Source organism: Astatotilapia calliptera, chromosome 12 (genome assembly GCF_964374335.1).
Source record: "Astatotilapia calliptera chromosome 12, fAstCal68.1, whole genome shotgun sequence".
In the NCBI taxonomy this organism is placed as follows: Eukaryota; Metazoa; Chordata; class Actinopteri; order Cichliformes; family Cichlidae; genus Astatotilapia; species Astatotilapia calliptera.
The window spans coordinates 34,182,421-34,242,094 of record NC_137433.1 but is presented as its reverse complement, the minus strand read 5'-3'; the positions used below and the strand labels follow the sequence as shown (position 1 = coordinate 34,242,094).

At 38.9% G+C, this 59,674-nt stretch overlaps 3 protein-coding genes across 12 annotated transcripts; 1 reads left to right on the top strand and 2 right to left on the bottom strand.

Moving 5' to 3' along the window:
- Positions 1–19,603: 19,603 nt before the first annotated feature.
- ier3 (immediate early response 3) lies at positions 19,604–20,812 on the bottom strand. The gene has a single exon (XM_080309453.1). The coding sequence runs from the start codon at positions 20,663–20,665 to the stop codon at positions 20,078–20,080; it is 588 nt and encodes a 195-aa protein (XP_080165579.1). The 5' UTR covers positions 20,666–20,812; the 3' UTR covers positions 19,604–20,077.
- Positions 20,813–41,696: 20,884 nt separating this feature from the next.
- Positions 41,697–57,816, bottom strand: LOC145432476 (uncharacterized). Of its 10 annotated transcripts, none has more exons than XR_013912769.1 (6): positions 57,679–57,816; positions 54,230–54,284; positions 48,614–52,983; positions 44,998–45,072; positions 43,858–43,977; positions 41,697–43,448 (listed from the first exon to the last, which is right to left on the bottom strand). XR_013912769.1 is itself a non-coding variant. In XM_080309450.1 (4 exons), the coding sequence occupies exons 1-4, from the start codon at positions 54,375–54,377 to the stop codon at positions 43,294–43,296; spliced, it is 498 nt and encodes a 165-aa protein (XP_080165576.1). In that variant the 5' UTR covers positions 54,378–54,881; the 3' UTR covers positions 42,424–43,293. The 10 variants fall into 10 exon arrangements, 2 of the variants coding, with proteins under 2 accessions (XP_080165576.1, XP_080165577.1); XR_013912770.1 differs by lacking the exon at positions 57,679–57,816 and having other exon boundaries at positions 48,614–48,854; positions 49,586–52,983; positions 54,230–54,881; XR_013912768.1 differs by lacking the exon at positions 57,679–57,816 and having other exon boundaries at positions 48,614–52,557; positions 52,844–52,983; positions 54,230–54,881.
- LOC113034001 (uncharacterized) lies at positions 53,499–59,213 on the top strand. The gene is made up of 9 exons (XM_026188257.2): positions 53,499–53,635; positions 54,877–55,148; positions 55,686–55,839; positions 55,946–56,192; positions 56,454–56,542; positions 56,728–56,878; positions 57,740–57,897; positions 58,257–58,349; positions 59,048–59,213. Exons 1-9 carry the CDS (start codon positions 53,553–53,555, stop codon positions 59,163–59,165), a joined length of 1,365 nt encoding a protein of 454 aa, XP_026044042.1. The 5' UTR covers positions 53,499–53,552; the 3' UTR covers positions 59,166–59,213.
- Positions 59,214–59,674: the final 461 nt, after the last annotated feature.

Below are 59,674 nucleotides of genomic sequence, written 5' to 3'. Positions count from 1 at the left end.
ATGCCAGTCTAACTAAGCATGCAGGAAAAACCCAATTGTCACAGATCACCCAACAGCTGATTCAAAAGAAGTCTTCAATTTCAGCAAGATATCAGTCAGTTTTTTATGTTATCCCTCAAGGCGCTTTATATTGTGAGGTAAGACTATAATATTAAAAGAAACCTCAGCAATCAGATCAGCCAAAGACAAGAGGATGCTGCCTATATGTTGAAGCTATTTCAGTGTTAGAAGAGGAAACACATGAAAGTGTCACACTGAAAGCAGTGTTTTATTTGCCTTAATGGAGATGTAAGTGGAAATTAAATACTGATTCATTCATGGTGACCTGATTAATTTACTCTACTGCTTACTTTCAATTAAATTCAGCTTACTCCAAATAACTGAAGATTACTGATTTTTTTTAAACATTGTTGAGTATCTTTCAATAAAACAAAATTCCAACTTTAAAAGTGAGACACAAAAAGTGTGATTACATTCACCTTTGGATTTTCCAAGATGCAGCCACCCACAAAGTGTCTATTTAAAAAAAAATCAGTTTAGTCACCCCCATATCTCCTGATAAAAACAAGGAGGAGGACAGAGTGCTTATTTTTGGGTTATCAGCCAGGAGACTCCGAGCAGTAGTCGTCACTAATGGATGCATGAAAGCTTCCTGTGGTTTCATTGACTGAATTACGACACACTCTTATCCTCGTGAAAACAAACTTATTGTGATTCATTCAGAAAAACAGAAGCAGAGTGGAGGAGGAGTAGGAGGTCAGACAAAAGCTATCTGGACACATTCCAGTTGGCTGCTGTCACACATGAAGCATGTGGCTTAATAACATCAGTTAATATCAAAAGCATAAGATGATCCATAAAACAATGTGATGGATTAGAAACCGAAAAACAAACAAACAAACAAACAATAAGTTCAAACAAGAGTTCAAAACTTTTGCATAATCATAATTTTGAGTGGGTTTTATCTGTTTTGTAAAACTGATGTAATTCACTTTTTATACCTTTAGAACTTCTCCTCCTAATAACAGTTACGTTCACATGGTTAAAAAAAACACACCCTATTCTCATTTAGGTACAAAAGGTATTATAAAGATTAGATAAACTATTGTCCACAGCCTAATCCCATTGTCTGCCTATGCTAAGGCATGAGAAAGAAACTCTTAAATGACACTATCTGTATGAATTAAACCCTAAACCTACGTATATCATTAACAATGAGAATACACTTTGCCTCATATCATGTGATGTCACTTTTATGACAGCTATCACGGCAGTCCTGATGAGCTTGACTCAACCACACTCTTAAATAGGGCGCTCTAAACGAGGCCATCAGCTGCAGCTGACGATGGCTGATGAGCGGCAGGTGTGGCAGCTTCCAGCGCAGGAACACTTCCGGGTTGCAATCCCTCTGCGACCCAAAACATCTGGGAGTACGAACGTAAATGAATACACACAGGGAGACAAGAGGAAAAAGGAGAGAGAGCATCCAAAGCACTGCACATGGAACATAAACATAAATACAGAAATACATGAGCCCTCGGTCCCTAGACACAGGCCATGGCAGACTGCTTGGTTTAAACATTTTCTAGGCTGTGTTGAGTAGATCAGAGACAAATGTAACAGAGGACTGTCAAAATGTCAAAAAAAGGGTAAATAAAAAACATCCAAAACATTCATCAGACACGAAAGGCCAAATAGCTTTGTTATTCTTACACTATACTAAGATCCACACGTGTGAAGAGAGATAAAATGGTAAAGAACACAATTAGAAAATGTGTGTCATTATGTGACCCTACAGTGCTAAAACAAATGGAAAATAAAATATTACCTTTGCAGGGGGATGATAAAATTAAAATACAGAAATCATAAGAATAAATTATCAATGTTTGTACAAAGTGTGGTTCGGGTTAGCTAAGGAGATACATGCAGACGCATGCACTCTTAGAAAGGATGTTTAAAAAATGACACAAAACATGTGTTAATTAATAATTAATGAGTTAATTTAATGTATCATGTGTAAAAAAAAACAGCGTAAATATTTAAAACGTGTAAAAAAGTCAACACACTTGATATGTTACACAGTTCGACATATTTTGTGTGTTATTTTTAAAAACCTAAAAAGCAGTTCAGTATTTGTGTATTGGCCTGTTTTTAGTCAACTAAATTATACACGTGGTGGAAAATGAATCAAATTCTGTTCAGCAACATGAAATACTAGTGGCGGGAAGGTGGCGGTCTTTCTTCGCCTGGAATACTCTCAGACCCTACAGTAAGTATTCGTTACTAGCTTAGCTTAATGTAATGAAAATATGTCAGCTTTGTGGAAACTTGGAGTTTTTAGAAAGATTATTTTTATTTGAGAAGTTCTGAGTTTGAGCACAGTTAAGCTAAATAGCTAGCTAACCTTAAAATAGCAGTCGATGCTAACATACAATATCCTAACTTTTACTCAACTTTTACCATTTTTGTGCATATGGTACTTTAAGTGTTTGTTTGAAATGCTTTGTAAAGCCTCTGGCGCAAATTTAATATTCAAATAGCACTGGGTGAACCTTGGAGTGGTTATATGTTAATTGCTGACTGGCAGGCTATTCTATACTTTTCTCTTGGCAAAACCGAGTAACCCACATTCCTGCAGGACTCTGTCTCTCTTTGTTGGCCCTGTGGCAGACTGGCAACCCTGTTCAGGGTGTGTCCCCTGCATCCTGTGAAACTGGGACAGGCTCCAGCTCCACCACAACCCTGAATTGAATAAAGCGGTAGAAAGTGAATGAACAGATGGATCTGAGTCTGATCTGAACTGTAGTTTCATTTTGAAAGAAACCTGCCTGCTGATGAAACCCATCCCACGTTTGCTTCTAAGAACTGCACCAAAGAGTTTTTCTGTTTTATTGAGTTCTTTGAACTGAACGTCAGATATGTCTGAGCTTGTTTTTATCCTCCTGTCTCCTCAATTTCCCAACCTCCCCACCACTTCTGATGTTATGTCTCTGATCTGATTCCAGTAAGATCCAAATTTGTCTTCAGCTTGCTGACTCCAGCAAACATGCAATAATTATGTCAGTTTAAGCGAGTTACTTGTCTTCCTTGGAACCCTTAAAATCCCCCAAGAGGTCACTTACGTTAAAAATAAATTTGACAAAATTCAAGCCGAGCTTTAAATCTTAACTGGAAATGTAGAAGATAATATAATAAAGGTATTACAAATTGTTATTTACAGATTTACATTTCAACATTTCAACTTCTAAACGTGTATTTTACTATGATCCTTCCTTCTTAGTTTAAATAATTTCAAAGCTCTATGACAGTAATCCCTGCCTTGACTCTTACACTGTCAGTTTTTTAAAATTTTAAAATACACAAGATAGTAAAATAATCAAGGACAGTCATATAAAAAAATTAAATAACTGCAAAAAACAAAACAAAACATATAAGTAGGTTAGGATCTCAAAAACCCATGTATCAAATATGACACCCTTGTCAATAGGGAAACCTGGTCATTTCTATTATGAAATATTCACTAATAACTTGGGGGGAATTATCTCTGAAACAACATTAAATGGCATCCTCCGGATTTCCAAATGTTGTGGTTTTAAACCTTTGAACTTTTCCATTCAGCTGTCTGCTGTTGCTGGTGAATGAAATATGGTGCTCTACATGTCTGATCGTCTCACTGCCAACATTCCTCTGAGTGATGCTTTTTCAGAGGAGCAAAGTTCTTGAAACTTCACAAATAGTCTACCAGGAAGGATAGAAATCTTCATTGTGTTTACAGAAAGTCGTTTGAGCACATGACAGTTACAGCATGTCTAAAAATAGTTCATTGATGAGAGCCATGATGGTGGCAAAACATACACATAGGACTCTCAGTTGTAAAATTAATAATTTATTTGGCTTATTTTATAAATCAAATCAATACAATGGCAAATTTATAATTACAGGTAAAGAATACATTTGTAATAGAGGTTTATACTGCTACTATTACTACTACTACTACTACTACTACTAATAATAATAATAAGAAGAATTTGTTCTGAAATTGCAATGAACCCAAATGATGTCTGATACAAATACACATTTACTAGTTTTATTGGATAGTCATATTTTGGATTCACATCCAAATTCTACTATCATCAGAAGTTTGGAGAAAATATTATGATAGTTCAAAACATAGATAAACAGAAACAAATAAATGAAATAATACAGTGATTCACAAATAGACACTTGTTCAAAAGATTTTATTTTATTCCTGTTTTCATTTGTGCTTTTCTTTGTTCGCTAAAGGTGCGCTGGAGGTCAAAAAAAGAGAAGGAAGAGTTTCAGCCGTCTTTATTTCAAAATGTCCTTCCATTACAGAGGGAAGCTCATCTCTTACCTTGCAAGATTAGCGATTGCAGTATGGAACCACCCATTGCAATGAATACCTTAAGTAGTCTAAACATATTTTACATAACAATGAACTGAATAATGTTATCATAGCCATAGCAAGATCAGCGAGTCACATTTCAGCATTTTTCTCCTTACAATAGGTGCTGCCATATGACAGAAACACTGTAGTGCTCCCCACTGCTCTGAGAAAATGTTAACGTCATTGTTGGCATTTTCACCACTGCTTTTTTGGAGTTGCCAATGACCATATTTAGATAAAAAGCTTGACGGCTAAGCTAGCTGCTAATACTAGCAAACTTGGTTGGCAAGACACATATCTGCTAATTAGTGCTAAGAAACAAACTAAGTGTGCACAGTTTGTTCCTCCTGTGCAGAGAGGGCTAGTCTCCGAGCACTCCAGCTTCCTGCCACAGTTCAAAGAGGTTAAATGATGATGTGAGGCATGGATAGACTGGCGACCTGTTCAGGGTGTATCGTGTCCTTTGACCTATGACATTTGTGAGAGGCTTTAACTCTCTGGATTGGATAAGTGACAATAAAAAAGATGGCTGGATTCATCATATTGCCTTCTCTTCACTGGCTCCCTGTTAAACCCAGAATCACATTTAAAATCATTCTCCTCACATACAAGGTCTTAAATAAACTCATCCTATGACTTTTGTTATATTAAAGACCTTAGAGCTCTTCGCTCTAAGACTGTTCGCTTCCTTGTGGTTCCTAGTGTGTTTAAGAGTAGAATGGGAGGCAGAGCCTTCAGATTTTAGGCCCTTCTTCTGTGGACCCAGCTCCCAGTTTGGATTTGGGAGACTGACACCCTCTCTTCATTTAAGATTAGGCTTAAAGTTTCCTTTTTGATAAAGAATATAGTTAGGGCTGGATCAAGAGACACTGAATCCTACGTTAGTTATGCTTCAATAGGCCTGGGCTGCTAATCGCTTCCCATGATGCACTGAATATTTCTTCACCTTTTTTCAATCACTATGTATTTATACACTCTCTAGTCTATCTTTTGTCCTGTCTTCCTCCCCTATGGCACTTTAAAAAAAAGGATTTATCACAATTTTTAAAAATTGAGTTTTATTATGGGAAATTTTTTTTTATTAATTAATTAACTTATTTATTGATTGCTTTTTGGCATTGCTTTATTATGCAAATATTGCTTAGCACAGCTTGTCCAAAACAAATTTCCCATGTGGGATAATAAAGTTTGTTCTTAATCTTTTATAAATAAAATTTCATTGAATTAAATTGAACTGAACTGGTCGGATGGATGGACTAAAGTCATTTTTTGTTCTACATGTTAAACACGTGCATTTTAACATGAGGTTTTAGAAGACATGACCATTTTTGGTACTATACCCTACTGCAGTAGACTGTACATTAGCATGGACATTTTACAGCTAACATTATAAGATAAGATAAGATAAGATAAGATAACCTTTATTAGTCCCACACGTGGGAAATTTGTTTTGTCACAGCAGGAAGTGGACAGTGCAAAAGTTATGACGCAAAAATTAGAATACAATAAGAATAAATACAGTACACAGCTGTACAGAATAGAATAAAATAATATACTATATACAGTAGAATAAAATAAAATAAAAATATACAATAAGATAAAAATAGGATACGAATGCTATATACAACTGAGTAAAAATACAACGATGCCAGAAAAGATTATTGCACTTAGTGTTATTGCACATGTGTGGATGTGTGTGTTTGTTCAGTTAAAGTCTTTATTATGGAGTCTGACAGCAGTGGGGAGGAAAGACCTGCGAAATCTCTCCGTCCCACACCGTGGGTGCCGCAGTCTCCCACTGAAGGAGCTGCTCAGTGCTGTCACAGTCTGCTGCATGGGGTGGGAGATGTTGTCCATCAGGAATGACAGCTTAGCCGCCATTCTCCTGTCACTCACCACCTCCACTGGGTCCAGAGGGCATCCTAGAACAGAGCTGGCCCTTCGGATCATCCTGTTCAGTCTCTTCCTGTCCCCAGCAGAGATGCTGCCGCCCCAGCAGACCACACCATAAAAGATAGCAGAAGCCACCACAGAGTCATAGAAGGTCTTCAGGAGTGGGCCCTCCACCCCAAACGACCTGAGTCTCCGCAGCAGGTACAGCCTGCTCTGCCCTTTCCTGTAGAGGGCGTCTGAGTTATGAGTCCAGTCCAGTCTGTTGTTCAGATGAACACCAAGGTACCTGTAGCTGTCCACAGCCTCAATGTCCATACCTTGGATGTTCAGTGGTTGCAGTTATCATATGATTTGTAGGGATAGTATGAATATTATGATGTTAGGGTTTTGTAATTATTCTATTGATAACAGTGTGTTTTTTAAATTTTGTATTTAATGCACGTTATCTTCTTTGTACCTTTGTTATCAAATTCTGGTCACTTCTCTGTGGAAGAAAAGAAAGTCTGTACATGAAAAATTTTATGGCTGAAAACCGGAAAGAAATGGAGCAGATAAAAGGCTTGGATGTGACTCAGGTGTGTGAAAAGATGCATCAGTCTGACGTCATGCTTTTGGAACTGCAACTCCACAAGAAAGATATGGCAGGATAAAGGAATCGAACTACCTGGAAATGCATGATTCACCTGAGCAACTGAGAAAAGCTCTAAACTGGCACAGTTGTCAGTTCCCATCCCCTCTTATGTTTCTGACCTCAGTAAAAATATACAATAACAAAATTATACAGAGGAAATTAATAAAAATACAATGTTACTTCAAGGTAACATGCAGTATATTTTGTAACAACTTTAAATTAAATACAATTAACAATGAAACATCCCTCTTTTCTAAATGTGGATACATTTCTGACAAGTTTTCCTGGAGGAAGATCACAGAGCTGAACTGTGTGAGGAAGACAAAAAAAGAGTCATGTGCCCTGAATCACATGACTGATATTTTTATACAGCACATTTCTACGCTTTTATGTGAATTAAAGGCCATGGGGCTTTGCTTCAATATTACATTATTATTATTATTATTGATCATATAAGACTCAAAAATGACATTTAAAATGTGGGAAACACCGTTAGAGCGATATTTCTTTAAGGAGATGTAATGTCCTTTTTTTCTTTTCTTTTTTTAAATTCCAAGAGGCGTGACTCCCTTGTGCAACACACATGGGATATTCAGATGCACGAAGCTCAAGTTTCAGGATTCATAACCACGTTGCTAGGTATATCCTACTGTTGTGGTTACTCAGTTTTCAGTACCTAACAATGTATAATTGTGCATCCCAGTCAAAACCATGATGCTTTGGCAGATATCAAGACCAAGCCTGTTTGAGAGGGTGATAAAGCCTGCATAAAGAAGTGGGAGAGGTGGAATAGGTATTCCTAGCTCATTCTAATTCCTGCTGCATCGAATGTCATAGCTGCTAGAATCTCGCAGACACACCCAAGCTGTCCTTTGATGTCGGTGCAGTGACGCAATACTGAGACAATTCCGTCCCTCGTGTTGGTAAAGGATGGCATCACACGTTTTTTTCAACCACGTAAATTGGAGGCACATTAACTGAAGCATTTTAAATACTAAAGCACAACACACACATGAACTGGTCCTACAGAACAAAAAACAAACCAAAGAAAGCTGCTGTAATCCTGTGAAACCAGTCGCTGTTGCGTTCAGGTATGTTTCACTGAATGACATCAGGCTACACCCTCTTTTGTTGTTTCATAAATGCCGCCGCACCATCATGGTGGCACAGAATGTGCAGCATTGCTACCTCATGACTGAGGTATGATGGTGACATTTCAGATTGAATGGGGTGCAGATTAAATCTCTTGCCTGACTGGTCAGTTACACTGTCAAATGATATTGGTGAGAAAGTGGGAGGTGTGGGAAATATCAAATTAGCAACATCCCAAAGTCCACAGTACAGGTGTCCGATGTATGATTCTGCACCCTGCAGCCCCACCTAAACCAGGTGGAGCTGCATTTAAGTGCAGAGTCATACTTCCAGAGGCCTTTCAGATGGACTGTGGGTGTTCCCCACCTCGGAAATACCTCAAATTGTTTTCTAATCTTGGATTTATGCAGCTCTGAGGCAAAATTAGTTATGAGCTTTAAAAATAAACGAAGGATTTAAAGGAGCGGTTACTCAACATGAAGGATTGCTGCTTAAGAATACAATATCATCATGCATAAAACAGTAAAAGTTTTAACTAACAATGACAGAAATTTCTACTAGAAAGAAGAAAAGAAAAATACTTTTTGGATTTAATTTTTCTTCCTGAAATTTTAGAGTAAGCTCTATCATTGTGAGTTAGCCTGGTATTAGTTATTTTGGATCATATCTTTACAAAAGTAAAATTGAAAGAAGGAAAATTGTGAGAAATTATCTTGATGTTCTCCAGAAAATATCACAAACGAATCAGGATTCAGTTCAGAGCATAGTGTCAGGATATCTGCAGTAAGCTGAGACTGAAGAAGTCACTTGGATGAGGGACGAAATGTTTCTCCCACTGAAAACGCCGCGTCCAGATGAATAGAATCAACTTTTGGGGATAGTGTCAGGATAGTTTTCAGCCTCGGTGAAGATATTTGGTCTTTGTACATAAATACACTCTGTACATAAACAAGCTGTCATCCCTGCTGGACAGCATCTCCCACCCAATGCAGAAGACTCTGAGAGAACTGAGCAGCTCCTTCAGCTGCAGGCTGCAGCACCCACGATGTGGGACAGAGAGACTCCGCAGGTGATTCCTTCCATCTGCTGTCAGACTCCTCAACAAAATTGACCACACACATTCTACTGTATATAGTATTTTATTCTATTTTATATAGTATGTTATTCTTTTGATCTTATTCTAGTTTTCCTTATTTTTGCTGCTGTAACTTTGTATTGTCCACTTTCTGCTGCAACACAACAAATTTCCCACGTGTGGGACCTGCTGTATTATTCTTAATGCAGCAGGGTCAAATGTACTTGTTAAGCATAATAAATATCACCTAGTAAAACATCATCAAAATATAATTAAGAATACAGTTTATTTTTTTAGAGGCGTTTTCTGTTTCTTTTACCTGCAGCTAAATATAACTCGGAATAATTATGGAGGCCTTACTTGCATCAGTAACTATTTATAGCTGAGTGTTTCTTGTACCTGTGACATTTACAGGTGAGTGCTTTGAATGCCTGTGAGTCACTCTGGACAATAAACTGAGCCTTGATCACGACAAAGGTTGTGCAGTGACATAAACCCTGACAAAAAACCTGCGAACAAAGACTCACTGTGAAAAAGCAAAGCACTTTGTGTTGCTCCACACCTTCTCTGCTGTGGAAGTAATTTGCAACCCACTCTCCTCTATTGTCCCCCCTTCATAGTACGTTAACTCCCTCCAATAGCAAATTATCTGTGACACGCAAGTGAATGGAATTACAGACCTTGCCACACCTAACCCCCTAGATGTCATGCAAGCAATCATGCAGAGAGCACGTATACACCACTGAAGGCTCCAGGCACCCATCAATCCATTTTTAATACAAATAGGGCCTGGGCATGCCAGGGCCGCTGCCACCCCACCTCCTACACCCCTACAGCCAATTCCCATCATAACATCATTGAACAAAACACTGTAATGAAAGTATGTGTACTTTAGCATGTTCTTAGAAAGGGAAAAAGGTAAATTATAAGACAAAAATGTGTCCTGATCAGTGTTGGGCAAGTTACTTTGAAAAAGTAATTATTTATAGTTACTAGTTACTTCAAAAAAGTAACTGAGTTAGTAACTGAGTTACAAGATTCTAAAAGTAATTAACTACTTGAAAAGTAACTATTGTGTTACTTAAAAAAAAAAGTTTAACCCTCTGGGGTCCAGGTTATAATTTGCCATTTTTAACTACTTTTGATGTTTCCTCTACGTTTCACTTTTAAAAACTGTTTATTTGCCTTGTTTGGTATCATTCTTTTCAGCACAACCTCACGTGTCCTAATTTACAGTTATGTTTTCATTTTGACATACTGTATTAACACAATTGATCTAAAATCAGTCAAAAAACATAAAATCCGAGTAGAAAAAGTAATATTTTTTACTGTAACAACCACAAACATGTTTAATCATCATCATATTTCATAAATTTTATTCAAATATAAATTGTCAATTTTAAAATCATAGGCACAAGTTTTGCAAACAACAAAGTTATTTGCAGCCATTTACCTTTTACCCCAATCAGGTGTTCTGCATTCAATAAGATGCCGCACTCTAAAGATTTCTGTCCATTATAAAGGAGAACATCACAGCCTGATACCTGCAGGTCTGACAGCAGCAGGTGTATCACTCCTGTTTCTACCTGGAGACAGCAGTCACCTTATTGTTCTGACACACAACACAAAACTAGCCACAACACTACACACTAACTACACAAGACAACACATTAACTACACACTACAAACATGCTAAACGTCACAAATCTCAAAACTCGCTCTCTCTCTTTTTCTGCTCTCCCTCTCGTCGTCACTCCTAAAACTTCCCCCTCTTCCTAAACAACCGAATGTCATGTTGCCATATCAGTTTTTGATTGGTCGACATGGTGCATTTTTCCATCAACACGAACGGGCTGGTTTTTGTTTTGTTTTTTAATTTTTTGGTCATAAGCAGAGTGCTTGCTAGTGCTGTCCTTAGACAGTAAACGTGACGAAACTATTGAGGAAAAATATATATAAATATATATTGTTTATCATGACTCTGTTTTTATGTGGCCTATTGACACAATTCAAAAACTGGTATATATCACCTTGTTGCTTTGTCATCTTGAAGTGGTCATGTGATTGGCTTACCACGACTGCTATATTTTTCCTCAGTCAAACAGCAGCACTCATGCGATTGTTTTGCCCCCTTAGCTCCAGGTGTTGTGCCAAAAAGTGATTGTCGGGTAGAAAGTGATTGCCGTCCGCGGGAGCGCGCGCAGCTGCTTAAAGCTGTAGCGCCCAGATTACTTACAGATACTTCCGGCAACTGATATAAAATGCGGTAAGCTGAACACAGCTGCAACCGTCTGTTTGTTGAAAAATAGCAACGCGACCACATCGCATTTTCTTGTTAGTAACAGTAACGGCGTTGTAACAATAGAAATAGTAATTAGTTAGATTACTCGTTACTGAAAAAAGTAACGCCGTTACTTGTAACGCCGCCGTTACTTGTAACGCCTTTATTCCCATCACTGGTCCTGATGTATTTGTATCATTTTACAAGTAGTATTTTTTGAAAGAATTATTAACCTCTTTGGTGTCTGGTCCCTTTTAAGTTTACTTGATGATATAACTCTCCCAAGCTCTCCACATAGAGAACTACTTTTGTTTTATACTGCTGGTGTTGGAGACACCTTTTGCAATAAAAGAAGTATTAAGGACTTTCCCTTACATGATGCTTCTTCACCCTAAGGCTGACCCATCGGGTGATATTGAAATCTACTTAGTAAGATTTTTCTTTCCGGTTGAAACGTCACTATTGACCAAAATTTGTTGAGAAATCCTGACTTGGTCTTCTGCTTCCGCTCTGATACAGCCGGGGAATCTCCCACTGAATGCTTGTCTTCCCTTTTTCTTCTTTACCCTACCCTGTCCTTTCCTCCACTCTTCTCTCTCTGTAAGATCTCAGTGCTCACCCTGCCCCTCCTTTCTGCTCCACTCCAGTACAAACCGGTAGGTTTCTCGATACTTCCTACCACTGTGACTCATTGTGTTGGTATGGAGGGAAAAAAAGGGAAGTGTAGGAGGACAGCCTTCTTTTCTTTAACCCTTGTAATCACGCTCAGCTCCTTCCTTGAAGTAAACAGTAACTCATTTAGAGGGTGAAATTATGACACAAGTCAAGAAAAAATGGCAAAATGAACAAAATCAATACAAAAATAATATATTAGAGTTGCAGCAACTGATGCACAAGTTTACATTTATGTATATTAGGGCAGATTTCTTTGGGTATAATTTCTGTAATTGCTAAGTGGTTTCCATCAGGAAGACATTCTTCTTGGTGAAACCCATTGGACATTACAGGATATTACATAAATTTGGCGGGAAATGCTCTAAATAATGTAAAGTCTTAAGTGAATGGATCGTTTCAGCAGTATATCATGAAGCATCCTCAGACTGTGTGAAAGCTGTTGTTTTTAAGGGGGTATAGGTCTATTTTTTTCAACAGATTACATCTCAGGAGTATTTCACGAAGTGCCACGAGACTATGCTAAACAGCTGAAAACTCTCAAAACTTTAAACATGCTTTATCCTGCAAATAAAGATTTCCTGTAAAGATTTCTGTAAAAAAAGAAAAAGAAAGAAAAGACAAAAGTTTTCAAGCACGAGATGAAACGGTCTCGCTGACTGCCGCTGAAATAAGATGGATAAAGTGTGTTTGGTTGTTTATGGAGTGATCACGCAGTTAAGCAGAGTGCAGAGTTTCCACTGAGGCCAATGCTTCATCCACGTGTGTCATTGTATGTATTTGTATGTGTGTGTCTGTGCTGCTGTTTATTGCACATTTATTGCACGTGGGCTGTTGGCAAATGTGTGCGTGTGAGCGTCTGCTGAGATGTAAACAGTAGATTTTGTGGAGACATGCAATGCGATTGAGTTGTTATCTTATGTGGGTGAACCTCAGCAGATACGACCCATTAGTCAGACAGTCCCCAGTCAGAAGAACTGCAATAAGAACCACAGCAGGAGTAACAATACATCACGATGACTCAGCTGAAAATAACAAAACAGCTCTCAGTAGATCCGTTTACATGCAGTTCTTCCATATGTGCTCATTCAGCTGGTCATAGAGATGTCACACGTCATTTGCAAGCATCTCATGGAAAGTTTTAATCTTCTTTTTGATATTTACTTTCAGGAATCTTTTCATTTTCGTCATTTCTTTCTTGCATCAATGCCTAAAACAAACCTTTTTTTTTAGTTTTGAGACTTTGTTCGTTTTATAGATATTGCAGTACTAATGTTAATGCAATCGAACATTTCATAGGATATTTAAAAACTTTTAGGCTTTTAAAATGTATTGAATGCTGTACTGGGCTGTTGTGGTTGACAGGTGAGAAGGTGTGAATGCCAGCTGATGATTTATCTGTCAACTACACTTCTGTCTACATCTATGACACAAGCAGCTCTTAGAAACATGGTGAGGAGTTTGGTCATTCATGTAAGGAACAGACAATGGATGACAAGACAAAACTGTCTCTGTGCTGAATGTATGCCAATTACAAAACAACATTTAAGTAATGAACAATGGTTTATATAATGTTGATATTACGGTGCTTCTCACTGAAATGAAGTGCAACCAGCTCCTGGTTAAGGAAACTTTCTTTTTTACCATTTACTGTCTGAAGCGCCAGCTGTTAGTGTTTCTTTTTCCTCATATTACATTTTTAGTGACCGTTATTGTAGCTTGCTCTATATCGAACTGAAGGTTGTCATCTGGCCAAGAGCAGAGTGTTACTGCAGCTACAGGACTGCCTAACTGTCAACTGTCACAAATCTACAATTGTTTAATCCCAATGATCCTGAGCAGCTTGCGTCACGTTGTCAGAGATGTAGCTCAACTACCTACCACTTCAGGGAAATAAGTCACGCACTCAGACTCATTTATAAATGAACCTCGGGCACTGACTCCAGAGTGCACCTCGTTCTAGGCTATTATTTAGATTTGTCAGGTTTAAACAAATATAGAGAACAAAGAATTTAGTTTTATTTATTTAATGTTTAATAGATAACACTTAAAGTTGGACCATCCATCGTCCTTCATCATCAGTGACTTTAACGGTTTACCAACAGTTAAACAGGGGAAAGAGCTGCAACCAGTAAATGGCAAAACTTGATATGAAACTATGTCATAAGTCAGTGTCTTATCAGGCTGCAAGTTCAGACATAAAGTCATACTTTGGTGGGTAAACAGAACTCTTCTGACCTTGGCTCCACTTTTCCACAACTATTTTTAGAGCTCAGGTCAAAATTCTTCACACAAAAAAATCACAGAGTTATAGATGTTGGCACGGTTCTGTTATGGGAATCTTGTTTTCCTTGAAGGACCTTTAATGGAAAGACATTGAAGCCAAAGATCAGAGCAGGCATTAATGGCAATAGATATACTGAGACACAACACCAAGGAGCGGTGGCTTATAGATACACAGCAACTGTAGGCAGGCTAAAGCAGTTTATGTCGTACCTTATATACAAGTAGGGTGTATAGAAATATATCAGCTGGTGCTGAGATAAGCTGATCTGCTGGAATTTCAGTTAGAACTAATTTAGAAATGTTCAATAAATGCTGACCTCAGACGTCGAGCCTGTTTTGGAAGCAAATAACTGGAAAAACTTTGTCTTTTGAACAAACACAGGTCAACAGAGTGTAGACAACAAGCCAGAGGAAGCTTTGATTTAGATGATTACTGACACATGACATAATAATAAGTGTTTGTCTTTTCATCTACAGCACTGTGTAAACGTCACGAGCCACACCTCAAGTCCTTAATCTTTCTTTGCTTGCTTGTAATTACTTGATTTAGTCTTCAGGAATAGTTCTCCAGGCTTCCTAATGATATTCCAAAGTTCTTCTTTAACTGTTAGCTGCCTTTTGTTTTGTTCTCTGTCAAGAAGATCCCACACTGCTACAATAATGCTGATTTTCAGGTTTTGGGGAGTGTTCCACTGTGAGGGAGAAATGGGATGGGGTGACTCAAGACAGTACTGTATGGTTAGTATTGTAAGTTACCCCCTGACAAACACCATATACATTTTTAACAACAAGAAATAACCCCTGAACCTAAAAAAGCTAAACAAAACATTTTTTTTCAACAAGAAAAACTAAACTGAACTGGAACAAACCCGACCGGGAAAGTAACTGAGACCAAAGTTAGACTAAGACATTAAAAAACAAAAAAAAAGAAACCTACATACTGGAAGAAACCAAACAAATTCTGGATCAATATCCTGCTCATCTGTAAAATCTTTCCTGTGATGTAACGTTTGCTTTGTAAAGGTGAATTATGAAGCAAAAGACTGACCACTGAAAAAGAGAACTAAGAAATTTGTGGGAACTTTCCACAGCAGCTCTGACTGGGTAAAACCGATGAGGCAGTGAGGTGTGGGCATGTTCACACTGGTCTGGTCTCCAAGCATCTTTTTATTATGCATTATGCAACATTTGAACACAGAGCTGCACATGAACAAATCTGGAGGAGAGGAGCCTTTGTTGCTTCTCATAGGTTACTTAGGAAATCATATATAACAAGTTGATAAAAAAATGCAAACATCAGCAATTATTTCAGTTACATTAGAGAGATTTTTGGTTCAATTTAGGATCAAAGCGTTTGATAAAATTATTGTGAATATTTGGTACAGTCAGTGCAGAAGAAGAGCTTTATAATAATTTTGACAGACTGAATGTTGGCCTGTATGTTTCCATTTGTGGGAGGAGCTTTTTTTGGAAAATCTTAGCTGGGGAACCTCACTGGTCGAGACACTGGGAGATTATATTTCACTCTGGTTTGGTTCCACTGAGCAACTTCCAGGAAAGCTGACTGACCTCAGCTTTTACTGCTCTGAAACATTACATCAGAGGTTTTTTTTTTTTTCTTTTTCCAAATAATCTGACCATCCCGTTAGAGGATCAATGAGCAAATCCAAGTTTTTTTCATGTGCAAAACTAAAGAGTCTGAGTTATTGTAAAAAAATGGCTTTATTTCATCCATCCAGCCATAGTTTTTCTTAACAGCTTATCTAGTCAAAGATTACTTGAGTCCATCCCAGCTGTCATACGGTGAGGGAGGGTACACCCCGGAGAGATCACAGTTCATCCCAGGGCAAGCTTTGTTCCAAATAGCCAACATTTGTCTGAGCACAAGTGCCTTTGTGCATTAAAGTTGTAACTTACATGAACTGTAGAATAATGATGTTTAATTAAGTTAATAAAAGAGAAACTCAGCATGGCAAATACACATAGAAAGGCTTAATGGGAGGCTAAACTTTAAAACTGAAATCATAATCCTAAAGATATTTGTCAAAAAAGTGAATTAACTGCATCATTTCTAAACCAGGTCGGCTACAGTCTGGAAAACCATTGGCTGGTCTGCTAGCACATGGATTCTGGTCAATTAGGATTATGGATACTGGATCTGAATCTGAATTGTGGCTTGTTGATCTGTCCACTCATTATTGTTTCTAAATGCAAACAAACTAAAAAAGACTAATTATCTCTCCATTCATTTCATCCACTTTTACAGGTTCCAGGAGTAGCAACAGTAGTCTAGGTAGATCTCCTCTCTGTGTTGACACAGACGGATTCTTGGCCCAGCCAAGAGACGGAATTTCTCTAACATGTCACAGAGGTCTTCTCACATGATGTAATAGTGAAACATCCAGGAGACATCGTAGTCAGATCACCTCAGCTTTCTCCTTCTGATGTAGAGGAGCAGTGACTCTGAATGGCTAAGTTCCCCACCCATCCCTAAAGGAGAGCCTAGAAAGCCTTCAGAGAAAACTCAGTTACACTCCTCTTTTTCTTTTGGTTAACACCCATGGCTTGAGATGAAAGTAGGAACATAAACTGACCAGAAAATCAACTCTCTCTATATACCATGACAGTGGCAGAATGTCTATAGTTTTCAATCACCTACAGTTTCCTGTCTGTAATAAGACATATGAAATGTTACACTTGAAGGTAGGCAAAGGCATGAACATCCACCTGAGCTCAAGGGTTAGAATAAAATATTTACTGTTTGAGGCTCACCTTCATTAGATTCACTAGGTTCATGGACTATTATACCAAAGTTATGCCATTCTACTATGCAAACCTAACTTACTGATCAAAACCCCTTGGAACATAAAAACTCACTTTTCCAGAAATATCCACTTTGACTTTCACGGCTTGCTTTCCGTTTGACCAACAACCCTGAACCAGATCAGGCCGTACACTAAACAGGAAGTGAGTCATTGTTTTGCGTCTGTGACTGAACATCCTTGCAACTCTACTGTATATGTGATGTGTTTGGTTGACTTGGCTCGAGAAAGCAGTGTTTTTACTGTACATCCATAACAATTCTTCAGTAGATGTTTTTTTATCCGGTCTTGCAACAGACTTTTCTCAACTCGTGTAAAAACACAGATGGTGCAGCAGGTGCTGTGCAAAATACTGATCTGTTGGAGATAGAAGAAGCAACTTCATAGTTTACATGCTACGCTCTCTGCTTCTTTAGACCACATAGGTTAAACATGGTACAGGCCTTTCATAATTTTTAATCTCTAAATGATTTTGAGAAGATTTTTGAGTCAGTGCTGTGGTCAGATGAAACCAAAACTGAGTATTTTGGCATCAGCTCTACCTGCCGTGTTTGGAGGAAGAGAAATGATGACTATGACCCAAAGAACACCATCCCCACAGTCAAGCACAGAGTTGGAGACATTATGATTGGGGCTTTTTATCTGCTAAGCGTATAGGAGGACTTTACCTCGGGTGATGGGCGAAGCTATGTATTGTAAAACCTTGGACGAGAAACTCCTTTCCTCAGCCAGAACACTGAAGATAGTTGGGTCTTCCAGAATGGCAATGACCCAAAACATGCCACCAACGCAACAAAAGATATGTTAGATAATTATCTCCACACTTTACAACTTTATAGAATTTGGGAACTGTATTTCTATGGCTAACACAGAGATGTGCCAAAAAAAAGAAAATGAGAAAAGGACAAGGACAAGAGAGAGTGATGGGACAAGAAGATAAATATATATTTTATATTAATACACAGAAAAACTGAAAAACTACTTGGGTTCAAACACATTTGTTGTACTTATCGTTATCTGATGCTTTAGTTTTGGATGTTAATTCAGGCAGAAATCTGCTCTTTCACATATTGTTGAGTCAAAATGGTGATTAAATGTACAGTTCTTCAGATTGAGATTTATAACCAGAAATCAGATCTGTATTACATCTAGTACCTACATTATATCAACTGGCATGAACAACTATCTAACAATTCCAGAGTTAATGTGCTGGTTTATTTTCACACAACTGTTTAAAAAGGCCATTTGTTTCACAACTGGAATATTCTTACAGTGTCCTACAGATTCTCAGGGTCCTCCACCCCATGCTTGTCATACTTGTCATATTACGATTTTTACCTGTGCCTTACAGTGTCAACATGGCAACCTCCAATATCAAACATCAACAGATCTTCCCCGGGTGCCTCCAGGCGATGGTTGCCCTAAGCCGGCGGAAGTAGCATGAAGTCATATAAAGTATAACATTATTGAAGCATATCATCAATAAGAATGAATAATCTCAACACTCTACTGTGTGTGCAACTGAAATGCGCAGCGGCATATTAATCATTACAATAACAAAGTACTGGGAAGGGTTTTCAGACACGACTCATTGTTGCTGTGATGTAACACGAAGCTGGAACCACTCATGACTCAGCAGCCTTCTGAAGGCTCGAGAGATAAAGCATGAAAAAAAGGGAAAGTGGGGAAAGGATTTTATTTTCCCCCTTAAAGTCTGCAGAAATCACTCTGGACTGAATCTAAAATCTCAAACACCCTTTAGTCTCTAACGTATCTGCCCATTAACAGAATTTTAGATGCAGCTGCTGAATGATAAACATGTCTTGCTCCAACTGTATCTGGTTCTGCAGACACACGAACATGAATGTGGCACCCATACTGTTGAAAGCCTTACAAATGTAAGCACACTGTGCTTACAAGTCATGTTCTTCCACACCATACTGGGAAAAGAATTCCTTTATGGTTCTTTGTCTCCTAATTCAGGCAATGACGCTCTTAGCGTCTTAGCATCTATAAAGTTAAAACCAAAGCAGCCTTTGTGTTTTAAAGTGTATATGTGCTGATTTTACTTTTTCCCTTTCGCTTATCCCAGAATCTGGATCACTGTTGACTCGATATTTCTGCATTTGTCTTGGAACTAAAAAAGAAGAAGATTTTCTACTGAGTGGTTGAATGCACTGCATCCCGTGAGTTTGTTATTCATATATAAAATGCAATGTGATAGAGCCTTAAAGGGTTTGAAAAATGACTGACTTTGATGTAGTTTTCAAACTCGATGGACGGAAATGGACTATGCAAATGATGCATATCTGCAGACTATGATCCTGTGCAGGCTGTAAGATATTCATCTTGTAAACTACACATGCAACATGTGTTTAGAGAAATAAAAATACCCAATAAACAGCATTTGGTGTGCTTCAGTAAAAAGGCAGGAAACAGGAACTTCTTTTAGACATTTTTTTATTAAAATTATTATTAAATAAATAGCAAATAATATAATAAATAACTAAATAAAACATATATACAACAATAACAACAACAGCAGTGTCAGTATCATATAATTGGCCTATAGTAGTGACAGTTTTCCTTGACAAAATTAAACATGTAAAACATTCACTTTGCCAGCAGGCCTATAATGCCGTTAGAGAAAAGTTCAAGTTTTTCTTAAAATCAAGTTTCAGTTTCTTGTCAGTATTCACAGTTCCTTGATTCTTTCGAGTGTTGTCTCATTTCTTGCTAATAGTCCTGCTTCGGCTTTGAGCGAGACTTGTTAGCCGGCGCATGGAGCTCCTTTCCCGGCTACACCGCGCAGGGCGCACCGCTCTTCTCCAAAAACTACTCAGGATCAGCTCCTGTTCGGGTTAGGACCCAGTAGCCCTGTCTGGGGCGGTTTACAGTGAAACCAGTCCTGATAGTTTTAGTTGTCGCTGCCCAGCCTGTGGTAGACCAGCAGTGCCACCATGCTTTTCCCGGCGCTCTGCTCGAAGGACCGGCTGGTGTCTGTCTCTTGGCCGGGCTGGGAGCAGGTGGGCTTCGGGATTATCTGCTCGTTGGATGATCCGCCGTCCTCACAGCTGCTCGGTGTGGCTGACATCAGTTCGGGTTTGGCGCACAGGTCTGAGAGCTGGCAAGCCTGCTCCTCCGCTGACTGGAAGGAGAAACCCTGGTAGTCGCCGATCGGGCTCTCCGTGTTTCCCAGCGCCGTCTCTGTGCAAGGATCTTCGGTGTAGATCTGCCACAGCACCACAAGGCACAGGATGACCAGCCAGCGCTTGGCCTGGCTTTTCTCTGGAGGAGGAAGGTGCATGCGGACTTTAGCGGGGTACATGACCCGGGTGCAGCGCTTCTTCGGCCGGATGGGCACGTAGGAGCGCACGGCGGTTGCCTGAGCCGGTACCCGCTCAAAGGTAAAAACCTCCGGCTCCGTGCTTCGGCTCGTCATCCTGCATGAGGCGAATCTCTCCTGCTCAACAGTCAGAGTCGTGCTGTTTGACCGTGCGTACATTTTCTCGTAGTCTTGGGTCGCTTTCTCTAGGATTTGTTTGTTTCGCTTGTTCGTAGTTTGCTGCAAGTTAGATATACTCCAGGCGCCAAGACCTCGAATTTATACATTCGAAACGCAGGTTGTTCACTTTAACCACGCCTACATCGTTAGCCACTCCCTGTATTGCACAAGTGAGGAAAAAAAACCTTTTAAAAATTTTTTATATGTCGTATGTGCCAAGGCTCTGACCGAGCAGGCTGCGGATGGAAGCTGAATCATCAGGGCTTGGTAGAATGACTACATTCTACATTCCCCACATTAAAAGACTATTCAGTATTTGAACCAATCAAATGAGCGAATTTAATCTTAATTATATTTAAAATCACTTAAAATTATAATATGAATATAATGCTAAATATAAATGATCATTTAATTTGCGGATTTTTAAAATATTGGTTTAATGATAGACCACTAAACTGTCATATATTGTTGTTAGATATAAAATAAAAAGGTTTTTTTTCTCCCAGAATTAAAAAAAAAATCCCATATTTTCATCAACAAGGTCACACATTTTTGGTTGTTGGACACTTTATAAAAATTAACCTTCACATGGTACTCACATGACATCCTGAAATCTTTGGGGAGAGCCCCAAGGTTTCAGTTTACTCTAAACACTTTACGCTCTACAGTATGTTGTCAGCAACATGTGACAGTTATGTTAGTGGAAACTTCCTTCAAATAAACATCAGGATGTTATTGAGCACTCAAACTCGAACCTGAGAAAGGGGAATGAATGGCTGAATGTGAAAATGTGAAAAATACTATTTAAATGTGTGCCATGTAGATTATGAAAAAAAAAGGGGAGGGGGGGGGGGGCAGATTAAGGGGGAAAAACAAATGCAACTTCCTTCCCACACCTTGAGTGACACACACACACATTTCATGCCAAAGAGTGAAAACATATCCTGCTGTGATTAAAAGTAAACTGTAATTTACGTAAACGTAAATGCCACTTCTCTAACCTATACTTTGAAATAAAAATAAAAATGATTCACGTTCAGTCAGACAGTTCTTTTTTTTTCCTTAGGAAATCCTCCAATTCCCAAATTACAGTGTTACAGCTAAATGACTTCTCCAAATGCTGACCTGGAAACAGTGAGGCTGACTACAGTAACTTTGCTGTGGCAGCTTATTTGCATGCAGAAGAACAAGGATTCATACAAACTCAAAGTGAACAAATAACAACAAATAACAAAGATTTTGGCCTTTTGTTCTGTTTAGTTCCAGCTTAAATTTAAATTCAAGTGAAAGTTGAATGTGACAGAAAGGAAAACCAGAGACAGGCCACAAACCCCAGTTTGTGATCACTGTATTCACACATAACAATCACCAGTATGAGCAAAAATCCTTGTCTGTTGCTTTGCGTAATGTTATGCCCAGCATGCAGTTCACATGAACAAAAATCAATACAAACAAATACAAATATGTAGCCAAAGAGTCTGCCAGCACAGGACGGAGTACACAAACGTGAAATACAAAGGCCAGCATGCTTTTTTTCTCTCTCTGCACACTAGTTACACAGCGTTGTGCACTCCCCAAACTGGCCGGCTGGTGGGAGTGCACACGGGCTTTTTTAGGCCAAGTCAAACGTCCACGATAGCCTTGTGCTTGTGCAGACACTCCAAGCTTATGTCGGTGTCTTAACATAGGCCTTGGTTTCCAGCAGACTACTGCAGGCAAATCAGGGAGAGTGATTAGCAAACACAAATCTGCTGTGTTAGGCTCATCTCACTGGCATCCTTCTCTGAAGTAATCACACTACAACAGCTGAGTTCTGAACAAGCCCTGCTGCCACATGATCAAATCATCCTTTGATCTTGTGTTTTCTTCATGTGTTTGAGAGAACAGAAAAAAAAGTCAAATCAAAACTAGGATCGTAAGACATGTGAAAACGTGACTCGGAATTTTTATTCTACCCTGTGCTTCCCTATAACAGATATTGACGGAGGGGAGTTTTGATATGTTTTCCAACATGTGATTTTTGTCACCCTGAGCTGTGGGTCATTGTGAGTGGTGAAATTATGTTATGCTGTTAGAGTAGTCCACACTCTGAGAGATAGATCTAGCGTGTAATTTTGTAAAAACTGTATTGTTGTTGTTGAGGCTGAGTTGTTCTGATTGCTGATTTGTGACTATATTTTGAGACTGTTAGAAATCTGGATATTAATACTATTAGCAGATATATTCTGTTTTTTCTTATGGCCAGTTCAGTAGGTACTCATGCTCAATTGTTTGTTAATGCAAATATCAAATCAGCCAGTCACATTTACCACATAGACATGGTGAAGACAACCTGCTGAACTGCTTGTCTACTGGAATTTTCACATACAACCATATCTTTGGTTTACAGAAAAAGGCTCATAAAAGAGAAAATATACAGTTTTTGTTTGAGGAAATGGTCAGAGGAGAATGGCCAGACTGCTTCCACCTCATAAGAGGCAGCATTAATTGAAATTGTATCCAATTCAGGATCAAAGGGAGGCTGGAGCTTATCCCAGCTGTCATAACGTGAGAGCGAGGGTACATCAGGTCACCAGTCTGTCCCAGAGCTGACACAGAGTGACAGGCAACCATTCATATTCACATTCACACCTATAGGTAGTTTAGGATAACCAGTTAACCTAACCCCGCTGACGGCATGTCTTTCAACTGTGAGAGGAAGCCAGAGTATCAGAAAACCCACGCAAACATGGGGAGAACATGCAAACTCCACTATTGCCACTTCCTGTGAGGCAACAGTGCAAACCACCAGTGCCACTGACATAACAATTTGCACAATATTGCTAAAATTAGCAACACCCTGAAAAATCCTCTTTTGTTCCAAGACACTGCAGTGAGAGTACTAACTGGATGTAGAAAGCTTATTTCTACCATGTTAGTTTCTCTTCATTGGTTCCCTGTTAAATTCAGAATTACACTTAAAAATCATTCTCCTCACATACAGTACAGAGATCATCATATCATAGGACCTTTTCATCCCAACAGAGCACTTTCCTCTCAGACTGCAGGTTGATTTGTGTTGAATGGGAGGCAGACACCCTTTACGATTAAGCTTAAAACGTTCCTTTTTAATGAAAGCATAGGGTTAGGGTTGGATCCCCTGCTGGAGGCTTTGTGTTTCTTCTGGAATGATTTCTTTTCGCCCCTTCCTGAGCCTGGTTCTGCTGAGTTTTTCGTTTCCCCTGTTGCCGAGTGCTTGCTTATAAGGGGTCATCTCATCGCTGGGGGTTCCTTCTAACATTGTAAGGTCTTTAACTGACATTGCGAAGTGTTATGATGTGACTATAGTTGTGAATTGGCATTAGATAAATAGAATTGAATTGAAATGGAACTGATTAAAATCTCTTATACAGCTAAGGTATGCAGAAGACAATCTCTGAATGCACAACATGTTGAACCTTGAAGCAGTTGGGTACAGCAGCAGAAGACCACACTCCTGTTAGCTAAGAACAGGAAACTGAGGCTGCAGTTTGAATGAAGCCTCAGTTTCCAAAAGTCAGGATTCAGCCTACCTTGTACCAACAGTTCAGGCTGCTTGGTCCTTAGTATCAGTTAAGCATTGTTTAAATACCGCAGCCTATTGTTGACCATGTCCACCTCTTTAATATCACAGTGAACCCATATTCAGCTGGCTGATTTCAGCAGGATAACATGCTATGACAGGAAGCTCATATCATGTATAACTAGTTCCTTGAACATGACAAAGAGTTCACTCTACTCAAATACATTGTACACAGTAATCAGATCTCAATCCATTAGAACAACTTTGGAATATAGAGCAACGGGATATTTGCATGATGGAGATAAATCTGCAGCAACTATGTGAAGCAGTCTTATCAATATGGACCAAAATCTTTGAGGAATGTTTCCAGCAGCTTATGATCTATGTCACAAAGGGTTAAGGTAGTTCTAAAGGCAAAAGGCAACCAACCCGGTACTAATAAGTCATCCAAATCAGCTTCATTTGCTCATTTCATTCAGGGTTTTTCAAGAAAGTCAAAAAAATAAAAGAAAAATGCTTGGTTTTTGAGTCAAAGTGTAATGTATAAAACTGTCTTAAATGGTCAATAGAAACTGTAAAAAAAAATCTAATAAAATAATTTTCTTTCTTTTTTCTTTTTCCATGCATAACTCATGCCTTTTCAAGTGAAAACGGTGTATATTTACGCCCTTTGTAAAGCCAACAATTCTCTGGAAGTGGATTGCATCAACCTGCAGTTTCACTGTACACTGCCAGATTATCTTTTAGCATAGCTGATCTGCCCTGTAGGGAATTCCACTTTCTTTCACAATCTAATCCAGAAAGATTCAGCTTGATAAAAAGTAAGGGTTTATAAAATTCAAATGTGAGCTGTTTCTTTTCTGTTTGTAGTTTCAGATTTGGCTTCTTGTATTTGAAACCTGCAACAAAATCTTTCCTACACTCTGGTTGAGTCTCAGTATTTTAATTTTAAAACTCCTGTAATTCCTGTCCACTGTTACAGAGGTTAGATGCTGATTTGTGCACAGACTGGGGCATTTAACATTAATCACCATGTTTTATTAATAAATTAAGGGAGAGTTTATATTTATAAGGCGTCAGCTTAGCTCTAATGTAGCCTGGAAAATGTATTTCGACCTCAAGGCTAAATCTGTTCTTCTGTTTTCAGGCTTTTCACCAGACTTTTAAAGCTACCTGCAGATTAACCACCGATCTTGGCTGATGAAGGGCTTCAGCATGTTTGGAAACTGGACGCTTCAAACAAAGGGTATGTTCAACCACTAAAATGCTGCCAACTATGTCATAGGATGATTAGCCTGATGTGTTCAATCAATGAAACACCATTAACAGTTGTGCTTCAGCATAAAAAAAAAAAAAAAACCAAACCTTTCTCATTGTCTTCCACAGAACAGTTTTAGATGAGCTTTAGCTATTCAGAACAACTACCGTATAAACACTTGGCATTCACAGCGTAGCTTACAGTTGCCAATCCATTTCTTGCCGAAAGTGTTTAATGAGGCTTTGTTCACGGCTCTGTGCAGGCCAGCTTTTCTACACAAAACCTAAAGTAGCTTGAAAGACCAAGGGGGGAATTGTTCTTACTAACTGGCACTATCAAAATGATGCAAAATGATGCAAAATTAGCAATTAGCAACGCTTGCTTACAATTTTAACTTTGAAATGTAATAAAACATATCACAATGGAAGAGGCTATAATCGTGTGTGCATAGACCTGACCGGGTTAGGATTTTGAGGAAGAGTGCAGCTTTCTAAGCAAATAGTGGTAAATAGGTCATGAGATCAACAGTAGCAGATTTTTACACCAAATGCAACCAATGCCACTGGGCTTGGAACCAACAGGGGTTGTACAGTAACAAGACAGTGAAAGCTGAGCTGAAAGTCAACAATAACAGGTAAGAAAGTCAAAACGCGATGGAATCATAGTGCCTTGCTATTTTGACTTTTCTCTTCTTTTTTCTTCTTACAGCGTGCAGCTGGATTTGAAACCACAATGTTTAGAAAACCTAAAAAGTGTGTCTGAGGTACTTCAAAGCACATGCATTCATTTAGGTACTTCAAGGTCATTTCACTCAGGGAGGTGAGGTTGACGATTCAAGGAAACAATCTCTTTGACTTATGATAATAATCATTGTTTGAAGGTTTCTTATTGTTTACAGCTAAACCGCCAACCATTTACAGGGGAAAAAAAGAAATCTCTTCCTCCACCTACTCCCAAGTACAGTTGGCAAAGGACTGAGAGAGATGACTTCGGCCTTTGTTTCACACGGCTGGTTTGTGATATAATGCAGAGATTATCTTTTTCGAAAGAAACTAGATGAGGTTTACGTGCATTTTGCACAGGATTTGACATTGCCTCAAAAATGAGGAAGAAACAAACTGACAACATAATGAAATGAATAACAAGAAGTATTGTGCAACTTTATTCCCATCTGTGTGTATTGTTTGAGCAGTTTTGGATATAGTTTTAGTATGACATTAGCAAACATCCATGGAGGATGTGCAAAAATACTTTAAATGGTGCAGATTTCTTTGCAGATTTAATTTTTATCTTCCTCATTTCCATCAATTTCTCCAGTCCACAGAGTCACAATAGGTATATTATTTCTTCTACTGCACAAGGAAGTAGTAGGTTAAGGCTGTGACACAGTTTGTGCACCATGTTGGCGTTTTGCTTTTATACTTTTTTATTTTTATTCACTCTTTGGGTAGATGTAGAAAGATTTTCAACCTTTTCCTGTTTTAAGACGACCACTAAAAATGCAAAAACTTACAAAAAGGTTGCTAAAGTATTACTCAAATGAGTCCTGCACAATTGTCCCTAACAAGGAACACAAAAAAGCTTTGCGTTTCTAACCTAACCCTTCTTGAATGTAACTGTAACTCTGGTTTTTCAGAATCACCCATTTTAATTAAATAACACTGAACAAAACTACATTTTTTTGTAAAAGATAGAAAGAAGAATTTGATTTATTTTCTGTCTCTGCTTTTAAATAAGCCAGAATACTAATTTTAAATGCCAAATCAAAATTTTCAAGGCCAGGGCATCGATACCACCAAAAATAAACAAAGAGAAGTTTATAGATCTATTTTGACTTATTTTGTCTTTAATTTAACAGACATGAACATTGCAGATTTGTGTAATCATCTTCAGTATAACGTGAACAGTCAGACCACAGTATGATTACGATTAGGTTAGCTCTGCTTTTCACAATCTGACATCGTAGTGATTTTTTCCTTGTTTTTTTTAACGGATTTCTTTGACGTTGTGTAACCTGCACATGCAAAGGACACCAATGGTGCCCTGTTACTTTGGTTATATCACTCATTGGCTTTATCTTATTTGAATTTGTCTGGCAGCCAAGATGCCTGTCCTGTGTTGTAGATAAAACAAAAGCAATGGAAAAACTTGTTATCATGTCTGCTCCCGAGCACACTAGGGCCACCTTTAAGCACCTGAAGATTGCACAACAAAAAAGACCATGGATGTGTTCCTCAGCCAGAGGACTTTGTTTGTTGTACTTACAGTAGGATGCAAAAGTTTGGGCAACCATTATTTTCCTGTATAAATCGTTGGTTGTTACAATAAAAAATGTCAGTTAAATATATCATATAGGAGACACACACAGTGATATTTGAGAAGTGAGATGAAGTTTATTGGATTTACAGAAAGTGTGCAAGAATTGTTTAAACAAAATCAGGCAGGTGCATAAATTTGGGCACTGTTGTCATTTTATTGATTCCAAAACATTTAGAACTAATTATTGGACCTAAAATTGGCTTGGTAAGCTCAGTGACCCCTGACCTACATACACAGGTGAATCCAATAATGAGAAAGAGTATTTAAGGGGGACAATTGTAAGTTTCCCTCCTCTTTTAATTTTCTCTGAAGAGTAGCAACATGGGGGTCTCAAAACAACTCTCAAATGACCCGAAGACAAAGATTGTTCACCATCATGGTTTAGGGGAAGGATACAGAAAGCTCAGAGATTTAAGCTGTCTGTTTCCACAGTTAGGAATATATTGAGGAAATGGAAGACCACAGGCTCAGTTCAAGTTGAGGCTCGGAGTGGCAGACCAAGAAAAATCTCGGCTACACAGAAGCGACGAATGGTGAGAACAGTCAGTCGACCCACAGACCAGCACCAAAGACCTACAACATCATGTTGCAGCAGATGGAGTCACTGTGCATCGTTCATCCATTCGGCGCACTTTACACAAGAAGATGCTGTATGCGAGAGTGATGCAGAGGAAGCCTTTTCTCTGCCCACAGCACAAACAGAGCCTTTTGAGGTATGCTAAAGCAATTTTGGACAAGCCAGCTTCATTCTGGAATAAGGTGCTGTGGACTGATGAAACTAAAATTGAGTTATTTGGGCATAACAAGGGGCGTTATGCATGGAGGAAAAAAACGCAGCATTCCAAGAAAAACACCTGCTACCTACAGTGAAATATGGTGGTGGCTCCATCATGCTGTGGGGCTGTGTGGCCAGTGCAGGGACTGGGAATCTTGTCAAAGTTGAGGGACACATGGATTCCACTCAGTATCAGCAGATTCTGGAGACCAATGTCCAGGAATCAGTGACAAAGCTGAAGCTGCGCCGGGGCTGGATCTTTCAACAAGACAACGACCCGAAAAACTGCTCTCGATCCACTAAGGCATTCATGCAGAAGAACAAGGCCATCTCAGTCCACAGACCTGAATATTATTGAAAATCTGTGGTGTGAGTTAAAGAGAGCTGTCCATGCTCGGAAGCCATCAAACCTGAATGAACTAGAGAAGTTTTGTAAAGAGGAATGGTCCAAAATACCTTCAACCACAATCCAGACTCTCATTGGAAGCTACAGGAAGCGTTTAGAGGCTGTAATTTCTGCAAAAGGTGGATCTACTAAATATCGATTTCATTTCCTTTCCTTTTCTTTTCTTATCTTTTCTTTTTTTTTTCTTTTTCTTTTCTTTTTTTTTTTTTTTTGTGGTGCCCAAATTTATGCACCTGCCTGATTTTGTTTAAACAATTATTGCACACTTTCTGTAAATCCAATAAACTTAATTTCACTTCTCAAATATCACTGTGTGTGTTTCCTATATGATATATTTAACTGACTTTTTTTTTTTTTTATTGTAACAACCAACAATGTATACAGGAAAATAAGAACTATTAACAAGGTTGCCCAAACTTTTGCATCCCACTGTATATATGTACATTTTTTGTGCCTAATTTCTACACAAGGTGATAAAATCATTGACAGTACGTTTGACCAAGGATGTGAGTGGCTGCATCAGTGACAGACCTGACTGACTCGGCATGTCTGAACAATGGTATGGACACAGGCAACAGCTACTGGATCTGTAGGATCTGTAGCTGGATCCCCCACAAAACAGATACTTTAAACACTCGATGGCATGATAAAGCCAATGACCACAGAGGTAATCCCAGCCCAAGTGACCATCGCTGAGGGGGTGCCAGTGTAAATGCGAATGTTGTTTCTGGCTGATGGTCACACAGAGCCAAGAATGTACCGTATACTGACTTGTGTCAGCATAACCGCCAGTGTGACAAAGATGATAATTCCCAAGCTGTGATAGACAAAGAGAGGATGATGATCATTGTGATGCATAGACTGTCTGAAGCAAGAGACTGTTTAACGATAATCATGCTGTGGTCTAAACTTTTACTGTATATGATGCTGAAGATCCTTTGGCCTTCTAGCTCATTTAGTAGCAGAATTATTACAGAATTAATTTAGCATTGGACATTTGGTAACATTCACAATGGCAACTGCACAGGCGTCATGGATAATGGCCTGTTTATGTAAAGTAGGTTGATTCTGTTCATCTGCATGTGACATTTTTAATGGGAGAAACATTTCACCACTTATCTAAGTGACTCTCTTAAAACGTTTCTCCCATTGAAAACGCTACGTCTAGATGAACAGAATCAACCTTTTGGGATGTACTTACCTGGATGATTTAGCATGCATCAAGATCTTTATACAAAGCACTTTTCAAAAATCAATAATTTGCCAAAAGAAATCCAATAAAAAGTAAAAAAACAAAAACAAAAAAACTTAACATAATGAATATGGCTATCAGGTTTCAGCATTGGCTCTGAGTATGTCAGGACTAAAGGACATTTCTGACTCTCTTTTAAGATATTAACTAGCTTGCCATAGCAGGCCAATAGTTGGGTCTCTAACTAATCTAACATGTCTAGGACAAACTTTAACCCTAATGTTTATTGGATGTGAAAATAAGTGGTGAAAGTGAGAAGATTTTAGCAGCTAACCAGACCAAACAGGGAATGCAAAAGATACGTTTTTACAGTTAATCATCTCGGTCAAAATTAATATTTGATTGTGCCAGCACTTCTCTACTGTGTCCTAATGTAGACCATCACACTTTTAACTGATTTAATTATGTTGTTCAAAAAAGGTTTTACATGAGACATTTTAGATAGTGGCATCTTGGAAAAGACCATATTTAAATCTGGGTTAGAAACTTATGATAGATCCTGAAATATTCTTTATGAACCATCTCACTCTTCTTTTATTTAAAAGGGAAACAGACTGCTATTTCGTTTTTGTGTTTTTATGTTTTTACTCCACTATATTAAGCCCATGTGCTTTAATAGATGTACCTTGTCTTGCCTCGTCTTGCATACTGGCATTTTTTATTCCTGCATTTGCAAACTGTGTGGGCAGGAAACTATTTGCACCTACACTCCCAACAACTGCATTAAAGCTTCCATTCATTACTACCTGCACTTTCCACGTGCAGTATCAGCATACACGTGGCTGAAGCCAATTATCATCACAGATTCCCATCAGTATTACTTTGAAGTGGCTGTAACTTCCTCTTTGAAGCTGAAAAATGCCTGGATTCTCTTCACAGTATTCCTTTCATTGCAATTATGCAGTCATCACCCACATGAAACAAAGCAAGACTAAAAGAAATGTGAGAGTTGCTCAACTGTCAGCGAAATTGACAGTTGCACAACTCAGACATTTAGGTTGGTTGGCGATATGAGTTGTAAACGCCTTCATATTTAGGGTCAAGACATCTTGGAAAGACAAAATTTTTGAAGGTACTTTATGAATTCATGCAGGAACTGCTAAATGGCACGGATAATGATATGGATTTTGATTGGGATATTTTCATAATTCAGTGCTCAAACATGCTGTCACATTTTCTCTCGGTTTCAGTCTCAGCAGACGTCTAAAACTTGTTCTGTACACTTCCTGCATGTTTGAAATACGTTTGATTCCTTTGCTTTTGTTCAACTGTGATCTTTGGTTGGAAAAAATCAAAAGAACTTTATGCATCTTAGGCATCAAAAGCATTAGAAGCATCTGAAGCATTGATCTATCAGAAACCGAGAACACAATTAGTATTACGTCACACCGACATATTTGTACTTACTGCAACCTAAACCTGATTCTGCACTTTCATTTTCCAGTCAGTCCCAAAAATTCGACTATACTGGGATTAATATATAAGAGGAGCCTGTGCAAGAACTTACTGTTTTACCCATGTCTTGGTGATTTAATGTTAATTGATTGAAGGTGTATAAATATCTTTTGGAGTACAGATATCCACTTATAATTAAATTCTACTGAAGGGTGTATCTTGATTTTGCGCAATCGATTGAATTAGCAAGAGCCAATAGACAGCTGATGAATCTGTGTCCTTATTGCAAAATGCCTAAACACAAAGGCAAACACTCAGACAAGCAGTGGGAACCTTGACTGAATGTCTGGGTGAATAGAGGATAACATGGCTGAGAGATGTGTCACAACAAGTTTCACCTTTTTCATCAGCAGGGTGTGAGATTCCTAAACACATTCATGCTGTCAGAATCTTTTGGACCAGTCTTTCCAAATACGGCATGCGATGAGGCAAGCCACTGGTTGTCTGATGAACTGTTCACTAACAGCAAAATTGACTGAAATTAGACCTCATACAGAAATATCTTGGTGGCCAGTGGGCTGGTCCGGCTCTCTGCCCCATACTCAGTGTTCTGTGTCTGTGGGTTGGTGGGTTTATCCACAGAGGCATATTATGTTTAAGAGACATGCAGATCTTAAGGAGTTTGAATTGTAGACTGAGGCACAGTTTGAGAAAAAGTGTTTATTTCAGAAAACTCAGGTATTATGTCAGAGAAAATCCTGAAAAACTGTGAACCCGAGCACCCAAAGAGCCACTTTTATGTAGTTAGAATGGAAAAGTAAGATTAAAGTAACATCAAATTTGTTTAATAGGTACTACATGCAAGATCTGATCAAAAGTCTCCTGGACTCAACCCATACAACTCAACATTATTTCAATTTTGGCTGATCTCCCCTTCAAGGTCATCTTCTTGTGCACCGCTGAGCAGATCCCTCCATGGCTGCTGTTGTTTGTATCCTCCTTGAAAGTCCTGTTATTACCTCTTTTCTTTTAGCTGTGATCTTTACATTGGGTGTTAGCATTGTTTAGTGCTAAAAACCAACTTCAGATTCATCGTCTAGGATGCAACTGGAGTCCACTTGGAGTTTTGGTGTAACATCACTGAAGCGAGAACATCTAGCTGAAGCAGCCTGAAACCCTGTGCCGCTAACAAGAGTTCCCTTTCCTCTACTTCCAAAGCATGAAATTGAAGTTGAAGGATACACTCATTGACACAGGTACATTTCAGAGTCATAAAGAGCAGGATTTCTATGCTATCTGCTATATGCTTGTTCTGCTGTACTGTGGATTGTTTTTAGTCAGGTGTGATGTCATTTCCTGTCTTTTCAGTAAATTATGGTTTCCTCAGTGACTCTTTTTGAATACAGTGTCAAATAATCAAGTGAACTGAAACATCAAGAACACCCTGGTCAAGAAATGTATGATTAAAAATCATGAATGGTTGCTTACCTTTTTGTTTTTTAAAGTGAATATATTATCTCTAAATCAATCTTTCTCTATTCTTTCTCTGCGTCAGTATACAAGCCTAGTCACCAGTGTGATCAGTGATAAATAAATACAAACATACGGAAGTTCCTTTTTTCACAGTAAAAGTAAACTTGTCTTCATTCATCATGACTTCTTAAGCCAAAGTTGTGTAACAATTGTGTACGTGCAGTTTCATCACTGATACCAACTCAGATTCTCAAGAACTGAATGATTCATAGAACATCTAGAATTGATGGATGGATGAAGGGAGAGCAAATGCTCAGACGCACATCTTTTAAATACTCCAGGTAATCTGTACAGATCTAGGTGATCAATTACACTGAATAACTTTGTGTACCAGGAACCCGAAAAGGCAACAAAGACAGACAAACTGGCAGAAACATGCAGCATGTCCAGCAAACGCATAGCCCACAGCTAAATCTCATCCACCTGTGGATGCTTCACTCTGTCTTGTTGCATTTGCAAGCCACACAAAATGTCTGCAAGGGTATCATCTGCCCTGAGCTGTACTTTAAAGTGGACATGAAACACCTTGGAGCCCTACTCTAAAAAGCTGTTCTATATTTAACAGTGCCAAAGGTTGCTGCTAATAGTGTAAGTATAGTGATTTATGTTAGCAAACTGGTAACAGGATCAATATCTTAGTGTAAATCAGGGACACTAAAACCAAAAACTACTAAGGGGGGGTCACTTTTGTACGGTCCCTGGCTGTATGTTAAAAAACAAAAAAATGATATACTGTCCACTTTCTCTCTCTCTCTTTTTAAATACTCACTCGCTGTCCTGAAATGGGAGAATACACCTTTTAACTGTAAATCTGGTTTCCAGGGCACTTTATAAATGAAGACTATATGGAGGGAAGCCTGTTTAAGTTAGGTGCACTGTTTCACCAGACCAAAAAGCTGAAGTCCATGATGTCTCCTCTGTGTTTAACCCTTCCCCGTTGGGTCGGGTGTAAAGGCTGAGCAGACCAGATGTTCACAGTGTGCAGTCAGCACTATTTTATGGATTAAAATATTCTCTTTGCTCAAGCACATCCAAACAGTTACAATATAACAAGTTAATACATGCACATCACATCGCAAACATACCTACTTACCTTCTTATCGCTTACTTAGCTTCTTACAGATGCATGATAGGAAATTCTTACTTCTATCAGCGGGTCTGCAGCGAAAACAAATTAATATCTGCAACAATCAGGAGCCCCTAGTGCCTTATTTTTTGTAAACTTTATTTCCTCATGTCTAGTTAGAGATTCTGATCTCACTAAGAGGAGTATCACCATGACAAATCACCAGATTAAAACGTGACTGTTCCTGCGCCTTACATGGCAGCTCCTTTTGTAAGCGTTTTCTTGTATTACGAGGTAAAAAAAAACAAAAACACAATTTTACTTTGTTTCTGACAACAAATAATACTCAATCTGTTAGTTCAACAGATTGAGTTGTAAATTTGCATAAAAATGCGCATGTCATTATTTTTAGTGAAATGCAATCCAACAATCATGTGAAGAGGTTTCATATTACACAGCAAATATGATCAAACACTTGGATAGAACAACTGTCTTTCAACAGTCAGTGACCTCCACCAGAGCCTGGCTTAGTGAGGAGGCGCATCTGCTGAGACCAGGTATGCAAAAGGTGAAGAGAAAAAAAGAGGAACATAGAGACCCAGGTCTTTCCTTGTAAGCAGACAAACAGGACAAACTGCCTGCAAGCTGAAAAAGCTAGATGACATACAAATAAGAAAAAGGCACAAAAACACCTGGGTTTTCCTAAGCTCAGCAGAGTCCTGTGCAGCTGTTTACACGGCATTGCAATCACAGAGCTAACAGAGATGTATCGTGTTTTTTCTTTTCTAAGATTTATATGTGCTAAATTGCTAACGTATGAAAGTTAAACCTCAACGATGGCTGACTAAAAACTTGAAAACGTGTTTTAAAGATCATTTCATTGTCTGCTCAGACTATGTGAGGTTGTGGAAAGCCAGACTCGGGTTAAATTTAAATAAACTTAAATGCTTTGAAGACAAAATCCCACAAAAGTTCCCATCTTCACTCAGGTCACTGAAGAAGCGATTACTTTATTCTATGTTTTTTTTTTTATTACATTTGGTAGCCAGCTATGCAGTAAATGGGGTTTTGATCATTTTAGAAAGAGGTGAAAAAGTCGGAAAATATTGTTTCTCCGTAAGCTTCCTTTGACTCAGTAGTGTAACGTCTTTTCCACCCTGACAGTAACACTGCTGTGCAAAACCTCCCACATACTATTCAAATCGTCTGCTGCTCATGTTTTATTTCCGACTGAGATGACCACACAGCTCTGTCTGCTGTCTGAACTCTTTGACAGCGTTTACATATTTCCACTTTTACTGTAAAATATGACCCAGCGAAGCACAAAAGCTTTTTCTTCTTTAAACAGTTTTGTTTGCAGTGTCGACCACATGTTTCTTTTAATGTCTGCTCGTGCTTTCTCATTGTGTTTTCTTTGTTTCTGACCCTTTAAACCAGGAATCGTGGTCACTCTGCACACACATCATATTATCCGTCATTTTCTCCAGTCACATATCCGTCAGACTGACCATGTGGGTCACTGTGATGCAGTAATGCTGATCAAAGACGCTTCTAATTGACACTGCTCCCCCCGTTACTGGCGTGCTGCCATGTGAACTGGCCTACGTGCCGGACCGAGCAGCGTCCAGGCGACAGCTGCAGGGGGAGGAAGGGGTGCATTAGCACACAACCCCTTTTTACTGTAGCTCTAACAACAAAATGAATTCAAAGGATAAATCCAGCATATTTCAGCCTAGGCTGTTTCCCATGAATGGGTCTATTGTGACTACTGTACTGCTGACTTTGCAATCGTCACCTCCTGTCTAGAAATTTTGGGGATTCCAGCAACAGGGCATCCTACAGTTACAGACACTGCTTCTGTCATCACTTTTGTCTGCTTAATCCCATAAATCCATCTTTTCAGGGCAGCATCGTAGCACGAAGTAAAAATATTTGATCTTTCTTGTACAACTCACCCAACTATGGTCATCTTCTTTCTGAGGATTTGTGTATTGCAAGTTTGCTACGAAATTTAAATCTGTAAAGCGAGACAGAAAATTGCAAGAGAATGCATTTAGTGAAAAGCGTGCACATTGATGATAAACTTTATGAAAAAACACTTTAAAATGTAATATGAAACAATCTCTCTGTTCCTTAAAGTGTTACGTTTGGACTGTTTTAAAGCCAAAAAGGAAGCATCAAATCTTTTTTGTGTGTTTGTTTGTTTGCTTTTTTCTCTTGATCTGATTGGATGAGCACGTGTGAGGGGGAGGAAAGAATGGGGCCGGGGGGCCTCAGCGAGCTCTGAGTAACCTGCTCTGACTCCGAGTAACCATCATTAACACAAATACCCAGACTCGTCTTAGCTAGAAAAACGATGGTGCTGTGTCACTCATTTTTCCCCCTTTTCCTGTAACTGCTGGACTAACATCAGCACCTGGAAAAATTCAGAGGTGTCTTAGGCAAAAGTTTGATCATACACAGTGACAAAAAGATTCCTTCTAGGAAAATGTAGCTAAATGTAGATGAATTTCTTACTGTCAGGAAACAAAGACAGTTCAGAAGAAATTATGACTGTAGTCGTTTTAAAATAGAGTTACTGACATCTTTGAAGAGATATAATATTATTTTGTAGTTGTATGAACAATCTTTCAGTTCTCCACAGCAGCTACCTGATTTTCCAGGAAAAACTGCACAAAGCTTTTCAATTGTATAACAGCTGTATATATATATATATGTATGTATGTACATATATATATATATATATATATATATATATATATATATATATATATATATATATATATATATATATATATATATGTATGTATGTACATATATATATATATATATATATATATATATATATATATATATATAGATAGATAGATAGATAGATAGATAGATAGATAGATAGATTCCAAACCAACAGATCAAATGAGTTTCTCCTTTCGAAAGCTGCAGAGAATAGAAGCAGCCACTCTTCATCACCTTTATAAACCTTACAGCAGGGACAGCCGCTTCTAGAGCCTCTGCAAGATTGGTTAGCAAACCAGCTACTCAACTTCATCAACTGGAAAACTTCAGACAAGTTCGTTATCTACAGTGGAGTGAAAGAGGGCCACGTCTTTGCACCAACAGGACAAACTGGTACAAGGTATACCAACGAAAAGTGACAGACTAATGACAGACTATATCAAGATCGAGTACACGTATTCTCCTGTAAGACAGCGAAACCTGAACACTGATATGACAGAAACTGAAGTTCAGCACTTTTCATATGTGCTGCTGCAAGCATGTATTGAACATTACAGGGCAGAAAAAAATGCTTAACTACACCGGAGTGTAAGTATTCAGCACCCTGCTGAAACAGAGGTGTGCTGGCTCAGGCATGTACTGACAATGGATGATGGCTGTACTCCCAAGCATCTCCTCTATGGAGCTGGCATAGACAAAAATGTTCCAAAGGCAAACCTCAGATATGGTGCAAAGATTTCTGCAAGGGAGATGTGAAGGTGATGTGCATCTGAACAACTTGGCCAATCAGCTAGGTAGGCAAAAGAGAAATAGTACACCACAGACACATCTCTACAGTAAAGCAGAAAACGGGACTCGAGTCTGTCTTTAAAGAAGACTGTTCTGAGTCTGACTAGTTGGGACATGCTTTGGCAACCTGTTTATTTATTTATTATTTGGCTAACAGTGTGTCATGCTGATGTAATTTCCTATTATACAGAAATACTAAATTTGAATGACCGGCTGAATGAGGGAATATGAGAAGAAAATTTCATTTCGTTATGTTAAAATACCAATTACCCATTTGTATTGTTAGGTTTGATTACAGCCCCCTCATGATATTACAAGACCTTTTAGTAGAATCCTGCAGCTCTTCTTGGCTTTCTGACAAACTCAAATCTGCTTACTTATGATTTCCATCTTACCCTTTACTTACTATCAACATGGTTAATAGGATGGTTGCAGATAGCTTTCGTCAAAGGATTTCCCCAACAGGAAAAACATGAGAGTTTATGAGATAATCATGATTATTTCTGAAAAGAGTCATTCATACACAAACGTGCAAAAAAAACCCAGAATGAAAACCAGGAAGAGGAAAATATGTTTTGCATGCATCCTTAATAGAATTACTGTGTGCTTCTATTAGTTCTGGGCATTAATACACGCACAGGGACACAGGCATTAACATGTGGAAAACCCCAGAGCTGAAAAACACGAAAAATAAAATAAAATGTGGCTTATCTAATGGCCATTTGAAGAAGGCTCCTGAGGTGAGTCAGTCGCTACATAATCTCATGTTAAAATGCTCCTTGTCTACTTTATAGTACAAATAAACATGTGTACAGCCGGGTACACAAATGCTTGTGGTCTTAATGGAGATTTTCTCCACTCACAACAAATGTCAGATATGTTAACTGAGAACCACACAATGAGAAAAGTTCAGTAAACTAAAGCCAAATCAAGGTTTAAAGTCAACAAATCGGAAATAGAGTCCAGCTTTTACAGAGAAGAGTTACCTACTGCATTTATTATTATCTCTAGTGTCTAAAAAAGCTTCCTGTTCTGATCTGATAACCTTTCTGTGTTTATATTCCTCGTACAATAGGGGTGTTTCCTTCTCTCGGTTAAGGTTGTCTGCCAGACAATGTGAGCAGTGTCATTGTTGGCTGATTGACAGCAAAATCTTCACACAGCCTATTTTTAGTTGACGAGCTTGCAAATTTTCCAAGCCGTGTCAAGTTTCTGTCGGTCACAGAGATTAAAAGTTGACAACACTTTCTTGTGTCACGGTGAACTGCCATGGGCCCAGTGCAAATGGTCTTGTACAATAATCTTTGCACACGTGTGCATTTTTGTTTTCTGTTGCATTTCATGTTAAACTGTTTTACGAGTGTCATTGGACTTTTTAAGCAACGTCTGCAAACTTTGGTAAACTAGATCCAATAAAATGATGTGTCCCACATGAAGTGGGGCATGTGGTCACCCTACTTTGCTGGGTTGGATCAGACTCTGTACACTGGAGTCACCTCCACTTCACATAATGTATATCCTGTCCACAAAAGATGTTCCAGTGGATGACTTCTGCATATTAGCTATTGCCTCCCTAATGTGTATGTGTGTGTCATATTCCATTTTTCCTGGAGCCATCTGTGATGAGTTGATCCAACCTTGCATTTCATTCCATCTTTAGTCTGAGAAAATTCCCTGGTGTAAATGTGAATGTGGGTGGTTATCTGTGTCTCTGTGTTAGCCCTATGATCGACCTGTCCAGGGTGTATCTTGGAAAAAGATGGATATATGAGCAGATGAATGGACATTCCCTTCCCCCGGGCCTGCATGGTTATTTTATCTAGACTGGATCAGAGGAATGCCCTTCAGGATGCTGTCTTGGGGATTTCCACAAAAAATATGCAAATTTTAAAACACCAAAACCAGAAACCAGGCTCAGCATAGAGATAAGATGCTCCCAAATTTTGCAACCTTACTGAATAAATAGGGCACTGTGTGAACTCACTGTAATTATCACAGATTTTAATTTTTTTTTTTTTTTTTGATCAAATGGGTAAATAGGGCAAAGGAGAATTGCAATGTTACAACAGTTTCCTTTACCGGAGTCTGACCAACTTACTAAGTGTATGTCATCTGTGCCTTAATGTGACACTGTGGGAACCAAATGAACAAAGACACAGTCATACACCTGTGCGCTCACCTGCACACACGTACACACCTACAGTAAATATTTTATTGCTCTTAAGACATCTGTGAATCATATATACACAACAGTCAACAAACACACACACACACACACACTTCAATTCAATTCATTCCATTCAGTTTTATTTATATAGCACCAAATCACAACAGCAGTCGCCTCAAGGCGCTTTATATTGTACAGTAGATCGTACAATAATAGATACAGAGAAAAACCCAACAATCATATGACCCCCTATGTGCAAGCACTTTGGCGACAGCCGGAAGGAAACAAACACACACACACACACACACACACACACACACACACACACACACACACGCATTCTTGGAATCCCTGACAGAAACCGACATTCCAGCTCATCAAACTGTCATCCTGCTCTGAGGTGACGCCATGTCTTCTTCTTCTTCTTTTTTAAAAGGCTTTAACTTTTAATCACCTCAGTAGTCACTCACAGTGCTATAGCTGAATCTATCACCTCAGCCTTTAGCCACATCTCTCTGTGTGCTTGTCTGTCTAAATATGGCTCTGTTTAGCTCAGTCATGCCAGCTGAGTGAGGTTTTACAGCTCCATTGAGGTCATAAGTTAGTGTGCTTTTAAAACACCTGTGACAAAAATGTCACATGTCAATGTTTAATGAGTCTATTGATAGTTACTAACAGCTTGCCATGTTCCTCTTTGTTTCTTCTTTGAGATTACGTCGCATGACCTCATCAATAAGCTTGAGTGTACAATTTGTGAAAGATTTTTTGTCCTCTCTGTAAACATCAAACACAAACACACTACGTAAGTGTATTCTATGATAGTTTATGATGCTTGTGAATTTATTATATGTATGCCCGATCTTATCTAAACAAAGCAAATTGTACTTTTACAATTTCACACAGAGCACTAGACCTGCTCTGCTTTTCCATGTCTTTCATCTATATACCGTTACAATGGTAGGTGTTCATACTCAACCTGAAGTTTCACACAACAAGGTCAGTGTATATACAAATACTCTGTACGAGCCAAAAGCTCATGCTTCAGATTACATGCCTGGTTTCAGACAGTTTTTGTCTTACTCTTCACATCACTGACAGGGGATGACCTTAATATGGGAATCTCAGTCACTTGAACACTATAACGTGAAAAAGGTATTTCAACAGGTGACCTTCTTTTACACTTGACAAAGCGATTGGACTCAATGTGTCTGTATTTCCTCAAGGGCTGTTTGGATATCTTACATTTTGTTCCTGTTAAAGGTGCCAAATAAAATCAGCAACAAAACACTTCTGCAGCAGTCACACAGGCACACTAACTCACTCAGCTCGGCTTGTTTACATGATTTATGGTATATTGTGGTAAATGCTGGCAGACTGGGGTAGACCTGCAGCACAGACTTGATGCGATTATTAGCTGCAGGGGGTTATAAATGCATTTGTGCACTGGTATACATGCTCCACGATCTGCTACTCCAAACCGACAGTGTGTTGACCTGCTGACGTGAGGTGATGCACATGCTCATATTGCTGAATGACACGATGAGCTCATGCACTCACTAATTTTATGAGATCATATGCAGAGACATGTAAAACAGCAAGACACAAATGCTAAATATTACGAGTCCATACTGACATCATCTTCTTGAGGCAGATGTCTTCTTTCTGTCGTTTCTTGAGGCCGTTTCTTCTGACTACTAATGTTTTGAATGTCTAGACTGAATGTGACAGTTTATGATGGTTTTCGTGTTATTTGTGTTGTTAAGTTATCATTAATTTCCCCAGTCACATAGAATCTCCTCTTGGAAAGAAGTTTAATATCATGAAATTACAATTCATTACCTTTTTTAAGCTAAATGATTAAACATAACACATTTGCTTTAATTAAATGGTAAATGGTCTGTATTTGTATAGCGCTTTACTTAGTCCCTGTGGACCCCAAAGAGCTTTACACTACATTCAGTCATCCACCCATTCACACACACATTCACACCAATTACGATTTTAAAACTGCTTTTTGCACAAAGCTTTGTACAAATATTTGCATTTACGCTCTTTATTTTATTTAATTTTAGCAGTTTTCTCTGTGCCACTGGTCAGTTTTTGTTTTTGTAGCATAATCTTCCAGTCTAAAGTTCAAAAGGTAATCCAAGTTAATGCAGAATATAAATTATATATAACGACATCAACACTGTATCAGAGAAATCAGCTGGTGTTACAACTCAACACAAGTAGACATACCGGGCATGTGCCAACACATCTACTTTCTCACAGTGATACCAGCCAGTTGCGTATTCCACCTGACAGTCTCAGACTTGTGTGTGTTTGTTATAGCAGCCTGCGTGGGCTGATTGAGGGATTACCCATGAGTCAGTGACTCAAAGACCCCTGTGCTCACAGTAAACACCCACACAGGCATTGCTCAGTTTACCTCACATAGCAGTTAGTGTGAAGATTGGTTTGAAAATGCCTCTTGCAACAATGATCAGTTTCGGAGCAGAGAACAGGTCAAACCAGAAACATGTCATCATACAAAGAGTTTTTACTGCACACCAGTGGTGAAACAAGCACTCACATACTTTTAGTCACATGCATTGAGTAAAAAATACATTATCTTTTAAGCATAACACTAACGGAAAAAGGTACTGTAAGGCATGGTCGTATTTATGGAGGCATTTGCATAAACAATTTATTCTTTATTTTAAAAAAGCAGATGATGCGTGTTAAAATGAGTGTAGCAAACAAATTACGGATGGTGCTGCTATATAAAAATACACTCTCTGAATAAATACGTACTTTTTACCACAGGGTTACACACTCAGACAGAAATATTCACAAAATAGTTACAATTATTTGAAATGTTAAAATGTAAGCCTTTGACTGAACATTATTATTTACAATAGGTCATCCTGTGTCTTTGCCGGGCACTACTGATTTGCTTCAAGTCTTTGTGCCACATTGTACACCATGTAAGCTTAGGCCTTTCTCATTTCTGTTTCTCTTCTGGTGACATCTGTTTCATGCTTTCGTCCTTCTCCACATTTCCTTGTTTGTAATGTGGTCCCACCAGTTTAACTTTGAGATCTGCCTGACACATCTTCAGTGGAAAATATTACCCTTCTTATCAGTTTTGACTGTACTCATCCACGTTTCACTGTCCCACATAACTGCTGTTGTCGAGCTGGAGTGTCATCTCAGTGGCGGTGACAGAACAGGTGGAGCACATTCTTTGGAAACCACCACTATCCATCCCCAATCAAACTAGCATGTAGAAATGTTTTCAAGAGGAAACCATCTCCACACAGTATTCGAACTTAACCTTGTCTGTGTGGCTATTCCTCTCTTTTACCCTTTTCTCATTCACTCTGTTCGCATTTAGTGACTTTGTCCTCCATCATGCCACCACACACTCCACCTGTGTCTCTGATCCTCGATCCACTGTTTGAATCCTCCAGGGCTCCTCCCCTGTCCATCCTTGGGATGTGCCTAGGCTCCCATCACCAGCCTCAAGTTGACACACTGCTGGATCTGGGCATTGGCTCTCAATTACTGTAAAATAAGTTTTTATTTCATATAAAGAGAGTATTGTATGTTAACACTTAATTATTGATCAAAAAATGAACAGTGTATTTGCCAATATCTTGTGAATCCACAGAATGACAATTTTAAATTCAAATTCAAAGAACAAAGTTCAACTAAAGTTCAACACTTTCTATAAATGCCTATTTAAATTCCCCTTATTTGTGGTTAAAACATGTATGGACATCTTGTATAAAATAGCCATTTAGCCATAAACCCATAACGACCCTTCGCCCAGACACGAGTAAGTGCTCTACACTAATTTTTACTGATCTGCATCAAATTCAGTCATAAAGGAGACTTTGTAGTGACTTCTGAAAGATAAAGACATTAATGTAATGATTCATTTATCAGTGCGTGTCAGTGTACTCAAACTAACCTGTGCAGGTGTGTGGCTCCTCTGTGTAGACCTGCAGGAAGACGAGCACAGACAGGAACAGAAGACAGCGACAGGCCTTGTCAGGAGCTTCCCTGAGTGGGGGCCTCCTGCTCTGAAAGGCTGGATACAGGACCCGACGGGGACGGCGAAACCGAGTTGGAGAGGGAGGTGGAGAAGAAGAGTAGGATGTTGTCAGGGTACTGGATTCTTCCAGAGGCCCCAGGGCAACAGGCACAGGTTTGCAGCAGGAAGAGAAAGGCATTGTCGACCCTTAAGCTTCTTCTTTGTCCTGCTAGTCTTATGTTTCAGCTTCTCTGTGCTTTGGTATTCTGATCTTAATACCTTTATATTATTATCAGGAAGTCTCTATTATAAACAGCTCCTGCTTCTCTTTGTCAGACTTCAGATAGTTTTTGCACGCAGCATATGCATCTGTTTTGCCCTATCTATCTTCATCACCAGTCTGGTTCTAGGTCTGAGTTTGAAGCACACACTCTTTAAATATGTGCAGAGTAGGTGTTGTCAGTCTGCCTTTGGCCAGTTGGACGCCACCCACCTCGGGAATTATTGTTGTTAGGAGTTAAGATTATTTTTGGATGCACGCAAACTCCTTTCCCCCCCAAGGAAGCTTTTCTGCCTCCTCCTCCCTACAAATCCCTGCTGTAGGGAAAATCCATGGTGCAGCTGCATTACCACCTCAAGTCAGAAGGCAAAGTTGAGGATTGCTGGCTCAGTTAAATACTCTCCATCATCACCATTCTGCCATGAAGTTTAATGAAATGTGTCTAACAGTGTCTTGTTGATAATACATTTGACTGGGGCCTTACACACGGAACATTTTTACTCACGGACTCAACAGGTCCACGTATAACGCCACAATTCCTTAGAAGGAACTTTATTTTTCAGAAGGATTTTTATCTTTGGTTTTTACATATCATCACTGGCGGATATGTTCCTTCGGCAGCACGAGCAAAACATCTTCTGGAGCTCCAACTAACTGATTTTTATCAAATAAAAGTACATTCAAGTCATGTTTTATGGTCAGCCTCTGCAATAAAGGTGAATGCCACAGAAAAAAGATGCACAGTAGACAAGCACACAATTCTAGAGCTCAAAGAGTAAAGCTACAGGTTTCCTCACCTCTCCTTGCGTGTGGGCTGAACTTGTGTCTTCCCTCTCTCCTCAGGCTTTGACCACAGAAATTTGCTGAAATTTCTGGAATGTATTCAGGGTGCTTTGATTAGCTTCTTGTCTGTATTTTTGCACGCGACACACAATATATCATCAAATGCATTACAGTAAAGCTGCAGAGTCATTTATCCCAAAGTGCTGCATGCAACAGGCAGTGAGTGGACACCGACTGTCATGCAGTGATTCCACTAATTTTGACATTATAAGTCGCATGCACTTGAAAGGCTGTTGTAAGAAAGACAGACTTTTTGCTTTTCTCTTCATTTACAGCTTCTTTGTGTGCTGTTAAAACTCGCAAACAGTTAAATCTCAAGTTGCCTCACAGAGCCTCAAATCCTTCAAACATTTCATAATCCATATGTTCTTATTTATCTGCTTCTCCAGTCAAGATTGTATTGATTACTGTGTTCTGTATTATGATGAATCAAACACATTCGCAAAGGCTCTTAAGTGATGACTTTGTATTTGCAGTTGACATGTATTAGATGTGCTGGTCTTCTGTCGGGTTCTTTTGATAAGCTGTAGTTAAACAAAAACATGTTTTGATGTTACTGTTATGGTTTTGAACTAATCGCTCATTTTGAACTAATCACAATTTTAAATGAACATTTTATATCATAAATTCTTAAAATTACTCAAACCATGACACATAATCAATCTCATATTTTGGAGCATTTATTGGAGTTTTAATCTGTTTATTTAGTATGTTAATTATATCTAGTTTGGGTTTAGTATGTCAAGTCAAAATCAATGTGTGGTCAACGCATCCTCAGTAGCATCCGTTGTTTCAACTTTCCAGTTTTAAAATCTCGAGAACACGCTATGCAATCAGAAGAAATATTTTCCAAGCTTGGAAAAAGGGTAAATCCGAGGAGCACGTGAGCGTAAGCTGTGATTCACTTAGGGAGTGTCAGTGGTTCAAGCCCTGACCAAAGGGAACAAATATTTCACTCAAGTATTGTCCTTTAGCCTATTTATATTAAGACTCATGTAATCTTTCTGTCCCCACCCAAAGCTCATGTTTGATCCACAAAGAAAGTGAAAAGGATATAAAAGACAAAAGAAGAAAAATACTGTTGAAATCCTTTTGCTGTGGTTGCAGTTAGTTGCATCAATTTTAGACTGACAATAAAAAGCAACAAAGATGTAAGATGTTAACACACTCAGCTGATCCCACAGACCACAACTGTTCAATGACTGTTAACATTAGGGTAAAATAATATAAAAATACATTTATAAATATTATTTTACAATAAACACTGTAATAAAACCAGCACCTGTATAGGTAGATAAAAAAATAAAACGTAACAGCTTTTGTCATCAGCATTGTTTAGTGCGCGCAGGAACGTAGCGTAAGACAAAGCTCATGTGCACGCGTTGTGCTTTGGAAGCATTAACGTCACTCTTTTGTTCACATAATATAGCAGGTAAAACATTCTACGGTGAATGGTTCACACGTCACACAGTTGTGTGAACACACACTACTGTGGCAAATTTAGTGTTTTCCTAAAAACAAGAAGCACTCTGAAAACACAAACCTCCACCAAAGCAGGTCAACTCTGGACAGTATTTACTTTTAAGCGACTAGTAGCCTACTACACTTTGTGTATATACATTTTACCGTATTTTCTTAGGTTTTTTTTTAAAGTGTACTTTGTACAGAAAAAATCCAATGAGGCTAGCATGCTAGATGTTGAAACATAATTGATAATAGGCATTGATTTGTTAATAGCTGGACATGAATAACTTGAGGTTGTGATATATTATTATAGGCAGCTTGTTCTCTTTCTCTTGAAAACACTTTCCTTAGAGATGTAACACATTTCAACGTGAATGTTAATCATCGCGTTCTCCTAGTTCAGATATAAACTTTTAGAGAAACCTTACTCAGCACTGTGCAAATGAAAGGAAATGATTCAGACTCTGTAGGACAGGTACTGGCATGGCTTTGCCGAGTCTGGTACACCATGCTCATCCTTCTGTCTTAAAATGAAACGGTAAATGGGTGGTGGTAATGGTAATGGTAAATTAATGTTAATTGCAAAGACTCCTTAGTTACATGTTTTGGAAAATTACATGTGGGTATAAAACAAAGAGAAAAGCAGAAACCAATATTATAAATGGCACGGAAAACTACAGACTGTATGAACTGTACAAACTATATCAGAATCAGAATCAGAATCAGAATCAGAATACTTTATTGATCCCTGGGGGAAATTATTTTTTGTTACAGTGCTCCATTTTAAACCAACATTAAGACAAGACAGACAATACACTAACTAAGAATAGTACAATATATACATATATATACATACATACATACATAAGTCACTTATAAATAAATATTTGGAAAAGAAACATGTGTAGTTGTAGCAGCAAACAGTGTGTTAAGTGGATGCGTTGTACAGGGAGATGGCCACAGGCAGGAATGATTTCCTGTGTCGTTCAGTGGTGCTTTTCGGTAATCTCAGTCTCTCACTGAACGAGCTCCTGTGACTGACCAACATGTCATGGAGTGGGTGGGAGGTGTTATCCAACATTGTCTTTATCTTGGACAGCATCCGCCTCTCCGACACCACCTTGAGGGAGTCCAGCTCCATCCCCACAACATTGCTGGCCTTACGGATCAGTTTATTAAGTCTGTTGGCATCTGCGACCCTCAGCCTGCTCCCCCAGCATGCAACAGCATAGAGGATCGCACTGGCCACCACAGACTCATAGAAAATCCTCAGCATTTTCTGGCAGATGTTGAAGGACCTCAGTCGCCTCAAAAAATAGAGACGACTCTGGCCCTTCCTGTAAAGTGCTGTGGTGTTTTTAGCCCAGTCCAGTTTATTGTCAATGTGTACTCCAAGGTATTTATAGTCCTCCACAATGTCAACACTGACATATGAAGACCTGGGTCTGAATCTACAATAATATAAAATCACATTAAATTGGACTTTCTATAGTTCTGTATTCATGTTCTGTTTCTTATGTTATATCATGGCTTTTTTGTTGTCTGAAAAAGGGCAAAATGTGATTTATTTGTATTTGAAGTTTAAAAGAAATAAACTAAAGGGACAGAGCCACAATAATTTTGATTTAAAAGTAATAGAATTGTGACACACAGCAGGATTAAACAATTTAGAAAATGGGATCTTTATCATAACCCAGTATCTAACAAGGCATAAATTTATTCATTCGTTGTTTGTCGGGTTTGTTTGTTTTGTTTTTTCAAATTACTGAAAGTGTCGTGATTCAAGGAGCTTTCTGCTTAAAAGAAACCAAACAAGTTCTGGTAAAAACTGCGTTCGTTTTTCCATCTAACTTTGTAACACTAAAATGCAAAAGAAGGATGACGTGTAGGAGATGCCCCCATCGTACGCTCAAATGCTCTTGCCCTCAAGGCTAAACCCACCGGAGGAGATTTAATGCCTCACATCCTTTACCACAAATACATCATTTTTATGATAAAGCATGCTTACTAGTGAATACTAAAACTCAGTTGCCTAATAGCATATTCTTCAGCGCAGGAACACACAGGCACGCATTCCAAAGATTCCACTCCATTCAGGTGGTTTACCTAGGAAAAGGGATCCTGGTGCGGTGGGATTACCAGAAAGTCTTTGTGTATCAGAGGGGATGCGATTGGCACAGACAACCAATACTTCCTCCCCTTCATTCTTATTTTAATCCTCCATGTTTGTCAGCAGCCCTAATGCTGTTTGATGCTTCAGACTCAGCTACACATCGTTTGTACTGGCATGGAGACGGAATACCTATCTCCTGGTTCATACCTGAGAGGAAAAGGCTCGGCCTTTGGGCTGCAGGAAACAAAAGGTTAAGGCAGGTTAGCGCTTGAAAATCAAAGTTATTACAGCCTAATGCTACAGACAAATATTTCCCTGAGCAGTAATCACAGGAGCTAACACCCTGCCCAAAGAATTCAGCTTCATTATTTAGCTTTTGTTTCGAAAGAGGGAAATTCCAGTTTCAATTCATCTAAATTGTGAAATGGGCCTCGTTCCAACTCTTCTTATAATTGGTTTAAAATGTAGGTGGATAATAACTTCATCCAACAAGATTATGGTTTGAATATCAGAACATTTCTACCTCCTCTAAATGAAACCCTCTCAATTTAGTGCCAAACTCGCAGCCTAACCAATTTACCTAACCAATTTGAGCTAAGTTTTATCCCTCAGACCACTGAAGCCATGTAAAACAAAGAGAGGCATCCAAAAAAATAATAATTAAAAAGAACACACAGCCTACTTTGATCTTAAGGGGGGCTGGACCAGTGAAACTCTCCTTTCTGTAAATGTAAAGAAGTTTAACTATGCATTTAGTCCCTGAGATATCTTACAGTATGGTACACCTCAGTGTTTCTGCATGATAAATGTGTAAATTCAATTTAAAAGTTCTGTTTCTCATTGCCCAGTTGTTTATCTGCTACTTAATTACGTTGGTGTGATATGCATGGCCACGAAGGAGGTCTTTTTCGGTAGGAAACTTTATAAATCATATGCAAATACAGTTAAAATTCCAAGATTTATACCTTTACTCCTTTACATTTTCCAAAGCTGGAAATGTGAGTGGGCCAGATTGGAGTCTTTGCCAGGTCAACTTTGGTCCCGGGGTCTGTTTGATGGCCGTGGTCTGAACCCAACTGGTCCTCACAAAGATAACTGCAACATTATTACTGTGGTGTGATTAGGCAACATCTGTAAACATTGCATCCTTTTTATAAGCAGGGCATGTGAGAGATGCAACTGCATTACATTCATGCAAGGGCCTACTTTACATGTACTTTACAGAGTGCACCTCTATTTACAACATTTTCCTGCAGTGAATAACTTGAAAATATTGTAATTATTGTGGGAACATCTAAATGTTTCTGAGCTGAGATAAGCGAGCAGCATTCTAGTATCCTAACAACATCAGTGGCATTCAGGATGTTGTAAATGGTAAAGGTCAGGTGTAATTTGAGTTGGTAAGTGGTTTCTAAAGGTTTTGTTCTTCTTTGTCATGGCAGTTAAAAGGTATCCGTTTATATTTGTTCCAAAAGCACAACCTGTAATTTGAAGGCTAATAATAATAATCGCAGCACCAAGTGGAATTTATCAGCGAGCACACTGGGTTTCAATTGAACAGCCTGTCCGTATTTGACTTTATGGTGTTATGACAACTGATGAATGCTCCACCTCCACCACCGCCACCACCTGCCACTCTTTAAATTTGCAAACATCCACCACAATCCTCTAGAACAATTCCTAAAGGTTTTTTCGTTTAAAGTAATTTAATAAAATTCTACTTTAGAGAGTTAGATACCCATGGCCTCATGCTTTAGAGCAGTGTGATTGGATTTACTGACTAAAGGAAAATTAAACTGAAAACGTAAATGTTTGATGGCGCTGACTTTCCATCTGTTGCCAGGTAAAACTGTGTTACTACAGCAAGCAAATGAGCCAGTCTCATGCGCTTCATGTCTTTAAATCTCTTTGTGATATTGTCAGCCAGTCAACACAAAATATGAGACTAACTGGAGGAGGAGCAGAAGCTGATTGCTGTGTTCAGCAACACTTGGTGTGCTTTTAGGTTTAATTACCGGCTGCCATGACAACTGGGAAACAAACAGGTAGCATATTCACACACAGATTGGTAAAAACATTGTTTAAGCAGCTATTTCGATGTGTGCCTCTCCCGTGCTCAGCAGCCCGAGGCCTGCAGCAGATCACGTTCTCGTCTCTCATTCTTTTTATCTGTTGTTGCTGCAACTAGGACACAAACTCTAATGTTAATAGGACAGGGTTAAGGTTTAGGTGCTCTTACTGTGGCAAAGTTCAGGAGTAGTCAAGAATTAAAATATTGGTAATCAAAGGACAAGGAGAGAGGTATAAAGCTGGCTGTTGTAGCCAAAGATGGTTTGGGACCAGCAAATACCAGAAAACAAAAAATCTTTGCATAAACATGGAGACATAACTGTCACTGCAGACAGTCCTGGCTAAAGGTTTTAATATTGTGAGATATGACAAGGCATTACATGCAAGGATAATGAAGATTTTTGTATGTTTTCTGTACGTGCGTGTTTGCTCGACTCACATTAAATTTAATATGCAAATAATCAGTGATTATTTGCCAAGAGGAAGAACTGAAAAAGTTTTTTGCATCTTGCTGGAATAATTGATAACTTATAATTCATTGGAAAAAAAAAAGAATGAACCTTTTCTGAGAGTTTAATTTGTCTAAAGTTTCTATGAAATATCTTAGTGCTAGAGTTGTAGTTTTTCACAAAAGGAAAATATATTTTTAGAAAATGAACTCACGACTCGTGTCGTGAGAGCTGAATGTCTTAACCTCCACACCCTCACTTTCCACCACAAGCTGTTTTGTCTCTCTGCTCATGTCTTCCACCATCTAATCCTTTCCCAGTGAGGAAACATATCCATCTCACTTTTCGTGCAAAGAGCACATTATTTTATTTTGACAGCATCGTCCTCCCAGGGGCCGATGCAACAGAGAAAAACAGACAATAACACAGAGACAGCTGAGTTACAGTATGCCGGCCTCGGGCTGAATATCTGTGGGTGGTGGAGGTAGCGTGCAGGACACTTCACAGGTTATGACAATGTGCATAGGAGAAACCTCAGCAATGATTATGATTGACTGTACCTGAAGGTATGCAAACACAGGTGTATGCTGGGTTTGAACTCTGTTCGAGTCACACGCAGCTAACCAAACATTTTACTTTTATAAGGTCTGACTGAATATTGGAATTGATATTTTTACTTTGTGCCAAAAGAAAGATCGTGCTCAATCTTCAGAAACTGAAAACACATAATTAGTTCTAAATAATATAATTAGATATAATTAGTTTGCCCAGCTGTGGTTGTCATATTGTAACATAGCTACTGAGGTCTGTTATTTAATTAAGTAGTAAGTAGTAGTCTTCATATTAGGATTTTTATGAGACTTCACGCTTTGTTACATAGAAACTTGTAAACATCACATTCACTTTTTAAAATGTACACCTACTGTTTCCTGCAAAAGACCAAGGATCAAGGTTATTATAGTTTACCAACTGAAATAATTTTGTAAACCTAACTAAAACAAAATCATATCACCCAAAAAATCAAATACCCTAAGTTTTAGTATTTGTTAATTTTGACTTTGGATGTCTACAAGCTTGCGAGTCAACTTCAAAAAACTAAATGAAGACTAAATATTTTCAAACAATAAAAACTACACTGGAAACATAACCTGAAACCAAGAAATTAAAGAAATTAAACTGAATCAAAGTCACAAATTCAAACAAGTGATATGAAAAAAAGAACAAAGTAAATGAGTCATTGAGATCAACTTGATTTTGTGAACTTTGTGTGTCTGTTTGAGACCAAACAGAGTAATTAGAGAAACATTTTGGTTTGGCAGCCACATGTTCAGGGAGCACCTCTATTTGCAGGTATTAATAGATCCGTGGGTTGGACGACTCTCATGGTGCGTCTTTTGTGTTGAGGGATTTTGTCAGAACTGAAGAAGAGGAAAGAAAAAAAATCTACTGACTGATAAAAACTTCTGAAGTCTTCATGTAACCTTTCATCAACCTCTGCTCTCTGTACAAAAGGTGAACAATGCAGTAAAACTGTCAAGGCTAAATTATATACACACATATTCAGTGGCAGTGAAGTGTTCATAACTCCTTCCTCTGTTGCGATGCATCTGCTGTGACTGCATAATTTGAAGGTGTAGTTACGCTTTAAAAGCCCACAAATGTAAGCCTGTTGATAGTCAGAGACCATGCATTTGTGTTCTTTACCTCACAAAGCAGTACTGAGCTTTTGTCATGGGGAGTAATGCGATCAAACCCAGAGCAGACTGACTGTCAGCCAACAGACAAGCATGTACAGCTCTGCAGCTTGAGAGGTGCTGTGTTTCCTCTGCATGTGCAAGGTGGCTCTGTAGACAGATAAGAAGCTCAGGAGCATGAAAACTAAGGGCAGTAAACAGTTATCAGTTACAGTGATTATAAGTGTCTATAAAACCATGCAATTAGTAATTAGGTGCTTCAGGATAATCCCAATACATATAAACAATGATATAAATGACTAAACTAAACTAAAAAAACAAACTAAAATATAATATATAAAATAAATCAGTTATTATTATCACAATAACTGTATAACTGGGCATTGTTGCTAGAATTGCTAGATTTCCTTTCAGATAATTCATTAATCTCATTAATGTGACTACTAAATTTGTAAACTGAAAATCAACTTTGCAAATAAACAAACGAAAAACAAACTGAAGTCTTAAATGAACCATAACAACCAGCAGACTATATATACATTTGCATTTAGAGCAAATACATCAAGCGCTGAATATTTCAAGCGGTCCCTGAATGCAGCGTATCCTGGCAACAACTAACATCGTTTCTCTGTGCTATTTGAAAATGTGCTGTTAAAGGAGTGGAGATAAAACACAGCACCAACAAGTTTATCGTAAAAAAGGCGGAAAAATCAGCAACTATGGCAGATGAGACAGTTCCTGCTGACAGAGACAAGGCTTTATATTTGACACAAATTCAGTTCTTAGATAAGGAGCTGGAAAGGTAAGAAACCATTGCTCTATGTTGCTGCTCCTCTGTTGGGTAAACGACTTTTAACATAACACAAAAATGGTAAATGGCCTGCATTTGTATAGCGCTTTTCTAGTCCATAGGACCCCAAAGCGCTTCACACTACATTCAGTCATTCACCCATTCACACACACATTCACACACTGGCGATAGCAAGCTACATTGTAGCCACAGCTGCCCTGGGGCGCACTGACAGAGGCGAGGCTGCCGGACACAGGCGCCACCGGGCCCTCTGACCACCACCAAAAATGTCCCAAAACTTTTAAACACGTGATTATAGAACAGCTTCATAGGTTACATGTATCTGTGTGTGCTTCATCAGCTTTTGGATCAAATGGCAGCTATGTTGTGACTGACTGTTTTTATCTTGAAGGTTTCTACAGTACCAGCTACTAATAACATGGTGCCTAACTGCTATGCAATTCTTCTTACATGTGATTTTAAAAAAATCTGAAAGACATTAAATTAAATTAAATAGTGACAACAAACAGCCTCAAATCCATAATTTAATTATGAAAGCTAAAAATTCTATTTACTGTAAAATATAGAAGAATAACTTTAGCTGACCTGGGTTTGAATCCTCCGTCTGAATCTGAGCCCGTAGTTTCCTTATGATCTTTACCTCAGGTGTAAAAAAGGAAGCAACATTACAATCCTTTTTCAGAATCAGAGTCAAGAACTTGAAACTTTCTTCAGTGTGGCAATGACATAGCATTTATGCATAAAATAACAAGAAATTTTTCTGTATCACCATCTGAATATGATTAGACCTACATGCAAATTCCAATGACAATACAACACATATTTCACAACAACAAAACTTAACAGCTACATTTGCTATAAATGCAGTCCATCAGCAGAGACTCTATATCTCTATACTGTAAATAAAAGAGTTAGTGAAAACGTGGCGCTTCCAGATGATTTTAAAGCAAAACTCTGAACATGACATGATCTGGACCAGGTTATCTGTTCAGCAAAAGTTACAATGGCAAAAAGATAACCATCTTTCAGACTCTAGGCTCAACTCACCTCCTTAACCTGTCAACCTCACCTCACCCCTCTGTAAGGACCAAGTAAATTTATTTCTTCCTCAATTATAAAATCTTAAAACTTCCTTTTTCACTATTCTGATGTACCAGCTACAGCAGTTTCAGCTCAGCATCTCATATTAGATTCATAAATTCTAAACCCATATGTCCTTTTTTGTACTGCAGGTGTCAGCTCAGATGTGACGAGCTGAAGAAACTGATAGATGACCTCAGAATTTGGTATGGAGCAATGGGGAGGGACAGGGACGATATATGTAATTACCTGACAGACTCCTCAAATGCAGTAGAGAAAAAGGTTGCGGAGCTGAGTAAGGTGTTGGAGCATCAGCAGCAAGCTGACAAAAAGGAAACCGATGAGCTCAAGCTGCATCTCAACCAGCAGAAGGAGGAGCTACAGAAGGAAGTGGACAGACTCAAGTCAAAGAGCACGTTGCAAAGTGAGATAGACGCTGAGTCAGATCATTTATTATTTTTCATCATCTTGTGTTCGGTTAAGTCAGCTGGTCTAAACATGGGGCAGAAGTTGGCCAGTCCATCACAGAGACGCACCACCACATGCCACATGCCCAATTTAGAATCAGCAGTTAACCTAAGATGTGTATCTTTGGGGTGGGGTGAAGGTGGATTAGCTGGACCCACACAGGTACAAGACGAGCACACAAGGCCCAGCCAGTCGGGAGTTTGAAACCAGGAACCTTCTCACTAAGAGGCAACAGTGCTAATGAGCTAGCTGCTGCACCACTGTGCACATTTATAGCCAGACCAGGAGAAAAATATATTAATTTGATTGTGGGTTGAACCTTAAAATTGCTGTTTTAAATTTTGTGTCTGCCTTTTTGAGAGATTTGCAAAAACATCATAACCACAGTGTCCAAACCATGATTTTTGCAAAACCGTTGTTGAGACTGTGTGAAGCTTACACTGGGATGTTTCTAGCTTCCTGTTTTCATTTGCACCTCCTTTCCACCACTCAGAGGAGAAGCTGGACCAGCAGCAGAAGGAGAGGGAGAGGATGACACAGCGACTGGCCTACGTGGAGTTTATTGAGAAGCAGCTATACACTACGAGGGAAGAATATGGAGCTGCCATCGCCAGACTGCAGAAACAATTGGATTTACAGGGGGCAAAGTAAGGTCTAGTGCAGAGTTAAATTCAAGCTACAGTTATAACTGCAGGAGGAGTTGTTCCCTCTGGATGCTGCGTCGACTTACTGAGCCCTGTTCTCCAACAACAGAGTGTTTCAAGACTGTGAGAAACAAGTGTGGAGCTCCATCAAAAATAAAGTTTCAGCAATTGTTGAGGAGGAGAAGATTCAGCACGCAGAGGTGCTTAAAAAAGTCAAGGAGCTTACAGCAGAGAGCTTTAAACTCTTGAAAGAGAAATCCATCCTGCAATGCCAAGAGAGTGAACTCTGTCTTGAAGTACAAAACATGAAGAGGGACAGCCACGCAGCTAGCCAGGACATCATCCAACTCAAGGAGGTACGATGTCTGCATAGAAGGGACATAAATGTGCCTGCGTAATTCCTAGAGGTTGTGGTAGCTTGAATTGGTACATCTGCCTTCTGTTTAAAAAGTTGATGTTACATTGCTACATGCAACATACAAGTCTTATTGCTTTTTATTATTATGTAGAATGAGGCATGTGGGAAGATATGTATTGCCTTAAAATATTGTAACACTATTTTAACTGATAACTCGTTTTCATTCTTCATGTCTCCATATTTATCACCCGATTTACAGAAAGAAGATCACCTGTCGAAGAAGTGCCAGCAGCTCAAGGTTCAGCTGAATAACTACAGCCTCTTGCTGGCCAAGAAACAGGACCTGAGGTCTTTACTTCTTTACTTTTTATTTATTTCTGTTTCTCCAAGATTATTTTTTTAACTTCCTGATAGTAGCAACATACAAAAGCTTTAATAGAGACTTTAACAGAGACAGCTTCTCTACAGTCAGATGCTCTACCACTGAGCCACACCCACATTGGGTCAACTTTTATTCTGTGTTATAATTTCAGACAGCAGCTGAACTTGGATTCTGAAGTGTGCAGTCAAAAGAAAGCTGAGGCAGCTCAGCTGGAGGCTGAGCTCCAGGAGGAGATGAGTAGGAGGAGGCAACTCAAGGCAGACATGGAGAAAGCAGCAAACATTCTGAGACCTGCTGTGATGGTAAGAACACAGCCTGACAATAACTATGGCCTTTAGCCATTTGATTGCAGCCACAGCATATCATAATGTTTGTATGGGAGATAGTTCTGTGCTTGGTGGTCCAGTTTGATTGGTATTAATTGAAGACTGCTGGAAATCCTCCCTATGTTCTGCTATTGAGACAGGCATCCAAGAAACCAGGTATCCAGATATTCCACAACAGGTAAAACTCTGGCATGAAGGTATAAATGTTAATTCACAAATGATACAATGGCATCATAAGACATACGCAACAATAACGATGGTATCGTGAAACAGTTATTCTGTGTGTGATACGTTAGATTAGGGGCAGGGAACTTCAGGCCTCGAGGGCCGGTGTCCTGCAGGTTTTAGACATGTCCTTGATCCAACACAGCTCATTTAAATGGCTAAATGACCTCCCCAATATATCTTGAAGTTCTCCAGATGCCTGATAATGAACTAATCTTTTGATTCAGATGTGAGTAAAATTCAGTAATTTGTTGCAAGTTTGTTTACTTCTATTCACATTAACCTCATTCATTTTAGGTGAAATTTTGAGCCACTGTATTGATTATTGTTTTGCAAGAGGCAAGATTTCATATAAATCTTTCACCTAACTAAGATGTAATTTGCCAACTACTGGTGAGTGCTTTGATTTTTTCTGAACACAAAAAGAAACTCAAAATTCTAACACTTTCACATTAGGTGGCCTAGGGTGAAGTGAACACTATTAACTGATTAGCCTTATTGTCTTTTAACGCTATAGTATTATGAGAACAAAATATTATTTTGTGACTTACCCGCTAATGTGTACACTGTCTCATCCACCGAGATAATGGTTTTGTTCTCTGTCCTCTGAAGGGCTTAGAGAAATTCTCTGAGGCTCAGGGGAAGATCCAGAAGCTGCGTGAGATCCTGGAAAGCAACACATCCCATGGAACAGAGTCCGCTCTTTATAATTCCCCAGAGAAGAGCAGTCGAGGGCAGAAACTGCAGACATCTGGCCCCAGAACAGTCAGGTGCTTGGAAACACTTTGCCCGGTTTGTGTATGTTAGTGTAATGAGTCGTGAAAATGGTGGCCTGATATCTGCTGAAAGCTGCCAGGTTCTTCATAGCAGTGAACTGGATCTTTGCCCGACTGAGGCCCATGAGAGCCAGATTATCTCCCAGTTGGCCTCAAAATAGTCAAAAAACAATGTACGCCTCTATAAATAAGCTTTTGCTTAGTTGCTGTGACTTTTGTTTTGGTTTCAAAAACACCATGATATGTTTTTTTCTCAAAAAGAAAAGATAAAGTGCTAAGGTAAAGTAGAAAATGATAACACGCAAAAAAATGTTAATTAATAACAACAGTCCTGTCATTCTATTTGTCCTCAGCCCAGAGACTTTGAACCTTGGCACAGATCCACTGTTTTTGTTGAGCCGCTACAGGCCGGGCGATCTTGGCTTCTTACCTCGACCCAGATGGAGGTACGTCTCTGGTGCAGGACATCAGTCCACCAGCAGCCAGCTGCCACTGGCTTACAGTGTATTAGATGGAGGAGTTGTACAGGGAGATGGCCACAGGTCGTTCAGTGGTGCTTTTAGGTAATCTCAGTCTCTCACTGAATGTGCTCCTGTGGCTAGCCAACATGTCATGGAGTGGGTGGGAGGTATTATTCAGCATTGTCTTTATCTTGGACAACATTCGACACCACCTTAAGGGAATCCAGCTCCATCCCCACAACATTACTGGCCAATCAGTTTATTGAGTCTTTTTTTGGTATCTGCGACACTGAACCTGCTCCCACAGCATGCAACAACATAGAGAATAGCATTAGCCACAACTCATAGAAAATCCTGAGCATTGTCAGACAGATGTCGAAGGACCTCAGCCGCCTCAGAAAATAGAGACGACTCATCATCATTGATCAGCAGGCAGCCGTTTGCTGAGAAAAAACTCTTACGAAAGGGAATAAAGTGGAGCATTAGGGAGTTCAACATCCTCAGTATGATTTTGGAGTGGGTAGAGGACAAAAACAGAAGTAAAAGGAGTGTGAGATTAATTAGGTTGTTGGTTGTGATGTCATTTCTCAATAATATTTTTGTGCTTCTAAGAATTAGAAGTGCTAAAAAAGAAACTGTGCGGTTGGATTTTGTTTCATTATGCTTCTTTATAAATCTCTCAGGAAACCCGGCTGTCACAAGGCATTGACCGCAGCCTCTGATGATAGGTCTAACCCATCTGACCTGGCTTCTCGGGACACTCATGCAGAAGCAGGACCCTCCACCTCATCAGTCTGCTGAACCCAAATCCAGCAAGAAAATAAAAAAACCTAGAATTCTGTTCCTGCATTTCCTCTAAATGCTGATGTATTTGTCTACAAACATACTGACTTGAGAGCACGTTTAAGCATTTAACACGTCCACATCTGTATGTCAGGTCATGTCCACATAAAGAAAAACATCAGCGTTTAAAAATTTGTGTTCGTCTCAGGAATTATTAATGATTAAAGTTTTATTCCCACACGCGTCATAATCTGCACGGTATAGTCATCATCCAAATCTGGCAATTAAACCTCACTGTTGAAGTTTTAATCATACTGGTATGTATGTACGACAGCCCGCATAAGCTGATAGTTCAGACGACAACCTGTCTGTGCTCTTAAAAAATCTCACATGGTGTACACTGTTTAAGCTATTTTGGCCTGCATACATTTGCTGCGGCCTCTGCATTCCTCCATTTATTTTTTTCGCCAAAGTGCGATTTCACGACTGGATAAAATGCACACAGCCTCAGATTTCACTACAAAAAA

Bases quoted from the DNA above. Each gene is read 5' to 3' on its own strand.
- ier3 (XM_080309453.1), bottom strand. From the start codon at position 20,665: ATGTACGCACGGTCAAACAGCACGACTCTGACTGTTGAGCAGGAGAGA.
- LOC145432476 (XM_080309450.1), bottom strand. From the start codon at position 54,377: ATGCTATGTCATTGCCACACTGAAGAAAGTTTCAAGTTCTTGACTCTG. The intron at 43,978-44,997 runs GTGAGGAAACCT...TCCTGTATCCAG, and splicing joins CAGCCCACACGCAAGGAGAG to CCTTTCAGAGCAGGAGGCCC. The intron at 43,449-43,857 runs GTTAGTTTGAGT...CTTATTTTACAG, and splicing joins GGAGCCACACACCTGCACAG to TAATTGAGAGCCAATGCCCA.
- LOC113034001 (XM_026188257.2), top strand. From the start codon at position 53,553: ATGGCAGATGAGACAGTTCCTGCTGACAGAGACAAGGCTTTATATTTG. The intron at 55,149-55,685 runs GTGAGATAGACG...TCCACCACTCAG, and splicing joins GTCAAAGAGCACGTTGCAAA to AGGAGAAGCTGGACCAGCAG. The intron at 58,350-59,047 runs GTACGTCTCTGG...TAAATCTCTCAG, and splicing joins TTACCTCGACCCAGATGGAG to GAAACCCGGCTGTCACAAGG.